Source organism: Pyrus communis, chromosome 8, assembly GCF_963583255.1.
Source record: "Pyrus communis chromosome 8, drPyrComm1.1, whole genome shotgun sequence".
NCBI lineage: Eukaryota > Viridiplantae > Streptophyta > Magnoliopsida > Rosales > Rosaceae > Pyrus > Pyrus communis.
The window spans coordinates 5,718,340-5,790,428 of record NC_084810.1 but is presented as its reverse complement, the minus strand read 5'-3'; the positions used below and the strand labels follow the sequence as shown (position 1 = coordinate 5,790,428).

The 72,089-nt window shown below is 36.9% G+C and overlaps 3 protein-coding genes and 1 pseudogene across 4 annotated transcripts; 2 read left to right on the top strand and 2 right to left on the bottom strand.

Annotated features, from left to right (window-relative positions):
* Positions 1-26,880: 26,880 nt before the first annotated feature.
* On the bottom strand, positions 26,881-30,910 carry LOC137743521 (peroxidase 47-like). The gene is made up of 4 exons (XM_068483430.1): positions 30,470-30,910; positions 29,622-29,810; positions 27,641-27,803; positions 26,881-27,385 (listed from the first exon to the last, which is right to left on the bottom strand). The coding sequence occupies exons 1-4, from the start codon at positions 30,680-30,682 to the stop codon at positions 27,003-27,005; spliced, it is 948 nt and encodes a 315-aa protein (XP_068339531.1). The 5' UTR covers positions 30,683-30,910; the 3' UTR covers positions 26,881-27,002.
* Positions 30,911-33,822: 2,912 nt separating this feature from the next.
* On the bottom strand, positions 33,823-35,113 carry LOC137742836 (probable 2' cyclic ADP-D-ribose synthase BdTIR; annotated as a pseudogene).
* A 13,135-nt stretch (positions 35,114-48,248) lies between these two features.
* On the top strand, positions 48,249-55,086 carry LOC137743287 (COP1-interacting protein 7-like). 2 transcript variants are annotated; one of them, XR_011069449.1, is made up of 10 exons: positions 48,249-48,603; positions 48,712-48,894; positions 49,204-49,316; positions 49,731-49,765; positions 49,871-49,923; positions 50,028-50,180; positions 50,499-50,767; positions 51,087-52,729; positions 53,050-54,288; positions 54,515-55,086. XR_011069449.1 is itself a non-coding variant. In XM_068483155.1 (9 exons), exons 1-9 carry the CDS (start codon positions 48,545-48,547, stop codon positions 54,046-54,048), a joined length of 3,507 nt encoding a protein of 1,168 aa, XP_068339256.1. In that variant the 5' UTR covers positions 48,249-48,544; the 3' UTR covers positions 54,049-54,505. The 2 variants fall into 2 exon arrangements, 1 of the variants encoding a protein (XP_068339256.1); XM_068483155.1 differs by lacking the exon at positions 54,515-55,086 and having other exon boundaries at positions 53,050-54,505.
* Positions 55,087-59,123: 4,037 nt separating this feature from the next.
* Positions 59,124-61,322, top strand: LOC137743533 (uncharacterized). The gene is made up of 3 exons (XM_068483447.1): positions 59,124-59,308; positions 60,458-60,663; positions 60,868-61,322. The coding sequence occupies exons 1-3, from the start codon at positions 59,219-59,221 to the stop codon at positions 61,124-61,126; spliced, it is 555 nt and encodes a 184-aa protein (XP_068339548.1). The 5' UTR covers positions 59,124-59,218; the 3' UTR covers positions 61,127-61,322.
* Positions 61,323-72,089: the final 10,767 nt, after the last annotated feature.

Genomic DNA, 72,089 nt, shown 5'->3' with positions numbered 1-72,089 from the left:
ATTTAGAATTCGGAGACATCGCATCTACAGGCTCCTTCATAATGTCACGATCTTGTTGAGCCTTTCTTTCTTCTTTCAGCTCTTCCCTTTCTTGCCAAAGTAGCTCTCTTTCTCTCTAATTAGCTTGAAATAATCTCTCAGCAACTGAAGCTTTTGCCTTATCTTTAGCCTTATCAGCCTCAAATTTAGCCATTTCCCGCACCAAAGTCAATTCGCCTTGGCGATCAAGTTCTTCCATATATCGCTTTCATGAACATGTGAGTCGTGATCTAGTATAGAGTGTAGAGGGGTGTTGTTCATGACAACTTCTGGACCAATAGACACAACTCTGAATTTAGGACAATCTTTGACAATATTCCAACATTCCTACCGGTCGAATGATTTGCTTTTGTTTTTGGCATTGTACCAAGCTTGAGCTTGAAGTGTCTACAAAATATGGGAGAAGAAAAAATTATAATCAAAGTAGCTAATGTAAATTTAGGTATAGTACAAACAAATAAATAATATATTGTTACCTGATTCGTGTAATTTTACCCATTTCAAATATTAGTACTAGCTTGTGCCAAGGCATTTCTCCAGTGAGTAAACAATTGGCTGGGTATTCTCCAACGAATTGAGAGTGATTGTTTCGTTCTTTTCCCAACAATTTTCTCAAGAAAAAAGGAATAAATATTGCTCCACATTTCTTGCAACTGCATCTCATTCCTTGTAATCGGATAATGAGTAACTTCAACCCAACTAGAACACAACGTAACATCTTCAATAAGCATCCAATTCGTACCTGCATCATTAGCCTTTTTATTTTGGAAACAAAAGTATATAGAAACTTAGAGAGAAACATTGGAATGTGGTTGAAAGTATTTGAGAAAATATGAAAGTGTGGTGTAAGGTGGAAGATAATGATAAGGAATTTATAGACAAAAAATATTAAAAAAATTATAAATTTTTTTTAATTAATTTTTAACATTTTAAAAATTTTTTGTTAACTTAATTAATTTCTACCATTAGGATTACAAAAAATTTGAAATCCAACCCTCCAGATTGTGCCATGTGGCATAACAGTAGCATATCATATTTTTTTTCTTTTTTTTAATTGTTAATGCCAAAAAACGTGGACCGTTGATCTGGAATTGGACGACTCATATTGTGCCACGTCATCTAGCTGTTAGGGGAGTTTTGAATTTTTTTTTTTTTTTTTGAAATCAAACGGTCCAGAAAAAAAAAGAGCCATTGAAATCCAACGGCCTTGAGGGGTGCACGTGGCCCCCAATAACGGTAACATATCAAACTATAAATCATGAGTCCCACCGCTTGAAATCTTGTCGATGATGTGCCCCCACGAGTGCGTGTTATGCAGGCGCCTAACCTCAGCCTTGCATCACACAACCCTCAAGCACTCGGGCATTGGACTCGTGCCCGCCCTCTCCCACAGGCTCCCTCTTAGCCCAATTTCCTAATGGGCTGGAGCTAGTTGGGGAGGCAATTGGTTTGGATTTGCTCCTCATCCACCGGGATATTCACCACGTTGGATTTGCTCTTAGGAGGGGGTAATGGACATATGGGTTTCATTGATTGTTTATTCGAAATGCTTATTGATATGTTGTAGAATAGGGGTCATGTGGGTGCTTTGTTTATTGTTGTCGAGAAAAAGGTTGTTTGGGTGCTGGTGGTCCAGGGGGTCCGGTGGGTGCTTTGTGTATTGTTGTCGGGGAAAAGGTAGTTTAGGTGCTGGTGGTCCTGGGGGTCATTTAGATAATTGTTTAACAAAAGTTCAAAATTGGGTGCTTGTGTTTGTTTATTCTAATGTTGGATAATGGAGGGTCATTTTGGTGTTTTGTTTGTTAGAGATGGGTGGGTTGTTTTCAAATTTATTCAAAATGCTTATTGATTTGTTGGATAATTAGGTCCTTTTAGGTCCTCTTGTGCTTTTGTTTGTGATGTGCTTTGTGTTTTGCTTTGTTGTTAGCTATTGAATGTTGAATTGCAATTGTTTACATTTGGGGTGGGTGTGGTCCTAAGGTTTGTTGGCTGCACTAACTAGGGTTCTTTTGGTGTTTTCCTTTGTTGGTGAAGAAGATGTAGTATTTTCTTTGTTTATTCAAAATGCTTATTGATTTGTTGGATAATGGGGTCCTTTTGGATCCTGTTGTGCTTTTGTCTGTGATGTGCTTTGTGCTTTACTTTGTTGTTAGGTGTTAAATATGTTGAATTGCAATTGTTTACATTTAGGGTGGGTGTGGTCCTAAGGTTTGTTGGTTGCACTAACTAGGGTCCTTTTTGTGCTTTTTTTTTGTTGGTGAAGATGTAGTAATTTTTTATTTAGGGCTTATGGCTTAGTGTCCTTTTGGGTTAGGGCTTAGGCCTTGGGGTCCTTTTGGGTCTTCTTGTGCTTTTCTCTGTGATGCGCTTTGTGCTTTACTTTGTTTACATTTGCGGTGGGTTGTGGTCCTAGGGTTTGTTGGCTACAATAACTAGGGTTTTTTATTTATTTATTTTTTTTGGTGAATTTCAAGTTATCCAGAACTATTTTCCATTTCTTTGCATCATGATGGGGGGAACTCGGTCATGAATACTAATATGGGGGTAAAGTTGCATATATAGATTATTGCGACAAGGACTTAATGTCACTTCATGTGATAGATGATATGGTGGAAGCTCTAGGATATAGTGAGATGTTCATGAACTATTACTACAAGATTCCCAACATGGACACTAGTAATGGTTTGAAGCCCATTCAGAGTGATGCCAACATACAGAAGATATGCAACTTTGTTCCAAAGGCTCGACTGTTAGACATGTACATCGAAGAATTGTCTGCAGAAGAAGCCCTTACCAAGGAAAAACATTTTATGGAGTCTATGGAGTGCACTGGTCCAAGCAAAGTGGTTATTGAAGAATTAAGTGATAAGGAAAGGGATGTAATGGTAATAACTTGTAAACCAAGAAAAAGAAAAGGGTTGCTAGCAATTAAAGAACCCTCAAATAATAAGGAGGTGTTTGTTGAAGAAAATGTGACTGTTATGTGCTCAGATGATGGTTTTCACCAAGAAAAAGTGGGTGGTACAAGTGTGGCTGAGGTTGAAGAAGTATAAGTTGCTCGAGAATAAGGTTTAGAAGATGTACAATTTGCTAAACAAGGTGGTCTAGAAGATGTACAAGTTCCTTAAGAAGGTGTAGAAGTTGGTGAAAAAGGTGATGGGGAAAATGGTGATACATTCTTTGATGAACCTGTTGATTTTGAAGGAGACCATGAAGAAAGTGATGAAGAAGATGCTGAAGAAGACAGTGACTTTATGGAGAGTTATTATGGGAGTGATGAAGATAACCCAAAATTTGCTAAGTATGATGGGATTCATCAAGCACATGAGGGGTAATATGAGCAAAGAACAGGAAAGCAATATGAAAGGGATAAACAAGAAGATGTTGAACAAGCTGGAGATGAGAAGGTGAACCTGGTTCATGAACCAGATTATAATTCTGATGATCTGGAAAGTGTACACTTTGAAGATGAGGAATGAGGCAAAAAAAGAAAGCATTATCCTGAGTTTAATGATAAAACGGACATGAAGAATCCACAACTTATTCTAGAGCTTATTTTCAGAGACAATGTGCAATGCAAGAGAGCTGTTATGATGTATTCGTTAGTGAATAGATATGGAGAAATTCATTTTCATAGTAATAAGAAGTTAAAGATTACTGCAAAGTGTGCAAATGACTACCCTTGGATGTGTGTTGCTAGCAAAATGCATGGATCAAATAGCATCCAAATCAAGACAGTCCTTGATCACCACAACTGTGGGAGGATTGGGCAACTAAGAACATGATTGCTTCTTTACTCACATATTTTTACTTGAATCAGATAAAGCTCAATCCATCATGGCCTGTCAATTCTTTTTTAGCCACTGTGGAATCATGGGTGTATAAAATGAAGGCTTATAAGGCATTGAATAAAGTTTTCAAGATTATTGAAGGGAAACATGCAGAATAATATACAAAATTGTGGGATTTTGCTAAAGAAGTAAGGAGGATTAACCCTGGAAGTACTGTGAAGTTGAAGTTGGATGAGGAAAGGTTTCAGAAGATACATGTTTTCTTGGGGGCATGCAAAGAAGGCTTTAAGGCAGGATGTAGACCTTTGATAGGTTTAGATGGGTGCCTTTTAAAGGTTTTACATGGAGGGCAGTTGCTATGCGATGTTGGCATTGATCCAAATGATGAGACATAGGTTGTTGCTTATGCAATGGTGGAAATGGAAAATAAAGCAGCTTAGATTTGGTTCTTACAACTATTAGCTGATGATGTGGGTATTGAAAACCAAGATGAGTGGACATTTATCAATGACAAACAAAAAGGGCTAATTTCAACATTTCAAAAGGTTCTCCCCATATGCCACCACAAATTTTGTGTGAGGCATTTGTACACAAATTATAGGAATTTGTTCAAGGGAAAAACTTTGAAGGATGCTTTATGGGCAATTGTCAAAACAACAACAATTCCACACTTCAAAAAGGCAATGGAAGAGGTTAAGAAACTAGATGAGAAAGACTACAGATAGTTAGTGAAGAAGCATGCAACTTAATGGAGCAAGTCCCACTTTGAAACTTATCCAAAGTGTGACATGTTGCTGAATAATTTATGTGAATCATTCAATGCAATCATACTAGTGCCAAGGCAAAAACCTATTATAACTATGCCGCAAATGATGATTCACACTATGTTGATAAAGAGAATTCAAATGAGGTGAGGTATAATGATGAAGCAAGTAGGAGATCTCTACCTTAAGATTAAGAAGAAGTTGGAGGAAGCCAAACTCTTAAGTGGCAGGTGCATTGCACAATGGTCAGGATGGATCAAATTTTAGGTGGATGCTAGAGGTGGGGGACAACATGTGGTGGACTTGGTTAAGAAAACATACTCTTGTAGGAAGTATGACTTGATGGGAATACCTTGCAACCATGCAATATCTGCCATCCATTTCAAGAGAGAAAAATCTGAGGATTATGTGGATGCTTTCTATTCAAAGACACGGTACTTGAAAGTTTATTCTCACTTAATAATGCCAATGAATGGTATGTCATTATGGGAGGATATTGAAAACTACCAATCTTGCCTCCATTATATACAAGGTAACCTGGAAGACCAAGGAAGAAGAGAAACAAAGAAGTTGCTGAATTGGAGAAAGATAGTGAACAAACTCCCACCAACCCACCAAATAATCCTGAAAGTCCTCCTAAGTCACTTAAGCTAGGAAGGAAAGGGCATGGTGCTTTGAAGTGTACTATATGCAAGCAAGAAGGACATAATTCAAGGACCCATCATCAACATCTTCCTCCAAAGGACACTTAGGTAACATTTTGTACTTTCTTTAAATCATTTCATCCTTTAATCCCTTAATCCTTTACTGAATGATTTTATACTTTATTATAGGCATCCACATCAGCACAAGGGAGAGCATCATCATCAGCCGAAGCTACACCTAGAAAGAGGACAAGGAAATCTAAGGTAAAAACCTAATCCTCTCCTTTGTAGTTTACAACAAGTTTAGTTTAGAACCTTGTTGTGCATTTGACCTTTTGTAATGAACATTGAAATTAGGCATCATAAAAAGGGGATGTCTAATGCATATCTTTGTAAATGTTAGATGGATTAACAATGTTATATGAATTACAGTTCATCTTTTGGTCTTTGCAAATGTTTTGTTTGAAGTGGACTTTCTATTCATCTTTTGGTTATATCATGTGTTTATGTAGGATTTGTGTTCATATCTAGCTTACATCATGTGTTGATGTGGGATCATGTGTTTATGTAGAATTTCAATTTGGTGTTTTTTTAGGTTGTATTATCTTCCAAAATTGGACCCTTTAAAAAAAATTACTTTTTTTTAAATAATTTTTTTAGCTGACGTGGACTACTTTTGGCGGGAAAAAATTATGTTGAAATTTTTTTTTTTTAAATGACGTGGAAATTAATTTTGGTGGGAAATCTTTGTGGCAGACTGCATGGAAGTTCATCTGTAGAGATGGTAGGGCCCAACTTCAGCTACGTTAGCATATAATGGAGGAATTGATAGACAATGTAATGGAGGTGGAACATTGCAACAAATTCGTACATAAGGTATAACCTTGAAACTTTTTAAAGATGAGATATGAAACTGTTAATGACCCAATAGTTGTGTAAGTCACCCTTTATTTTATTAAAGGGCGATATAATTCATTCAAAAGTCGGAAAAAAAAAAAAGGCTAGGTAGTACAAGGGGTGGCAAGTTCCTCTTCGAGAAAATCACAAATAAAAGAAGGAAGACCATCAAACTAAGTACAATTACCTCCAGTATGGAAGGCAAACCTACCAATTCTATGAGCTATAGAGTTGGCATGCCGACGAACATGGGCAGCAGAGGCCTTCAGCGGTCATATGCATAAAAAATTTTGTAACCTCAATGATTGTTCCGATGACAGACAAGTCAACAGAGAAAGAATTCAGTGCAGAGACGACCAGAAGCGAATTGCTTTCTAGAATTATGTTTTAGAAACCCCTTTCAATCGCCAGAGCCAAACCAACTCAAGCTACCAATGCTTCGATTTGCATATGGAAGAAGACATCCTGGAAAATGAACAAAGCAGCTCCAACAAAATTTGATTGGAATCCCGCAAAATAATACGCACTCGACCAAACTTTGAGGTAGAATCCCAAGCCCCATCGACATTTAATTTGAATTTGTCAGTTGGGGGCGTATTCCATTTCATAGTATTCAAATGAGTCTTTAGTAGCAGTAGGCTTCATATTCACACTCAAGAACCCTGCCACCAGTCCCACGCACACTTGATAACAAGATTAATTAGGAGAAAGATTTAAGTCTCAGCCCTAGAATTTTGCATTCCTGGCCGTCCAAATTGCCCAAATCAGCATTAGTACCCGTCAAAATCAGCTTGTTTAAAGTTCTAAACAAAGTGGTGTGCCCAATCCAATAGAGATTCATTCCATCGATGAGGCGGACGAAAGCCCAAATTCGAGGAGAGCCAAGCACATTTGGTGAAATGACAGTTTAATATCAGATGGGTGTTAGTTTCTAATTCCGTACTGCAGAGAATACATAATGGATCCACCTAAAGTAGCTGTTTATAGAGGTTGGCCCTCGTAGGAATAATGTTTGACATGATTCTCCAGACTGCCATTCTAACTTTTGGAGGGATACAAACCTTCCAAATCTCATTCTATAACCCAACAGCCATAGAGCTAGATGAGGAGGAAGAGGCAGATAAGGATTGGGGAAGAATCCACTCACAAGCAACATAGTACGCACTCGTTACAATGAATCTTCCTCTTTTGTCAAAATTCCACACTAATTTTTCAATAGCAGGGAGTATACTTAATGTAAGAGTTCAAATTAAATCTACTTCCGCATTCGAGAAGTTAGACTGGATGAGGAGGTAAGTTCCAATGACTATCTCCAGTGGTGAGATCCTTGACAGTAGAGATGGCAACATCGTCTAGCTTCGAGGTAAAGATCTGGAATGTTGATGGTAATGGTAGCCATTTGTTGCCCTAAATCTTAATGGTACTTTCGTTCCCAATCAGCCACCTCGATCCCCTTCTAATAACATCCCTCCCTGCACAGATACTCCACCATACAAATGATGCATTCAGCTTAATAATAACATCCATGAAGAAGGAGTTCGGGAAATACTTTGTTTTGAGGAGTCTCAACACGAGAGAGGAAGGCTCGTGAATGATTCTCCACCCTTACTTAGCAAGAAGACCAAGGTTGAAAGCATAAAGATTTTGAAACCCAAGACCACCCTCCGACTTAGGACGGCAAAGCTTATCCTAAGCCATCCAATGAATTTTCTTAGAACACCCCAACTCGTTCCACCAAAAAAAGGCAATCAATTGGTCAAGATAGTCACAAAAGTATTGAGGTAGGAGGTAGTAATACATTGTGTAAAGTGGGATAGCTTGGGCAACCACTTTCACAAGAAGTTCTTTTCCCGCCACTCTTAACCATTTTCCTTTCCACTTTCCACCCTTGAAGTTTTTTTTCAAGGGCGCTCTTTAATGTGATTAAAGCAAGCCCCCCAGTTTCGACCCACAAAAGTGGAAAGTCCCAAATACTTCTCATGGAGGATAAGCTAGATGACCATACAGTTTCAAATCGTGATCCTTTTTTTTTTTTTCTTTGAAAGATGACCTTCAAATAAGTTCCAAAATATAAGGCTTGTTTGGCAAAATTTGATTTGTCGTTGGTGGTGAAGATCATGAAGAGAGGGAGCGAGAGAGAGAGATGAGAGAGATGAGGGTCGACCTTTAGTGCTGATTTTTTTTGTGTTTGATGATGTGATATTTTTATTGCCCTAACATTGTTGTCCTCTTACCCATGTGTTATATGCTAATGATCTTTCTTTTTGTCGCGGGATTGTTTGATCTTTTAGTTGTCTTAGGGATTTCTTGAATAAATATGTGCGCTTATAAGTAGGTTGTCAATGAAAATAACGGTACTTTTCATCTTTGGTCCACCTCTTTTCGTCGTCAAACTCATGTACTGAGACATCTTGGTTTTTGCTTGAGTGTTACTCCTTTCACGTACCTTGGTGTCCTCATTTTTCGTGGTAGGAGAATTCTCTTTCAATATTTGGTAAATGAGGGTAAAGTTTCTCTTTCTGGTTCAAAAGGTAAACTACTTTTGACGGCTGGACGGGTTCAATCGGTACAGTTTGTTTATCAAAGCTTGTTTCTGCATAGTTTCTTAGTTTATTAATGTCTAGCTTGCCTTTTGAAGCTTCGTTCTACTTGTAAGTGAATTTTATTTGGTCTGTGAATTGAGCTTCTCATAAATTAGTAACAGTTAATTGGATTATGGTGCGGACTTAAAATTGAAGAGGATTTGGTCTTCGTCATTTAGCTACTTTGAATTTGACATCTTTACTCAGTTTTAGTTAGGATGTTGTATAATCTTCTTCTTTATGGGGTTCTTTTGCTCGCCAACGCTTTCCTCTCATGCGTTATAAAAAATAAGATGTCTATTTGTGGTCATATGTGTGGAATGTTTTGAAGGGTGCTTTACTTGTTCTAAATAACAATAGTCGTTGGATTATTGGAGTTGGAAGGTTAGTTTCTTTTTTGTTTGATAAATGGTTGGATGAGAACTAGCGGAGCCAAGTATAAGGCTCCAGCTGATTACAACATAGAGAGAGTTTTAGTTTTTAAGCTTAAAGGTATTAATTATTTGGGCTGTTTTATTATTTTTCATTGTCATAACCCACCTAACAAATAAAAGTCTAAATCTTATGATTGCTTTTAGGGAAAATAAGTGTTAATAAATGTTAAATAAACTCATCAGTTTAACCAATATTAAAATTTAATAGTAATAAATTAAAAATTCCATACCACACACGGTTCATTATTTTATTCATTTGAAAGTTTTGAGGGCCAGAAGCTTAGAAAACAGATTATAAATTTCTTGCTTCAAATTATTACTTTTAGGTTTACTATTATATAACTTTATGTAGGCAACAAAAAAAAAAAAATTAAGCATTTGATTTCGTAGTAATTATTTTAGCTTAGCTGACACAGCACGAAGCAATGAAAGGGTTACCAGTGTAATCCCTTGTAGAACAAAGTTACTAGAGTCCACCAGTTTGATAGAAATCCCAAAGTACAATTTGATTAATTGATTGAAAGGTAAAAAGATGATTACAAAGCCATGGCTTAAATAAGCCTTTTACAACCTCGTGGAAAACTCAAAAGACATAGGAAATTAAAATGAAGATAACTGACATATAATAAAGCCCTTGAAACCCCAAAAGACTCCATTTATTAGTAGATTATTGTTTTGATGACTTTCTGCAAAAGATGGCTCAAGCCACTTTTGTGGGAGAATTGTTTTAACGAATTTCTGCGAAAAATGGCTCAAGCCACTTTTATGAGAAAATAACACCTCTTTTATGATTACGTCCCTTTGTCTTCCGACGGTCCATCTCCTCCTCGATCCATTCTGCCATTTGTTCTACATCATTAGCCCACACACCGAAAAGTTCCTAGCTCCTCCATTGTGCGTGGATCAGCGAATTATTACCTCCTCTTTATCTTTGATCATTTCTCCTACAGTTCTTTCTCGGGTTTCAAATGTTATTCAAGCTCAAAGTGGATCATTACTAAGGTTCTAAAAGACAGACGAATGCCCAACCCCCACCTCTAGAAGCATTTTCGTCGGATAGTAGCGAGCTCTATAAACTTGTTCCACCAAAGACCCATTATTGGAGGAGAGCCGCCACACTTGCTTAGCAAGCAACGCCTGGTTAAAACATTCAAATTCTAAAAAACCCAATCCCCCTTCATGTTTGCTCATACATAAATTCTCCCATTTAATCCAATGCACTCCTTTCTCATTCTTGAGCATTGAATTTCTTTGCCCGCCCTTGAAATGAACTTTTCTTTCCACCAACATATTTTCTTCCCAACTCGATCTTTAATGGCCCCAAATCACTGCTTTCGTCCTTTGCCCACCTACATCGGCAATCCTAAATACTTCTCATGGCATTGAACTTATGGCATTCCCATGTAAGCAGCCACCATATTTTTTGTTTCATCATCCGTATTAGGACTCAACGCGACCCCATATTTCGAGAAATAAACTTTTTGCCCTAACACCTCCTCATAAATCCGAAGGATTTCCTTCAATGTTTCACATGAACCCCACGTGACATCCAAGAAAAGAAAATTGCCGTCTGAAAAAAAATATGATTTCTCTAACATTACTCGTGAATTAAAATCTTAAGATATGCTAGTGTATTTAAGACAACAAATTTTAGGATTGTTAGTGAAATTAAATAATAATTGTAATATTAGAGGATCAAAGAATGGGGAAGAGGATCATTTCCGGATCTACTTTATAGGGATCCCCACATCCTAGTCATTTATCGTACATCGTGCAACCAGTTTTTTTTTTCAAATACTATTTGTATGTAATTTTAAATAATAAAAAAGCAAATGATTTGTGACCGCACGATGCACGATGAATGGCTAAGATGTGAGGATTCTTAGGATCCCCACAATTTGAATCCAGATGGGATCCAAATCCTAAGAATGGTGGTTATACACAGTTGGTGGTTAAAAGTTGGCCTATGTGGAGCTTTGTGCTGCCTACCCCCTATATCTGAAGACTGCTAGTTTAAGGAATGGCGGATGAGATTAGTTCCACACTTCCCACGTACCTAGTCGCAGAGAATTGTGTTGAATGACTTTCACCTTTCGAATGAAACTTTAGCTTTATTTATTACAAAATCAACGTACCTAGTAATAAACAACTTATAAAAGGAAAAGGATTATAGCACACTAGGAGTCCAGGACAACTTCTATATTCAGGAAGCCTTGAGCGAGAGAGCACAGGTCAACAGTATCCAGAAAAAAGAAAGTCAAGCTATATGCAGGAGATCAGAGGGAGGAAAGGCAGTAGTAATCAATGGTAGTGGGTTTGGGAGTAGAAGTAATGGTGGCATTGGTAGGGCTATGGGCAGTGTGTTTGCGGCCATTTCTATTTGCATTTGCAGGAGAGATAGTGGACGTCATAAGGTTCCATGTACGCGAGCTGATTAGGAGACATAACGGTAGGCACTCTTCTTCGTCCTTCCAGTAGCCACCAGTCGGGTGATGTAACAAGCGTTGATATCCACAAGAAGAAGTGGACTTTTGGTGGACTTCAGTTACTCGTCAAATGAAGAAATAAGGGATGCCCTTTTAACTGCTCAATAATCCCCATTCTCTTCGCCATTTTTTTCAATTTATAATGGAAGAGTAAATGGCCAATGAGTTGATAACTTGATACGGATGTAACATTTTGCAATTTTTGGATTTAATTAAGGAACAATGTAGTAGTTTTGACCTATTTTGTGCTTGTACATATATGCATATGCATTTTAATTAGTTAATTTGCGCATGAGTAGTTTTCAGCGTGGGTTTAAGTCCAAGACGTCCCATGAGATTAGAACGAAACTTCCTTTGCATGGTTAGATCAGAATCCCAATCCGGTAATGTCATTTCTGGTTTGACTTGTTATTGATTATTTGGTCATTACAGCTTTCCCTTTCGGTACGTAGATAAGGAAATTGGATTACTCGCTTGTCAGTTAGCTTTGAGGGTTTGGTTACAATATTTTTATGTATTTAATATATATATAATTATTATTTTACGGTCAAATATACTTCATGTGAATATACGTTTTTTACAATCATCATTTTACCGTTGAGATAGTGATTATATTAAATAAATACAAGTATTGTAGCCAAATTCTTTAATTTTTGGATTATTCATAAGTTGTGAGTGCTTACACAATTTATAGAAAGACACTCTATAACCCAAAATTTTGAACAAGCCTAAAATAATTCAAGTGTCGTACAAAGTACAAACACTATACATGAAAACCTACCAAATCAGAAGAAAATATATTGGCAAAGTTGGAGTGTCTGGCTAATTGGGAGCAACGATGGGGATCAGGATCCTCTCTCCTGATCTAAGGATGAGGATCCTCCTGATCAAGAAGTGTGGATCATTAGATGAAAATTCAACGGTTACAAACAGGAGGTCCCTTTAAAGTTATAATAATTATAACCGTTGAATTTTCATTTAACGACCCACACTCCTTATTCAGGAGGATCCTCTAAGGATCTTTAGATCAGGAGAGGATCCTGATCCCAACGAGGGCATGTTGCTATGTGTTCACCGATCATTAGAAGCTCTACCTTTTGTCAAAAGCCCATCACAATTGTATGTAAACAAACAAATTTCAATTTTTATTGCAAAACCAAAATAAATAAAAAAACAAAACAAAAAACAAAACAAAAGAGCATTCCTGATTGATTCAGAGGTGGAGATGAGACCGTGAGGTGACAATGCAGCAGATCTGAAAATTTGAGGACTTTGTCAGAGATGCAATCTGAACGGGCCCCAAGTTAACAAGGCAGCAGATCGGAGAGGGACACACCATTGGACTCTCTCTCTTTCTCTCTCTCTCTCTCTCTCTCTCTCGGTCCATCTACCACACACCCTACCCCAACCCCCATCTCTCTCGGTCCATCTACGACACACCCTAACCCAACCCCCATCCCCAATCAACCCCTCCTCACTCTTCCCCAACTCGTCGGACCTCGGTCACCATCTCCAAGCAAACTGTAAACGTGTTCGTAATTAAGTCTCATCTCATGTAGATTACCTTTTGAGATCGATCAGGATAGTACTTTGAGTAATGAACATTCAAAACCTCTAATCTTACCCGTTATTATATAATTTAACATGTGTCTTATTGTTTCTAAATGCAAGAAAGACTAACTTTTAATTGTTCTCGTGCCCGTTCAACAACCACCAAGGCCACGTTTGGTTGACCAAAATGTGAATAGGAATTGTCTTATCCTTGAATGAAATTGATTAAATATTTCCATTCAAGTACTTATGGATCAAAATCAAATTAATATCCTTAAACTGAAAGATTAGTTCTATGATTATTTTCTTTTAATTGTACAATTTTATAGATAGCAGGATGGTTACAATATGTGAGACCTAAATCTCAGGGGCGGAAAGACTGAATTTGTTAGTTTGGCTTGGTGGCTGCAATTTGGCCAAGGCAATGGGGTTATCTCATATAATTATTGATCGGATTCGAAGGAGGTCATCTCATGTCTCCACAACTCTATTCACCTTGGCAGTTGAGGAGGCTTTCCCGACTTTTGAGATGATCTCTCATTTGGAGGAGTCCTTTCAAGTCTGTTGCTGGTCTTGATCCCAAAGACAACAATTATGGTAGCGGATATGATGGCTTCAAGTAAGAATCAGGAGATGGGTGCAAGCACTTGGGTCGTCAGATCTCCATCTTCTTTGGTACATATTCTCAACAAGGACGGTCTGTCGTGTCCTCATTCTAGTTAGTTTTCGTAGGGGTGTCTATGGGGTGATGCTTTTGCACTTAGTGTAGCGTCTTCTATCATGTATAGCACTCATGTGTATGTATATTGTTGGTTATGTAATTTGTTAGCCTTCCTATTGGCTTTCTATCATCTCATTTAAAATCCTAATTGAATATCCCTATATTTATAAACCCTTTTAAAATCATTTAAAATCTCAATTGAGCACACCTTGATGCACATTAAATTTGGACACCTAACGGTAAAATCATATAAAAAAGGGAAATTTTAGCAATGTTCCCATGAACTTAGGTCTATAATTGATTTGTCTTCTGAACATTCAATTTGGTTATGAACCCTTTAATCTTTTAAAGGTCTCAATTTGCCGCCAACCATCAAATATATTTTTCTTTTTTGTCAAATTGATAGTAATGTCATCCATTTAAGTTATGACTTGCACTGGTAGCCCATTTGACCCCAAGCACCCTTCCCTTTGATGGAAAAGTTAGATGATCTCACACTTAGGGTCAAATTAGCACAATTCAAAAAACTTGTGGGGGCTCAAAATCAAATTAAAATTCAGGCCATCATAGGCTTAGGTTTGAATTTCGAGTAAGCAATGCCTCTAGTAATTGTGTGCATCAACCGACTAAGCCGAATGATTCAGATCGTAATGGCTATTTTGGTTTAGTTTTGACCGAAGAAAAAGTCAAACGGTCCAAAACAGAACCAATCTATAATTTGGTTCGGTTAAAAATTTTAGGCAAAGTACCCGAACTAACCATTAGACATTGATTTGGTTTTGTATCATTTTTTTTTAGGAATTTTGGTTAAAATCAAATCAAACCAGAATATTGTATTGTGATTAGTTTAGTTATGATTTTGAGATTAGTTATCTAGAATAAAACTAAGTTAATTCGGACGGTGCGAAGCTCTAACCTCTTGCAAGATCTCATTCTTGTTCTTCCGTAGCCTTCTTGTGGACCTTGCTAAAGCCCTTAATATCGTTTTGGTCAGAAATACTATTAACTTTTTTTTTTTTTTTTTTTTAAACAAACAATATTATCTACATTAAGAAAGTAAGAAATGAGTTTAAGCTCACAATGGACTAAAAATACTAAGTGTACGTAGGAATTATTGTAAAACTCCAAGCAGAAGAGTTGAACCAGTTAATTTATTTAAAAGGAACCTGATTGGCAGAAAACAACTGAGCCTTTGAATTTGTAGAAAATCATTATCTGAAAGCTAGAATTACATCTCTAATGCGTTGTATCACGTACAACAAAGAAAAATTAAATTGAATCAATAGCATGTAGATCATTTTAATAAAATAATAAATTAATCATAAAAAGAATGATTAAAACATAATGCTCTCCTGATTGAAGATCAAACTCTCTTTAGCACAGCATCAAGAGCGTGCTAATAACGTGTTGTAGTCATAATTTACCGAACAACTATGGAGGCCATAGAGAGAGGGGGTGTGGCATATAAAGAAATGAGAGAGATGTGTAATTGTGAGGTGTGTGTTATTCCATCACATTGTGCCTTTATTTATAGTAGTTAGGGAAGGTAAATTTCTTACCCTAATAAGATTAAAACACTAATATGATAATATCTAACCTTAGAGAATATTCCATAATATCCCTAGATATACTAAGATTTACACAATCACATTCCTAATCTAATAGGACTGCAACACAAAATAAATTATAGAAGTGCCAATAATAGCACCCATTAGAAAACCCTTAAACATGCCATGATACACAAACATATCAGAGGGAGTTTGTGCTTGTACGTTAAACTTTACACAAACCCTCCCCCACACTCAACATGTGCATGTTTTTACTGTCTAGCTAGGATGTTTTTTCTTTTTTTCTGAACAAACGATATTATCTACACCAAGGATGGTTTGGTTTTTTTAAAATCATATCTACTTAAAAGCACTTTTAGTAATAAAAGCACATTAAAATTTTTAACAATAATGCAAGTGCTTTCTAAAAAGCAAATTTAATTTTTTTTGACCAAACATAATTAAAGAATATTTTTAGTTATTTTAAAAGAACTTCAAAACATACTCTAAATTGTTGTATAATCTTTCATCAAGCTGACTTTTTATAGATTGGAGATGGTACCTGTGGAGCCAAAAATAATCAAGAAAATTATGGAGACGACACGTGGACTTTTGGGATGAAAAGACAAAATTACCCTTGAGGCACATTGGGATTCCCACACGCATGCAATGGACAATAGCCGCTCAATCAAAGTCAAAGGTGATCAAAATGGTATTTTTTTTAAACCTTCTTATCATTCATCATCAAATCCTCACCCACAAGGTAACTCCCAATTATCCTTTTCAAATTGGGATTATTTACCAAAATTAATTGATTAATTTCCTAATTGATTGCAAGATATTATTTGACATAATATCTTACAACTAGAGTAAAAAAACAACCATAAGTGGCTAGTCCCCATTTCTCCAAATAGGGTCGGCCACACCCTTATATATAGCCCCTCATTTCTCCAAAAACCTACGTCCAATTTTCTTCTAAATTTCTCTAAACACTTCTCCCATAAATTCTAACTTTGGCATCAGAGATTCTTCGGCCAAAGCCCCCTAATTCATCATGGGCACGTGAGGCTTTTGGCCTTGATCATAGGTGTTAATTGTTGTTTTGCAGTTACATTTTCGTCCAAGAAGAAGAAGGTGGAAATTTGCATCCACAAATTGGTGCTTTCATTGAGAGTCTTGATTCACACGCTCGTAGAAGACTCTCGCATTCAAGGTTTCTAATTTTTTGTTCATTTGTAGATTTTTCGTACATTTTTATTTCTAGAATTTTTTTTATCCAAAAATTCTTTGAATAAACGTAAAAGAAAAGTACAATGACAAGAGATTCAGAAACCACGACCAATGGAACTTCCTACATTCATGGATTTGGACCACAACAATCTACAAGGCTTAACATGACAATGAGTGAAACAGCACCACCCCCACAAGTTACCACCGTAGCAGCCACCATGGTAGCCACCACCGTGGCAACCCTCCGCGTGGCCCATACCCACGGTGAAGGAGTCACCTTACAGCCGCAAGCCTAGGCCCATGCCACCTTGCAACGGCAAGCCCAGGGTCACGCCACAAGGGAACCCAGCTTGGCCCAAGTTGAGCAAGCCCATAATCAAGCAGTCACGATAGGAGTAATGGCCCAGACCTCGTAAGCCCAAAGTTATCACGAGCCCAATCCACTCTAAGGTCAAGCCCATGACCAGAAAGCCCAAGCTATGCTACTTCAAGCCTCAAGGGCCCAAGCCCAAGATAAGCCGACCTGAGCCACTACCCGACGCGAGTCTAGCCCACATCCAAGCAGAGCCCAAAGCCAACTCCCACGCATGCCGCACGTGGAGCAGCCCACTCTCATGGTGTCCCAAGCAGCTAAACCAGTTGAAGATAGGCTCAACCGTCCCGACTTCAGATTTCTGGGCCTACGATTGAACCGGGGATATTTTCACCCTGTTTCTCCGTGAATTTGACATTTCCCAACTCAAATCTCTGGCCCAGAGTCCATTACACTTCCGTTACTCAAGAAGATGCATTTCATCCACGTTTTTCCAACCCAAATGGTGAACAACACTTGTCTCGACAAGTCATAGAGTTGATGAGTGCCCTCGCACAGCAGACGACCTTAGTGAATCAGCTCATGAAGTGCACCAAGATATAACGTACCCTTGACGAAGTGTCTCGAAGTTGGACAAGGGTAGACGAAGAACCTCTCCAGTAACGTCTCAGCAAGCAGCCACTCGATCAGCCCTAAACCAAGCATTCCGGCAGTATGCACTCCCGACCAGGTCCCTGAGATAGAGTGTACTCTCATCTTAGCGCACGAATGAGCGTGCACTCTAGGTTAAGCCTATGGGTAAGCATACACTCATGATTGAGACCACACTCTGATGATCAACATGAGAAACCTTCCAGGCAAAGTGTTTATTCGCAGCTAGTCCCGCAAGGAGTATACTTCACCTTACATTAGAATAGGCAGCACGACGGACAGAGAGAAACATTCACTCAATCTGGCTCAAGTTTAACCAGCAACCTACGAGGAATTTACTTACCTGTTAGGGATATACCACACGCACCACAGCCGCAACGTAGGCGAGCTAAACATATAGAAGAGCAGCCTAAACCAGCAGGTCAAGACCGGAGGTAGCCAAGAGCTCTGCTACCCCCAACAAAGGTAAATTCAAGAAGAAGTAGAAAGGCTCCTGACTGAGTGATTACGTGACTTCTAACACAACAAGGTCACCGATGAAGCATTACGATGAGATATAACCAACATGAGTAAGTCACCTTTCATAGACGAGATTGAGCAGGTAGAGCCTCCATGCAAGTTTAGCATGCCACATTTCACATCTTCCAAAGGATATGGAAAGACATTTGAAGCACTACCGAAGCACCATGGTCCTTTACTAGAACAACAATGCTCTTATATGCAAGATATTCGCCATCATTTTGCAAGGCAATGCGCAAGATTGGTTTCACACCCTACCACCACAATCCATTCGAAGTTTTGATGATCGTTCCTTAGTTTTCACCAAAGAATACTCATCATACCGCTCAATCAAGAAAAAAGTTCGATCATTTGTTCAATGTGGAAAAGAATCCAAATGAGACGCTCTGCGACCAAGTGAAAAGGTTCAAAGTAGAGAAAGCAAAGATAGTCAGATGCGACAACTCGATAGCAAGTGCAACCTTCCAAAAAGGACTCTCAGCAGACCACCCACTGTTTGAAGAATTAATCATGAAAGAAGACCTTTACCCCCATTGTGGCAATCGAGGTCGAAGGGGACGACGAAGCTACCAAATAGCAATTACAGCAAGCGGATCAAGAATATGGTGTATAAGCTAACACGCCAACAGACGAGATGGGATGGAAACCTAAAAAGGACACCGAGCACATCATTCTTGATCCCCCAGCAGCCGGAGAAGACTACTAGAATTGGTTCACGTCTGAGCCTGGAGGAAAATGAGGAACTTATGGTTTTCCTTAAGGGAAATCGTGACGTCTTTGCGTGCTCACCTTCTGACATGCCCAACATCGACCCTAAGATAGCTTGCCACAAGCTGCATGTCGACCCCACTACCAAACCAAGGATCCAAAAAAGAAAACATTTCGCACCTGAGCGAGTAGCGATCATCTAAGTGGAAATTGACAAGCTATTGGAAACCGAATTCATAAAACAAGTAGCACACTCAACATGGTTTGCTAACATCGTGCTAGTAAAGAATAAAGGGAAGGCAAATTGAGGGTTTGCGTAGACTACACTGACCTCAACAAAGCGTGCCCAAATGATCCTTATCCACTTCCTCGAATCGATCTATTAGTATATTCGACTTTTGGGAACTAGTTACTCAGTTTCTTGGATGCATACTCCAACTACAACAAATTGCCATGTACTAGCCCAACAAGGAGAAAACTGCATTTGTGATCAAGTGAGGCACCTATTGCTACAAGGTCATGCCCTTTGGCCTCAAAAACTTGGGAGCCACTTACCAAAGATTAGTAAACATGATGTTCAAGAAGCAAATTGGATTAACCATGGAGGTCTACGTCGACGACATCATGGCAAAAGGCAAGCAGCAGTCAGATCACATATGCAACTTGGGGAAAACTTTCAACATCCTTATAAAGTATAAGATGAAGCTTAATCCCACCAAATGCACATTTGAAGTATCTTCGAGCATATTCTTAGGGTACCTAGTAACCCAACGAGGAATCGAAGCATATCCCAAGCAAATCTGAGTGATCCTAGAGATGAAATCTCCAACTACCTTGAAGGAGATCCAAAGCTTGATTGGACGAGCAACCACCCTCAACCACTTTCTTTAGCGGTCCACCGATCGATGCAAGCCCTTTTTCAAGGCCATCAAAAAGGCACAACGAGACAAATAGGATGATGAGTGTGAAAAAGCCTTCCAAGACTTGAAGAAATATCTTACATCACCTCATTTACTATCCAAGCTAGAAACAGTGAAAGATTTATACATTTACTTGGCAGTCTTGAAGGTAGCAGTGAGCTCTGCTTTTATACGAGAAGAGTTGGGGGCCCAACTATCAGTATTCTACACTTCTAAAGCTCTTCTCGATGTGGAAACTAGATATCCAAAGATTGAGAAATTAATTTTGCCACTAGTTGTTGTGGCTCAGAAGCTCAGACTATACTTTCAAGCTCATATAGTCATTGTCATGACCCAATATCCTCTACAATCAATCCTACATAGTCTAGACGCTTCTCAACGAGTGATGAAATGGACGTTGGAACTTGGCCAATATGGTTTAGTTTTCCGACCCGTACGAAGAAAAATGCCCAAGCCTTGGTGGACTTCATAATAGAATTTGCGCCTAGCCTAGGCAACGCAACAAAGCGGCCCAATGACACCCTGGAAGCAGCCAAGCACGCCTTAGCCATGTATGCTCCACCTGATGGAGACTTCTAGCACTTGCATGTTCATAGCGCATCTAACTACAAAGGCTCAAGAGAATGCGTGGTCCTTGTCACCCTAAACGATTCAATGCTTGAGTAGGTGATCACTCCAAGCTTCAAAGCATCCAACAACGAAGCGGAGTACAAGGCCCTACTAGCAAGCCTCTTAATGGCAAAAGACTTGGCGATGAAAAAGCTCTCAATTCATTCTAATTCCCAGCTAATCACCAACCAGACTACTAGGGAGTACGCGGCAAAACACCCAATGATGGTGCAATACCTAGAGAATTTACGAAAACAACTTTAGACATTTCATACTTACACCCTCACTCAAGTTCTGCGGGCAGACAATGCCCACGCGGATGTGCTAGCCGGCCTAGGCTCCGCCATCAACCACCAACTCAAGCGTTATATACCGGTGGAATATCTAGACAAGCCAAGCATAGAGGCGGAGCTAATAACCGAGGTGTCATAGGTTAGTACAACTCTGAACTGGCAAGATTCCATTATAGACTACCTGGTTAATGGCACACTCCCCACAGAAAGATTAGAGTCTAGAAAGCTCCAAATAAAGGCGGCACGTTAATACATGTGAAACGGCATTCTCGTCCGAAGACCCTACACTGGACCACATCTCCATTGCCTAGCACCTCCTAACAATATAAAGGTTCTAAGCTTAATCCACGAAGGCGTTTGTGGAAATCACTTCGGATGTTAATCTTTAGCACAAAAGGCTATTAACTCGGGCTACTATTGGCTTGCCATGCATTAAGGTGCTAAGGAATTAGTACAAAAGTGCGACCGCTGCCAACGTTACAAGCCGATACCAGCACTGCCTGCTAGCAAACTACCCTCATAATCAAGTCAATGACTGTTCATGCAGTGGGCAATCGACTTGGTATGACCAATGTCGCCAGCTACTAAGGGCAGAGGCATAACGATCGTGGCAACTGATTAATTCACCAAATAGGTAGAAGTAAAGCCTATGACGACCATGACTCAGACGAACATAGAGCACTTCATATGGAGTAACATCATTTGCCAATTTGGTATCCCTCAATCCATCATCACAGACAACGGCTTGTAATTCGTAGGCAAAGATTTGGCGAAATTCTTCCAAAACTATGGCATCAAGCAGCATATGTCCACACCAAGGTATGCTCAAGGCAATAGGTAGGCCGAAGCATCCAACAAGATGATTTTCAACTGCTCAAGAAATCCCTTTCAAACAAGAAAGGAAAATGGCCAGACGAACTCCCCGGATGTTTATGGGCATATCGCACAACCAAGCGATGAGTAACCGGTAATCATTCTTCCCAATGTCATCGTGACAAGTATCAGCACTATACTACTGATCATCAAGCCGAATAGTAAAGAGATGGCCACAAGCTAAGATCTGCGAAGTATCAGCACTTGATTACATGTTTACAACAACTAATCACGCCAAAACTTCAAAAGAAGACTGCGCCCTTCTTAGGGACTCATCGTATGAATTATGCCCCTCGAAGGACCAACCATGTTCTCCAGCGTGAGAGGGTAAACCAATTCCCCGACACCTACATGGGCTGTTCTCCAAGGTGGAAGGATAAACTTTACACTCCGAATATCCAGACGTGGATGAGCCAGGTTGCCCTGGTATAACAAGGTGCACAATGGCTTACACCGAGATTCCTAGAAATAGCCATAATGGTATTTTTCAAGGCTTAGCTAACTGAAGGATTTTGGGTTTCTTGGCCTAATCAGTAGGGCACCAAGACCTAGAAACGGATGAGGCACATTACGTAGTACGCCTTATGGACGATTGCCCTGAAGATTGCTTACGGCTTACCCTTTAAGCAGTAAGCCGCGTTAAACTTATACAACTACACGTTTCTATGAAAGGTTAAACAAGTTAGCGCTCATATATGAAGTTTCATCCATTGCCGATATGCTATGCAATCGATAAGCTTCATTTCTGCTAAAATACGAAACGATATACACCAATTCCTAATGTGTTGTGATACTTACTACGCAACCCACTGAATTGGTTACACATAGTTTGTTGTGATGCAGGCCACACAGCTCAAAGGATTGAAGAAAGCCAAAGTTAACAGCCAAGTGGTCATGCGGACTTGTTTGCTTCTGTAAGTAAGACATTTGGTTGCCAACCCTATGGCTAACAACTTTTCCAAAGTTCTACACTAACACCTACGGCCGCATAGGTTACGCGGGCCTGTCTGTTAATACAAAAGTAGCACGTCTGCTGCTGGTCTAAAAAGTCTAAGGTAAGGCGAGAACAAAAGAAATGAAGATGAAGAAAAATGAAGGTAGCAAGTTTATTAAATTTTCTAGCAAAATTGATAAACAACTAGCAAAGGTCGAATGAGTTCAAGCAAAGAAAAAAGCAACAAGGGAAACAAAGAAAATCCTAAAGACTACCTAGAAGACTGCTCTTCAGCAACTTAGACCACCTATAACTACTCAGTCACCACACCTTAAGCAATCGTGACACTATCAGCAGCTGCACTATCCGGCGATTCACCCTCGGCTGCTCTAATCTGGGCACCAGCTTCTCCAACTACTTCACTAATGGAAGCCTCGAAAGTAAAGGCAAGCAAGTCTTCCAGAGAAATTGAAGGTCTCGAAGTCTTTACCAGCAAATTCAAAGTCAAACGGCCTACCAAAGAGATGGTCTACATCACCCAACTTTAGAAATCGGCTTGAATCTGAGTAAGCAAAACCTCGAACCCAGCCTTTTCACCCTTTGACTACTCATTCTCCTTGAGCAACCCAACATGGACACGCTACAACTCCTCCACTTCCTTCTTCAGACTTTCGTTGATCTTCAATGCACCTTGAAGTTCCAACACTTTGGGTTCGAGCCTATCAACGACCTTCTTGAAATGGATCACTTTATTATAAGTAGAAATCAACTTTTCATCCTTTACGTAAGCTGTGGAGTGAAGCCCAGAGATTGCACACTCAAGGTCTTGAATATGAGGAATGTAACATCCGATCTCCCTATCTGCACTTTCATACTTAATTTGGATCGCGTCAAGCCTAGTCTTCAAATCCACGATCTATTGGAAAGCGGTCTTAAGCTGCAGAAAAGTGGGGGCAGAGATATTAGACCCCTTCAAAACACCAAGCTTAGATTCCAACATCGTGATCTTTTCGGCCAATGAATAGGCTTCGACTGCTATAGTATTTGCCATCCCCTTGGCAGCCTTGGTATTCACTTGGTCAAGGATTATCGACTCAGCTGCCAGGATCACCTTTTTCTACATCATAGCAAGCAAAGCAGTCCTTCTATACTTGGTGGTATGCTTCGCAAAGGAAGTTGGCAGACAACCCCTTTAATGCCATCAACAAACTTGGCACATTCATTCATGTCTTTAAGCAGACTTGGTTTCAAAAGCGCGTAAATCTCAACAACTTCCCAGAAACAGGCTTAGTGGATTTCTCACAACTGCCCACGCGAGCAGCCTCATTCTTCTCAACAGGCGAATCAATCTCAGCAGTAAAAGAAGTGTGTTTTGGCAACACTTTAGCAACAGAGTCCACCTTATCGCTCTTCATAATAGCAAGTCTCTTCAAGGGTGAACCAGACTTAATCCTTGATGGATATTTCGGCACAAACTTTGGCACTAGGGGCACAACTAAGCTTCTACACTGAACAATCCTATCAGCAATCAAACTAACCACATTTGGAATGGCAGGCGTCACGGGCACGGATCTAGCAGCATCATCTTTCTCACCTTTGGAAGAAGTCAAGTCAATCCCAAGCCTGGGGGCAGCCGGCGAGCCCTCGCGAGCAGGGTAAAAAGTCTTTGGCTTTTTCTCAGCCAACATCTCTTGAGCAGGCGGGGAAGATCTCTTTTCCTACCTTCATTTGCAGCAGGCTCCACAATGGTTATTAGACAAGCTAGTGTCTTCGCCTTGATCCGTTTTATCTCATCTCTTGAGGGCAGCCCACCTTTGTCCCGACAAAGAGGACTAAGCAGCGAACGCCACTCATGGTACTCAGAAGGGATACCTAATGCAACATGCACCTTCTTCATATCTAGGGAAGTCTTAGGAGTCAAGCTGAATTCTGAATCTACAAGAGCAGAGGAAGACAATTAGTAAAGCAACTTAGCAAAAGTATAAAGCAGCAGAGTGACTAAGCAGTCTACTTACCGAAATTGAAAGCTATCGGAACATGCAGCTTAGGAAAAGAATGGACTCTTATTCTCAACTTAACTCCAAAGTTTCCTTGGCCTAGTCATGATCTCCCTTGCTCGAGTGGTCAAAGAGTTTATGGCGAGAGCGCAACTGCCCAAATCCCTCAATGTGGTCTATGTCAAAGAAGTACCAAAACTCATTGACAGATAAATCCAACTCAAAGAATTGGCTTTAGATTGAGGAACCTCATCATCACACGACCAGCATTAGGAGAACATGGAGCGGGGGCACACTTCATAGAGCAAAGCACCTCTTAGAAGAAACGCAACATGGGATAAGTAAATCCCAACACGAAGTAATAAGGGAGGAACTTGATGGCTCTTCGAGCCCCGCTGCATGGTTTACAGCTGCTACTTTCCTTGATGCGCTTTACACATACACCCCTGATGGAATGACATGCCTATATACTTCAAGGAAATCTCTAAACAACTCGTCGGAGCTAATTTTAAAGTGAGCAGCATTGAAATATCCCCTGCCTTGGCGATACAACGACAGTACACCATCGTCCCCCTTATGGCTTAAAGAAGACATGCTCGAAGAAATTCTACTAAGGTGCAAAGAAAATTGATTAGACGGCTGCACAAAAAAAATATGCACTAGGGCCTTACAGCGCAAAGATTAAGTCATGTCCAAGACCGCAAGAACCCAGTAGCAATGCCAGGCCCCTACGGCTTGGTCCATCCTACTCAGACCAAAAGGCACCGCGGCCCAAGACAGCAAAGAAAAGGGCAAGCGCCCCACGCCTCCCATGGTCTCACATGTAGACGGGCCAAGCACAAGGGGCCCAAATGTGTCTCTCTCTTCCTCTTATATCAGTACGGGCTCGAGCCCAGCGTTCAAAAAAAAAAAAAAAAATTGAGGTATGCACCTCCTCGGCCCAACCACCACGCCGGCACGGGCCCAAGCCTAGCAACCCATTCCAAACAGAGGGGGAACTGATGCCCCCACACCTCCCTTACTCTCTCCTTTCCCATACAGGCCCAAGCCTAGTGGCCCAGACCACAGCGCCTGTCAACTCAGTCCAAGCCAAGCCGCACTTATCCCAACTAGCCATCGCCGCGCAAAGCAACTCTATGGCAGTAACCATGTTGTGGCATCCCAGCCAATTTTTCACATTTCTCGACCCTCGTCGAGCCAAATTTCAAGCCCCGAGGCTCCCAAAAATTACGAAGACAAGGAAAAAATAATTTTTTCTTACCTTGGCACGGCATGAAGATGAAGAAAGCAACGAAAGATAGTCCTTTACATGAGCAAGTGTAAAAGATTGCTAGGGGAGGGGGAAAATATCCTCTAGCTTTCTCTCTCTTGTAGGGTAAAATAAATTGCTCTCTAAAGTTGATTTAATAATCTACTTAAGGTAGACTTAAATAGACTTTAGAAGTAATTTATTTCCCTTTCCTAGAAGGATCTACTTTCCAATTAAAGAAGGAATCTACATTGAAATAGGAAACAATCCTCTGTTTCCTAAAACAATAAGATCTCCACACCTGCTACCCTTTCCTGGGAGCAGCCCAACAGGTGTAAGGGCATTTGTGGAGCAAAAAAATAATCAAGAAAATTATAGAGGCGGCACGTGGACTTTTGGGGTAAAAAGGTAAAATTACCCTTGAGGTACATTGGGATTCCCATGCGCATGCAACGGACAATAATGGCTCAATCAAGGTCAAAGGTGATCAAACTGGTATTCTTCTAAACTCTCTCATCATTCCTCATCAAATCTTCACCCACAAGGTAACTCCCAATTATCCTTTTCAAATTGGGATTAATTACCAAAATTAATTGATTAATTTCCTAATTGATTGCAAGATATTATTTGACATAATATCTTGCAATTAGAGTAAAAAAAAACCACCATAAATGATCCTTCCCCATTTCTCCAAATAGGTCCGGCCATACCCTTATATATAGCCCCTCATTTCTTGAAAAACCTAAGTCCAATTCTCTTCTAAATTTCTCTAAATTTCTCTAAACACTTCTCCCACAAATTCTAACTTTGGCATCGGAGATTCTTCGGCCAAAACCCTCCCCCATTCATTGTGGGCGCGTGAGGCTTTAGGCCTTGATCATAGGTGTTAATTGTTTTGCAGGTGCATTTTCGTCCAAGAAGAAGAATGCGGAAATTTGCGCCCACGGTACCAATTATATTGACACATTTTAAGACGGTCACCAAGAGATTAATTGTTGACATCTGGTCTTGTGTCGCTAATTATGTGATGACTGCGTTTTGTAGTTAGTATTTTGGGCTTCAGTCTGCTTTACGCGAAAACCTAAGTACAAATACTACAAAGAAACAGTACAAGTAACAAGCTTAAAGGACAACAGATTATATATGTAACTTATCTATTAAACAATGACAGATATTGTTTACCCATCAATAATTCACAATGAAGAAGAGATGAACGCTCAACTCTCTCCATAAAAAACTACTATTCTTCCTTAGTTCATTTTGCGGCAATTTGTTCTTATTTCTCCTTTGGAACCTTCCTTGACATCAAGGGTGCTCATTTTCACCATTGCCTGTTGAAAATCTAAGAAGAACATGGCTTGGTTGAAGGCATAACCATTTACAATGTTTCTAGTTTTTGCACTGGCAAATAGGGTTTGATCAGAAGTCAGGACTCCAGCCTTCCTTTGCAGTCCGTTGAAGTAGACATTATCAAAATTGTTTCTCGTTGCATCGAAGGGTTGCTCGGCATTATCGCCTGCGCTACATGTTTTGGTCAGTTGCTTTGCAAAACCTGAATCTAAATCTGGATCCACAGTATCACTCAATCGGTTTTTGAATGACGAGCACCTGGCTACACCTAGTGTGTGTGCACCTACAAAGTACCAAAAATATCAACGTAAGTATACAAGCATTAAACTTAAGTGTTCTCTAAAATGACAATCTGACCATCAATTTGAACTATTAATTGGGTAGAAATTGAAGGACACTATTGGTGAAGTAACATTTTAACTAATCCAAAAAAGAAAAAGAAAGCGCACCAATTGACAATTTAACAATTTAACAATATAAAATATCAAGAAAATAACACCGAAACTTGTAGATTGTAAATTGGATCATATATGTGTACCAGATAAAGCAACCATTTCTTGAGCAGTAAATCCATGTTGCCCAAACATTGTAATGAGCTCAGAGGCATTCAAAGTGGGCGGAGGCAGATTCCTTGTGTCTTCTATTTTAGACCTTCTTCCATCCTTTCTTCCTTTGGGTATGTCATAAACCGGGCCCCCAGCCTGTTGTTAGTGAAGTCCCATTAAAAACAAAACTTAAATTTAATCATTTTTTGAAAATATTAGGATTTTTATCACAAATGGTGTTTTATGTATTGTAAATACATTTTGGTCTTGTATGTTTTGAATCAATCAATCAATTGTGGCCTTTTAGGGTTCTTTTCACAAATGGTCTTTGTGTGTTTGAAAACGTGGATGATGATATTGATTGATTCAAACATAAAAGACCAAAATTATGTATTTGCAACACATAAAGACCATTTGTAATAACAATCTAAAATAATAATAACTAGCATTTGCCTACACATTTTGTGTGTATGAACACATTTTTTTAGAAAATGAGGAGAGAGGGAGAGAGAAAGAGAGAACATGGGACTGGAAGGTTTTTGTTTTGTTTTTTTTAAATTTTAAATATTAGAGATATTTTAACATCACATATAGGTGAGGTTTCAACAAAAAATAGTAAAATTTGGACCTGTGAAATTACATTATTGTCCATCATTTTTTTTGTGTGATAGAAGACTAAGTTGTCTTTTCACCCTCTTTTGGTTGACAAAGAGGATTTTATTAACTAATAGAGATAATAATAATAATAATAATAAATTGAGGAATATGCATGAATAACATAGCGCAATTGATGAATGAGAGGTGACTTTCTTCTATACACTTAATATATATATATAGTGGGATAGAATCAAGGGACAAATAATTTTACAAATACTTTTATACTCCTTGGTAGTCTTTAGATCTATTTGAATCCAATGGTCCTAAATAAAACTAATATGACTCATCTAAACTACTAAATGATGTGGAGTTGATGACATGGAAATAAAAAGGTTTCAATCAATTAAAAAAATTTAAGAAAAAATTATTAGGTTATGGAAACTTAACCACTTCGGAGCCTCCATCTTCATCTAACTCCCTATGCCATTGTTAATTAAGATGACAAGAACTCAATCATGCATGGATATATCAATCTCGCTCCATACAACCTAACTGACTTTTTCACTTTCCTCTTCCTATTCTCTCCCCTCTTTCGAATCCTACATTATCAATACTATGTTTTCATGGGTTGTCTGTAAATGATGGGAAGGTATAAAAAGTGGGCTGAATAAGATAGATTTAGAACTCTCGCCCTGTTAAATTTTTTTCTTTTTCTTTTTCTGTTTGGTTCAATCACTGAAGATCCCCTGGTTTCTTAGCCCAGAATTTGAGTCTGGATATAGCCTGGGAAACAAAATTGAATCTTCCTGGAAAGGGATGAGGTTTTAACCCTAAAACTGATTTACATCAAATTTCTTAAGTTGTCCTTGATTGACAAGAAAGCTTTTAGTGGCTGGTTATTCAATAATATAAACAAAAGAACTAATCAGACTCAGCAACAATTTTTATTTGATGCACAACACAATGGCATGAAGGAAGATGGTGTTTGCCAAGGAAGATGAATGGTTTAGGTGCAACGGGACTTTTTTCAAAACATTTTAAATTTGTAGTAGAGGTTTATGTTAATTTATTCCAAGCCATCGCCACATCACCTACTAAATTAATGACAATAATCTTAACTTTTAATTATGACCATTAGATTAAAAAAGATCCAAGGGCTAATAAGGAGTGTAAAGATATTTGTAAAAATATTTGTCTCTTGATCTATCCCATATAATATATATATATATATATATATATATATATATATATATATATATATATATATATATATATATTAGTCTTTGGACTGAATAAATTAGAAAAAAAAAATCAAGAGATTACAACAAAAGTCTGGAGAAGGAGAAAATAGGTGTGCAAATCATTTCTCCTGCTTACCCCAAAAACTGCATATGTAGAAGCCATTGCAACTATGTCGGCGCAAGAGACCACGCCAGGGCATTTTTTTTCAAGTTCCGCTTTTGCAGCATCTATAACTTCATAGCCACGCAAGCTCAAATTTGCTGGAGAGTCCTTCTCTGCTGTGTTATCTTTTGTTGAATCCAGGAGAATTGACGCATCACATCCCTAATTATCCAATAGTTACAAAACCAAAATTCTAATATTAATTAATAACGAATATATGTAGTGCTCGAATCCCTAACAAAGTTTCTTTAACGTGAATACTTGACCATACACAAGGAAAAAAAAAATATTTTTCTATTTAGGTGGGTGTGTAACGTGTGATGATATGCTGATTGAAAAGTGCATGATATGTGAACAACAAGGGAACGAGTGAAGATGTAACACACAGCACTTCTTACAAACAACAAAAAAGAAAAGGTCAGGGTTTTGTATAATCATTTCGTTTCTAATTTCATATGCATTTCATCTTGTCTACTTCTTTCATATATTTTCAAGTACAAAAAGCTACGTAAAAACTACAAACTAAAGCCGAAATCATCGTAAACAGCTTTAAGATACCAAATGGAAGGACATATTTGAAAATATCTTTGGTACGTAATAGCAACTGAAAACACAAACACGAAAGCATTGTGAATATGTATGTATGCATTATTTTATACCATGCAGACATATTTGCATAGTGATCTCGCCACACCAAGCCTATCGTTGTGCCTACCTCTAATTAAAAAACTTTCCTAAAAAAATTTTAATAATGAGAAAGGAGGTATTGCTGTTGTGTTTACAGAGAGAGAGAGAGAGAGAGAGAGAGAGAGAGAGAGCACCTCTATGAAGCAGTCATGGAAGTGCATTCTGATTAGACCTGCAGCTAAGGTTGGATCAGCTTGCAAGGCCCTGGTGACTGTATTTCTCACAATAAGTTCAGCCATCGGGCAGCTCATAATGTAATAGCCCATACCCAAACCCTTTGCTCGAAATACGAAGCCACTCATCATTTGCAATAGTAGAAACACTACAAACAGCTTAGCAATAACCATCTTGGATAAATCTAAAGGGAAGATCTTGAATTCAAATAGTGGTGAGAGGAAATAACTAACAAGGTATATAATAGAAGGCTCAAGAAAGGAGGAGTAATTGTTAGAATGAAGAGTGAAGGCAATGTGGATTTATATAGGTGCAATTTAATGCTTCAACAAAACTTGCCGCCCCAAACTAAACGGAAAAAAACAAAAAGTTGAAGAGACTGTGCTTTATGATCAATATTAGTTAAATTACTCTTCTAATTCATAAGGAGGGGATCTGAAGTTGGGAATAAAAAAAAATATACACTACTCTGATCAATTGATCTAATTCATAATTGCAAAGTTACCACCCCAATCTTAGAGGAAAAAGACAAGTAGAAGACGACAGTGTTTTATGATCAATTTTAAACTACTCTTTTAATTTATAAGTGGATCCAAAGTTGGGTGTAAAAGAAGAGACACACTGCTCTGATCAATTGGTCTAATTTGCCTCTGCAAAGTAGAGTCCTCAATTTTTGAAGAAAAAAAGATAAGTTGAAGATGACAATGGTTTATGATCAATTATGCACCTAATCAATCTAATGGTCAAATCCAATACAAGAATTTTAATATAATTAATGCATGCTAATTGCAAATAGTTCGACTCGTAAATAATGCACCATGGGGCACTAAACCAATTTTATAGCCAAATCATGCATGCAAGTAGTTGCCACACTGAAATCGAAAGACGACAAAGATCACACAACAAATTGAAATGCGGTTAATTAATAATCATATCTAAAAACATATGAGGTTAATTCTAAGAGTTGTTTTTTGAAATTTTCATGGATATAATGGATTAGTATAACTATGGGGTGGGCATGGAAGTCAAATGTCAAAACGAAAGTGCGGAGGTGAAGTGTATGCACTATATATATATATATATGTAGGCCACGACCAGAAAACATCATGTACAGGCATGTATATATGTAGATCAGCTGGCTTCCATTGCAAAAGGAGCCTACCTACTCTCAGGGTCCATGTCTTTTTGTGAGAAGTGGGGGAAAGACTTATTTGGCCGAAGAAGATATCAATTTACGCGTGCAGATCAGCAGGTTAACATCAGTGTCATAACATGTTCAATTCATTTGGTTGTGGTACCATATTCTACACATGTGTGGAGATGGGGATTTGCTTTTACTTCAAGGAAGTGATATGTGTTAAAAACTTGATTATTGGGGACTTTTATATCATATATACTACTCATCTCTATTCATGAGATATAGAGAGAGATACAAAGGTTAAACTACAAAGTCAACAAACATATTTTTAATTAATTGCATGCTAATTGCCATCTTCAAACTTGCAAAATTAGTTGTAAACCCCCTATAGAAATAACCTTAGCCACTCTCCAAACCATGGACAACTAATAAAAGTCTTGGACATTTTTTAGCTCTCAAAAGTATAATTTTTAAAGGATTAGTAATAGACTAATTTTTCCGTTCCATGGAGGGCTAAATCTTTGCCCGTCTATATTTTTATTACTTTATAGTATGCTCAAGTGGAAAAGGATCCTCGCCGGATATTTTTCTTGGGGATCCCGTGATCGTGGCCGTTCATCATACATCATGCGGTCAGTTTTCGTTAGATACCATTTATATTTAATTTTAAATTTTAAATTTCAAATGATTTCTGACTGCACGATGTACGATGAACGGTCACGATCATGGGACCGGATCCTTTTCCTGCTCAAGTACCTCTTGACCATGTCATCAAAACCTAAGTATGGGGGCGGGCACATTTTACCCCTTTAGGGGCTAACTTGAGCCCCTAAAATAAGCCCGTTTGCAAACTGCTCTTTGGTTAATTGGAGATTGTTTTGTTCAAGTTTGGAGCTAATTTTGGCCAAATGCACTTGATTAGAGATGCCATTAGCAACTATGCCTTCCGGTTCGTATTCAATCTTTACAAGTAGAAAACTGATTTTCCAAGAAACTAGGTTGCCTACGACAAGCGTTAAGTATGGACATGTAGGCTTTCTGTCAGTAATAGATATAGCTTAGTCATCGTCAGTTATACTCTTCCAATGTTAAGTGAACATTAATCTCTTTCTGGGAGCAAAGTGCCAGTGACTCCTAGTATGAATTACAACGATCGATCATATATGATCTTCAGTTCATGCATGCATCAATTGATTTACTACAATTCAAACATAGTTAATATGTGTTCAAGTAAGCAATAAATAAGTTCCAAAAATTCGCCGATATACCTCCTTACTATTGGTTGGAACCTGATAGGTAATCACTTAGCTTGTGATTTTGTATAATAGGTGTATCAGCCCATTTGCAGCAAACATCCATGTCTCGATCAACAAACATCCATGTCTCGATCAACAAACCTAATAATACATATATACATTCTTTGAAAATGAAAAATCATTTTGTCTTGATTAGGAAATTAACTTAATTCTTTAACACGCAAGTAGGTCTTTCATCTCAAATTTCTTTTTGACATAGTTTTGTAGTCACTCTCTTCATCCAAATCATTGTATGTAACAACCATATCATTCACATACACAATTTAGACGTAATTTTACCATGCTTATGCTTAAAAATAAAAAAATAAAAAAATACATGGTCTGAGTCACTTTGTTGGTACATAAACACAATAACTTCTTTTTGTTTTTTGAACGCAACGAAAGTTTCATTGATAATAAAGGAACAGATAACAAATCAAGAAGGCAACACACTGCCACCATCAGTACATTCCGAATGAAGAGAAGACGAAATGAAATCAGGAGGCTCCTCAAACCATGAACAAGAGGCAGTATCCGTATTGAGAGCACATGAATGGTATTAATCTTGGCATCTGGTGTGAATACTCTCCTAACATCTAGTTAACTTCATAGGTTTGGTCTACCCCTTTTGCTACCTGCCTTGAACATAGCTGTATAAATTCATCAACGTCCGACTGTACTCTTCTTAATTACCATTATGTATAATTAATTACTACAATATACGCACCGATCAATGAGTCAAACTGATGAACAAATATTCAGAAATTCATGAACAAAGGTTGAATTGTGTGCATTAACTCTTATTGAACAGTTTGTAATGCAGACAACTACAAAGAATATCGTAAAGTACAATTCCATGTCAACTAACAGGCACGTAGCTTCAACTATGGTGTCTGTTACAAAGAAAAAAGAATTAAACAATTTGGAAATAGTAATTAAAATCGTTGTATACAAAATTTACTTTATTGCAGTATGAATTAACTAAAGTAATCAAGGATCATCAGTTCATGTTATGATGATAACTTCATTATTTAGCGTGAGTCGTAATTATAAACGAATGGAGTTTTTAGACGCTGCATAGAATGCCTTTAGTTCTCAGTCTCCCTCAGGCTGTTGATTACAACATCTGCAGCAGTTGTTACAACATCTGCCATGTTCCTATATAACCCAAAAGAAACCGCAAGGAAATTCAGTAAGAAAATCAAAAGGGAGTAATTGTTGAAGCATTTGCAGATGTACTTTTTCGTTATACTACGTTGGCTACATAATATTTTTTGAAAACTCAAGAAAGTAGTTTCACTTTTTTATTTTCAATTTTTGGTTAAAAATGAAAACTGAAAGTAGTTATTCCAAGCGCGTTTTTAGTTTTCAGTTAAAAAAAACAAGTGAGAATAAAAACTGAAAACGAAGTGGTTATCAAACAGCCTCTTCAATGTTAGAAAAATGAAAACTAAAAAGTGAAAACAACTTTCTTGAGTTCTCATATTTGGCTTTCAATTCTCAATTTTCATTTTTTTTTAAATGAAAATAGTTACCAAACTAGTTTTCAATTAAATAAAAAATAAAAAAAAATAAAAAACCTTGAAAACTAAAAACGAAATAGTTATCGAACAGCAAATAGTATGTATTGGTAGTCTATATAAACCTAAAGGGAAAAAATGAATATGGATTCATCGATCTTACCCTTTTGAGGAGTTGTATGTCAACCCTACGGTATTCCTAGCCTCTTGAAGAGCCAACCTAAAACTTTGTAGCTTCTCCGGCGGACATTGCCCGTTGTCCACGATACGAAGCTGAGAGGGCTTGATGTCACAGAATATAGGAATGACCTTCTTATTGGACTCCATGATTAGGGCCAGTTCATGAAGGCAAAAATACGAGTCACAATAGCGAGGCGAAAACACAGCAACACCAACCTTGCAGCCCCTTATTGCACTGTCAATTTTATCAAATAGTTTATCTCCAGGCCTCATGGTCCTATTATCTAAGAAAGGGCGCAAGTTGAGTCGAGAAAGGTGGTCGTAAAGCAAAGAGACGATTGTTCTCTTTGTGTCGATTCCTCTATGGTTAAGAAACACATCGCAAGATTTCGTGGCGCGTTCGGCCAATTGGGTTTGCTTTTGGAAGCTGAATAGATTGTGCTTCAAGCTAATGGCTGATGAACGATGCATGGTTTTTTGTATGGAACCCTAGTTTTTCTTTTTCTGCCTTGTTCTTTAACTCTGTTGAATAATGAGAATTGTGCTTATCAGATGTGCTTTGAATACGAACGGCTTTAAATAGAGCCTCCGAAGCCTCTATTTTTCAAGTTCTTTAGAATGGAATGTGTTACTGTTCAAATTGATTTTGACAAAACTGATAAGTGTGAAAAAAACTAAAGATTTGACCAGCATTAAGCAAATAGATTCTGGAAATAAATGGGAACCCTTCAAACACGTTGAAGGTCCCTCTATATAGCATGCATTGGGGCATTTTCTTGACGAATTTAAAATTAATGTTCTATTTTTTCCACCAACTGTCGAGGACCAAATATATATAAAATGCACGTGAAACTTATTCAGCGAATTTCATTGTCAGTTCTTTCTCCTTTGAATTCTACACAAATTCAAAGTAACTTCTTGTCCGTATACTTCAATTAATATTATTTTTACCACAAAAGGAACACACTGATATGTACACATATGCTGATCAAATTTACTTTTATTGAACGTTTTACAAACCATCAAAAGGGTTTCTTTGACTGTTTGAACGATATACAAGTCGCGAATTAAAAGAAGGTCTCCTCCTTGCATACACACACATACAATAAGCTCTAACAAGTTAGTAACTTATTATGAAAATAGTAACTTGTTGGAGCCACTTCATAAAACATCTTATAATCTGAACGCTTCACTTTTTATATTATACGGAAATATTAATCCTAGAAAAATTCATTAAAATCAGAAGTCATTTAGTTATCTAATCGTTATTTAATAAGTGGACAAACACATTGTTATGAAATATGCAAAATAATAACCAAAGCACCAAATCATTTGTAATTTGACTGATTTTTTGGAAAAATATTCTATGAGGACCTAAATAATGAAAGGATCGGTTCATGTGATTACATTGTGGAGTGAGCCTAGATGAATTATTAGTAGTTAGTATTTGTATTCAACTGCTAATTGGTTAACGCATGAGCACTCATGTGTGTATAGTTCAATATGTGTAGCACCCCCTTCTTAGGAGGTACCTCTTTTGAAGAATAGTTGAAATGGATTCATTGGTCAAGGCACTCCGTGTTGGATTTCAATAATCCAAACTGTCTAGATTTTAGATCCTTGTCTAATTATCATCCTTACAACAACAAAAGAAACCGTTGATATCCAATCTTTGAATGAGGCCTCTTAATTGAATGGTTAGGATCATTGGATTGCATTGATGTTGGGCCCCCATGCAATGGCAAAGTTACAATTTTATAACAATAGAGTCAAATTAAATATGCTTACAAAATTGATCATTCTTTCATTTATATATACATGATGTCTTCTCGTGTATTAGAAACCTTGTATTACACCAAGGGAAAGGCGAGAAAAACTACTAATACTGTTTGAAGTTTTGAACCATAAAATGACCAAGTTTGGGATAAAACCCTTTACTTTCGGAGCCCATCGTTCTAAGTTGGTTTTGATCAATATTTGGGTGATAGTCTTATGGCTTAAGGATGACTATGGGGCAAATTTGTCTTGGAATGGTGAAAAAGCATGTGGTTGTAAGGCATTTTTTATTGTAGACCACAAATGAAGATATTTTGAAGATGAGTGAAGGCTAGGGTTTGCTAGAGCACTTCATATAGAAGAGCACAAGGAGAAAGAGAAAGGGACATTCAACCAAACAAACAAACAAATTTCTCAAAAACCAACGGAGTAAACCTCTTCATTCAAAGCTTTATTCAATCAAGCAAGCTCTCTCATCTCTTTCAGAGTCAAAGCTTTATAATTGTACAAGCATTCTCTTTATGAATCACTCTTGTAATAGCTTTGTTATATTAGTGTGAATCTCTCTTTGAATCACTATTGTCATTTCAATACAAGCATTTAAGCAAATTTTCTCTCTTTTAGTGTCAAGGCTTCAACTACAAGTGTCATGTTAACTCACCATTGACATATCCTTAGCATTTAAGGCAGAAAAAGAATTAAGTTGAGCTCTCCCTCTCAATGACGCAATCGTTTGGTTGAAATAAGAGTAATTTTTCTCACACACATGCACACCCTTTATTAGCTGCAACTTGTAGTGGTACGCTCGTAATCTCTAAATTTCATGTTCATGTAAGTTCCTAACAAACACACAGGACCATGAAGAATTTAGGGGGTGAACAAATACACACACACACACAGAGAAGAAGAAGGATGAGCTTGGGGTGGGGTAGACTGGACTATAAATGCTAAAACTCATCTGCTCATCTACAAAACATTGCTTCATGGACTGGTTATAGTACAAGTCAACTAATAAACTAATAATGTAGCAATCTTCAGCTTCTCATTAAATGTCCTTCATTGAGTTGGGAGTCTCTTGGGTTTCCATTGTAGATGCAAATTTTGGATAGCTGATTTGATGAGGGTGTCTGCCAAAGGGTCTTCAATGCCAAAATTAGAAAAGTAGTAGAGAGAAAAAGAGAACTTGAGAGATTTTTGAGTAGTAAGTGGTGATTATCGTTTCCTCTGTTTGACTTAGCTATTTATAGGGGGGGGGAAAAACCCTAACAGGCAACTGGAGGAAAACTGCAGAGAATACTAGATAGTCTTTCCAGTTAGTAGTCCTGAAAGTTCATGTTGGTAAGAGCGCATGATGCGCCAGTTAAAACCGACGTGAGCCTAACAGACTTGACTGTGATTGCAAGTGGCGTCGAAGTAAGTAAAGGTTGCGTCAAAATAAGAGGTTGCGTCTGTTAAAACCGACGCCACTTCAGACACTTACAGAAAATCCTCTTCCCAATCCATTTCGTGTGTAAAACAAGCGGAAAAATTCCCACCCAAAATATTTCAATTTAACCGACATAGATGACAAATGTCATCAACTAAAAGCTACAGGAAACAAGCTTAAAAAAATTTATAAAAAAAAAAAAAAAAAAGTTTAACCCAAAGTTAAAAAAATAAGCAGCTACTTTTTTTTTATGTTATCTCATATAATATTTTAATAAATAAAATTTAACTTATATATAATACATAATTAAAAAAATAATAATATAATTTAATGATAAAATATCATCACACACGAATTGAAACTTGAATTATGGAAGAATTCCATCGTTGATCAATTCTTTATGTACTCAACCAGCTCAAATAAATTCCCTACAAAAATAAATTGTAGATAAAAATTAAACATAAGAGGAGAAAATAAAAATGTTAGAAGCAAGAAAAACTTACTGTGGTGAAGAAGGAATTAATGAAGTTGGAAGAACAAATAAGAAAGATGTGAGAGAGGAAGAAGAAAACATGGGGGAGGGTTTATAAATTGGAAGAACAAATAAGAAAGATGCAAGAGAGGAAGAAGAAAACACGAGGGAGAGTATATAAAGGCCATCAATCTGTCGTTGACAACCGACACCGGGTTTCAAAATATTTTAAAAAAAAATTAAAATTTATGTCAGTCAGAACCGACGCAGGCTTTAAAATATTTAAAAAAATCATTAGTGTCGGCTAGAAGCGACACCTATTCCGACACCAACTTTATGTCACTTAAAAGCGACACGGTTTTTATTTAATGCGACACCAGTATTTAAAAATTATTAAAATCTATGTCGGTTAAAAGCGACATTAACTTTTACGTCGGTTAAAAGCGACATAGATTGTTTATGACGCTTAAAACCGACAGTAAATCCGATATCATATTTAGTAGGTGTTGCAAATGTCTTGTCCACCACTATATTATATAAAACCGAGATCACCCACTGACACAATAAGATCGTTTTGTAGTAGTACCCAAAAAAAATTATGGAGAGCCGGTGTCGTGCCACCATTGGGCCGGATATGGCCCCGTGGAAAGACCTATTATGGGCGGCCACGAAAAAGGCTCGTGTAACATCTCCCTACTCTTTTATAAGGTGTCTAATAATATTCCTCTGATGTTCCTTCAGGAGAACTTTTGCATTACGCCTCTGAACGACCCATTTGTAGTAATACAAGTTGTGTTCTACATGGCTTCTGTCAAAATATACAAATGAATATTTTTAGTAATACAAGTTGTGTTCTATATGGTTTCTGTCAGGAAGATAAAAATAAATAAAAAATAAAAAAAAACCTCTATGTATGAAATGTTGAAAACTATGAAACTTCATCGTAGTAAATTGAAATTAACTCTTTATATTAATACAAGTTGTAATTATCAAGTAATAGCAGAATGAGGAGGAATCTTGAGCATGTGGCTGAAGTCGTGATGTTGGCATCAAAATATGTACCCTTTTCTACTTCGGATTTAGGGTTTACTCGGTCTTATCGATTACAAAATACCAGGGCTTTGTTTTGGACTTCACGATACGTTCTTGGCCTGCAAGGTTTCACCATCATGACAAGATTATTAACATATGTTGAAAACATTTTAACATGAAATTGACTTGTTTGCTCAAAAAGGAAATGACTATTGTGGCCATGATGAGCATCAACATTCGATATCAAACAACTGAAAATTGTGTTATAGTTTAATGGAGAAATTAAAATCCAGTCCCTAGTTAATACTATTCTATGATTAAAATATTGTTGAATTTTAGTTTATGGTCAAGGTCCCTAAACTTTGTACACATCAACATTTTTACATATTTTCATGTCAGCTTTTTATTTTATTTATTAAAAATTTTAATTTATAAATACCCTCATATCATTCATTATCACTATCAAAATAATTAGAGCATTGTAACTGAAACTCTCAAATTTCAGTTGCGCAATTCAAGCTATTCCCTTTTTTGTTTTTAGTTTGCATTCAAATTCATCAATTCAAATTTTATCAAAATTTGAGCCGTACTCATATGTTCTCCGCTAGCTTTCAAACAAACATATATTTTTTCAGAAGATTTGAATTGCATCCCTTTTTTTTTTTGTTACATCGGACATACTTTGTTAAAATTTTAAATGGGTAATCTTTGCACCATAGTTCTACCCAGTCGGAGGCATTTCAAGCGGGGAAGAACTGCATTGCATTTGCAGAGGAACTTGGAGATCCTACGACCAGTTTGAGGGTTTTTTTTTTTTTACTTTCTTTTTTTACAAGGTGTTTTTGTTTATTCTTACCGACTTGTATTTGAATATGCAAGCATTTCGTTTTAGCTTGTATTTTTGTTTATGCAAATTTCTGGTATTCACAACAAGTGTTTGTAAAAATGTTCGAATGAGTTTTTTTTTTTTTTTTTTTTTTTCCCTTGACAGGGCTTAAAAGGCCAGACGTGGGGTACAATCTCATTGCATTGGTGTAAACATGTAAATTTCGTCGCATACAAATGACGCATCACAAAGCTCCACGTGGCATATGACTCATCACAAATGGACAAGTCATCAATGACACAGCACAAATCAAGCAAAGGAAGAATAAAACTTCCCAAAATTCGGCACAAGGGAGAAAGTATCCCTTAAAATCGGCAAACATGCCCAAATTGCTCCCAAAACCGGAAAGAAAGATAAAGCATCTACATAAAACAAGCAAGTATTGAAGATTTCTAACAAAATAGGCAACAAGGCATATAAATTTCAGCCAAGATAAGGGAAAGTGGCTGAAATTAAGACACAAAGCATGCCTAAATTCTCCCATAAATGAATCAAGACACAAATCAAGGCCAAATCCATCCAAGGGCATGGCTTTGGAAGTCTATAAATACAAGGACCCAAGACACACAGAAGGGTCGAAAATTCTACATGGAGAAGAACCTCTGCACAAATCTTTGAAGACTAATACGCTGCCAAATCTCTTTTCGAATAACACACAACCAAAACCGAAGCTTTCTTTCGACCAAAGCCGAAGCACTCCCTTGAAGAATCAACAAGCACTTGTTGCAAGCTCAAAACTTGTAACGACATTCATTTCAAGATCAAGTCGCCAAGACCCTTGAATTAACAAAATCTTGCATCAACATCATCTTTGCCGCACCTTGAGATAAAGACCATCCACGCATTGTTTCAAGCTCAAAACTTAGAGCAATCGTTCAACCGTTCGTCTGAGATCAAGTCATCGCAACCCTTGGATCAACAACCTACGCATCTACATCAATTTTGAAGACTGAATAAGAGGAAAATTGTAAACAAAGATTGTAACCTACAAATTCAAATCAAGACAAATCTACTTTGTTCACATGTTCTCATTTCATTCGATACAGAATTTTCATGTTTACAATTGGGTACATTTTTTTTAGCATATATGGTGACTGCAAAATCAGTTTTTAATCATGGGTACAAACTAGCTAATCAAGTAAACAAAAATACCAGAAGATTTTTGCAGTCAATGAGACTAAAAAGGCCATATGCGGGTGTTTGGGGGTGGGGTGGGGGTGTTTTTGGGAGGGGGGGTACAATCTTATTGCATGGGGTATATTTTTCTGTTAGCGTGTATGGCGACTTCACATCAGCTTTTCCATAATAGACTCTGATAAAGTGAGTTTGTGTTTGTAATGAAGATACGAGACTTGTTCAATGCCATACTTTGAAGTTCTTTTTATTCAGACTTTGTGGCTCATAAAGTCTGTCTTGGGTACAAACTATAAACGGAAGAATAGCTTGAATTGGGGGATTGAAATTTGGGATTTCAGTTACAATGGTCTCCAATAATTTTGCTGTGATAATAAGTGATATGAAGTATAATTTATAAATTAAAATTTTCAATCAAAGAATTATACCAACTAAGGACAGGATACAAAGTGTCCCTAGTTTAATAGCCACCAATTGAAAATCATCAAAATATTTTGTTGCCTTCCGCCGAATATTGAAACTGCATCATGAGTTTCAGTATTAGGTACAAACTGAAAATTGTGCAAATGTTCAATAGCAACCAATCGAAATCCTAAAAAATATTCGATTTTCTCCGTCAACTCCTTACATTTCATCATCATTCCCACTATTCGCTAAAATCAACCAGAAATTGAGTGTAAGTTTAGTAGCTAACAACATAAAATCCTTAAAATATTCATGAGTCAGTAGATAGAATCACCGGTAATTGGACTGAGCATACCTGAGAACTCTGTCATTTTTATTTCCCCAAAAGAGTCATGCATGGAAATTTTGAAAAGTCTGGTTATACAGTTTTGAATTAATAGGCTAACTACATTTTACAACATTTAAATTTGTGGTGGTTTCAAAACAATGACGTTTTAATTTTTCATGTTGACACATTACAATTCTAAGGTTTTGAAATTAATTATATCAACGTCTAATCATCCACTAAATTGATTACTTTTTTGTTGTTATGCAAATATCGCTTACGCATTAGCACATATAAGGGTCTCAAGCTCACCATGTCACCAATTTAAAGATTATCATACAATCAATCATATCAAAGGAACAATTGATACAATTTTAAAATCTTAAAATGTAATAGAGAAAATTGAAACTTTATGGCCTGTTTTAAAAATCACTACAAATCTAAAGAATGTAAAATGTAATTAACCCTTAATTAATCATTCTTCGCTCTCAAGTCATATCCATTTAACTCTTGTCATGATACCAAATATCTCAGACAAGCTCAAATTAATGATTATTTGTTAGGTAGTCAACATCGAATTTGGTTCAATTTTAATAAGGAAGATTTACACATAGTAATACATGCCACAAATCAATTTTTACACAAGTGAGTACTATGAATTATTTAGATCAGTCATGGTCATGCTCACATATATACACAGTTAGGTCAACCTTCACAAAAATATAGCTCCACTTTTACATTATTTGGGATGATTTTGCTCCTAGTTTTAATCACAAATTCAAGGCACATGGAGCACAAGGAATCCAAAGTTGTGTGACACTCAGAAGAAACATAGGATAAGAAGGCAGTAGGAAATGAAAGTTTTGTGGTGGTGGTGGTTAAGATTTCCTATCAATGCTTAATCATGAAATCCAAAATAAAGATATATAGCCAATGGACCCAGAATGTTAGTCTTTTCAAATGAGTGTTTGCTGTTTGGTCATCACTATCATAGATAAAATGTCATAATGTCTCCAGCTAATGTAAGGTAGATCGTTGTTTCACAATAAGACCTTATGTCTAAAAATTTGTATTACCTTATTTCCTAACTCTTTATAAACCAGTGCTCGCAATAGAAATGGTTTTTAGCTGAGGACTACTTTTGCTTACTTTCCACGGTTACCAGTTCCACAAAATCATTTACAAACAAGCTTTCAGGTGATCTTAATTGAATTATTTTTTTTATGATTACAAACGATATATTTGTCACCAAAGCAGTGTCCATGTTTTACTCATAAATTACTTAAAATGGAGTATTTCCAAACAGTTACTACTCTATTTATACTTAGGAGAAGAAAAAAAAAAAAAAAAGAGGGTTCAAATCGTCACGCAGCGAGTGAAAGGAAAAGTCATTGCACCAGAAAAATCCAGCACCTTCCCAAACAATATTTCTACAACGAATTTTTTAATGTAGTGTGGGGCAATATAAATGCACAAAGAAACAAACAAATTAAAAATAAAATAAACTCCGGAATTCGAAATTCAATTTCTTTACATCCATCTAGCCTTGGGATGCCATATAGAAGTTGGAGGGTACTCAATTATTTTTTGAAATCATCAAATTTGGCTTAAGTTATGGAGCAAGCTAAAGAAAATAATTTAAAAATGCATAAGAGAAAGGTGAGTGGTGATCGTTGTGACTAATAAATTGTTGGATGTTCTTGTTAGCATATAAAACCATAAACAGCTGTTGGAATCGACCCACGATGATTGAAATCCCATTATTCCATCATCTTTTATTAAACTAAAATTTACATTTGATTTATGAAAATAAAGTAGTATACCTTGAAATTCCTCTATGCCAAGTACAGCTCTATGCAATATAAAATGTCGAATGAAAGAAGGTTTATGGCTTATTAGGCAATAGCATTAAAGGTGAATAATTGGAATGGCACTTGGCAAAGCCAATTATTTCAGTCTCTCATTGGTGTTGCAAGGTCCACACCATAAGAAGAAAACAAATATACCTTGAAAACTTTCATGCATAGACGAGATTCAAATAAATATGTTTGTTGAGCCAATAATGTCTTATTTTATTTTTAAAAAAAATGATAATGAATTAGGCAAGTCGAGTTACACATAAAGTTTGGTCCATCAATCTACCATAATAATCTTACTCTCTAAACCTATGCACACAAAACAATCAAAAAGAACCAAAACCCCAAAATTTAGTCACATCCGCAATTTTATAAGCCAATGTGTAGCTTCCAATCTTTCCCGTCTGACTTTAGAGCATGGTTACAATGAAAATGAAATGAATGAGAGTCATTCTCGCTTCAATTTTTTATTTCCTACTCATTCTTTTTCTTCTTTTCCATGTGGAGACTAGGCCTAGTAAATGGGTCATGTTTGTCGTATTCGTGTTGTTTTAGTGTAACACATGTTATTTTAACAGATCATGTCATGTCACACTCATTATCTTAACGGGTTCTTACAGATAAAATAACCCAACCCGTTATGACCCGTTAAGATTTTTTTTTTTTTTTTTTTTAATAAATTTGCACTTATCACGTTGTCACATAAATATTATTTCAAAAACTAATTCAAAGTGAAAACCCCCAATTTTCACAAACCTTATAAATGAAAAACCCCATTGAAGAAACGAAACCAATCTAAATTCGAAAACTAATTCGAAGTAAAACCTTATATGGTGAAAGTAATTCAAAAGAATCAACAATTACCTCCATTAGGGCTCAAGATTTGCTCAATCTAGAGAGAGAGAAACGGAGACCAAAGTAGCAGATCGACTGGTGGTGGGTTACTAGGTTGTATGTGGTGACAGTGGTGTGGTGGAGGGTGATTAGAGATGATGGTGGTAGACTCAGGGTTGGCCAGAGTTAAGGTTCAAGATTGAGATTCGAAGTTCAGTTCAAGGGAGAGAGAGAGCGACTGCTTCGATTTGAGCCTTCGAAAATGAGAGAGAGTCTGATTTAGGGCTAAGAAAAGCATTGGACGACTGATATTAAATCTCAACCGATCCAATGGTCATCAATTTTCTAATTTAATTTAAATATATATATATATATATATATATTAACTTTCAGTTCAATTCAGAATTAAATCATATTGTTGTTAATTATAGTATTTCTTTTTAGTGGTATAAAATTATTAAATTAATATTTTATTACCATGTAACAGGTTACCCACGTGTATACCTAGACCGACCCAATATCTTAACAGATGCTTATCAAGTTACCCGATAACGATTATCTTAATTTTGTATCGTGACGTCTTGGATAAACGGGTCATGTCAGAACTTGTCAAGCATAGTGGAGACCTAGCAATTTATTTCCATTTTCTTTCTTTCTCATTCTTACATCATATTTTTAATTAGTAGTCATGATGAATGGATAAGACCAGAAGATTAGGTAACATTATCCACCAATCACCATCCCAAATCATTTTAAGGAAAGAAAAGGAGAAATGGAAAAATAGAACTAGGATATATGGGAGGAGGATGAGAGCGTATGGTAAGACATTCAATGTATGGGAGGTAGCTTTTTGCGGTTGGTGCTTGACAGTGTTATGATTCCTTGCCCACTCCCTCCCTCTATTTCGCTTCAAGTCTTCAACAGTATCAGTAAAGCAAAATCAACTATAGCTTTTTCCTCACGCCTTTCTCACACATATTATCACGTATCCAACATGAGAGAGAGACTAAGAGTGAGAGGACCACCTCTTTCTCTTTGTTTTCTATATTTACTGCTCTCTTCGTAAACAAGCTTGCAGAAGAGAGAAATCAAGCTGTGGACTTCTCAACTACTAGCTCATAATCATAATGGTCTATCATAGGGATGTTCTTATATAGAAGTGCTGCATGTTAAATTATGTTATCGAGGTTAGCTCAATCAAGTGGTCCAATATTCTAATAGATATGATGTTAGGTTTCCACCCATGAGCCCCGGTTTGAAACTCTCAGCAGTTTTGAGCTCTCCATCTCCCTTTAATAATAATAAATAAATAAATAAATATGATGTAGATCAACTGGCCATTTGAATTGAAGATCAAGTTAAAAGGCGTAAATCGAACCAAATGAACAAATCAGTGCAGATTTTTTTATTCAACGGAAATACAAATAAATTAGACTAACCGACAAAAGAATATTACTTATCTATAAATGAAATCTAATTTCTTATGGTTTCACTTCATGCTACGTAGCATTAGATGTTACGAGCATTAGATTATTTGAATTCACATACCACAATAAAAGCAATAGCTAAAATATTAAGAGTATAAATGTTAAGCTTTCCTAAACACAAACAAAGATTCCTGATAAAGGAAGTATTAGTTCTCCCTTTCTCATGTGCAGCTTCAATTTTTACTGATACGTGTTGCCATTCAACAACCAACTCTGGAAGCATGTGTTTGGGTTAATATTTGAATATTGGGCTTAACTGAAGGAAGGTCCAAAGGCACCAAAACGAGATGATCTTGCCCGAAGCCCAGCTACCAAGCCTGAAGCAAATTGAAGCCTACTCAGCCAAGGCATAGGCTATGTGCCTATGATTGAAGTGACAAGTGACAGAAACCAACTCACTACCAACCAAAAAGCACTTTTTAATGGCATAAAGGTGTAAATACAAGATGACTCACTACCCCTGAAAGCCCTCGGCCAAGAGTGAAGCTAAAGCAGTCGGGCCAAGTTGCCTATAAAAGTCAAGAGAGACAACAGAAATAAGGACACTCAACCAATCAAACAAACAACATATAAACTCTGCTCTCAAGCCAGATTTGCATCCAGAAAGCTGAAATCAACCTATATTCAATCATTTTAGCAATAGTTCCCTTAGAAAATCTATCTTTTGTCTAGTGTAAAAGCTCTACGACCTTCCTTAGTGTTGTAGTATCGATTCCCTCATGTAAAACCTATTTACCATCCATCATTTTTTAGCTTACAACCTCTGTAAACACAAAGAAAAGTGACTGCAAGAAGTTCAACCTTGCCTGACAAGGTGAAATCTTGCCCGTATCTCTTTGTTTGTACTTTAGCTTAATAGATCTATCATCTAAATGTACTTTTCAACATGTATTCAAGTTATTCCCAACTGTTTTCTACTTAATAGCCTCATTGGCATTCAAATCTGGTTAACTTAATACACCTGTTTTCATTAAGAACAAACTGAAATTGAGGAAATGGTTTGAAGGGCTCTAAACTCCCTCTTTTTGGACATATAAGATTATGAACTAAAAGTCCTTGTTTGCAAGGCAAGAAAAAGAACTTAGTGTAGACTTAACCCATCTGTGACAATCCATTGATAACAAGAAGTTTAAGTAACTTTGGGCGTAAGTAATCGGCTTAAAACACATTTGTTCTACATCTATTATATTGAGATAGTAGTGGCACGCCTAGCATTTTGTTAGTTTTGATTGAAAGCCTCAAGACCTACACCTAAGGCCCCACAAAGGCACCTTTCAAACTAACTTCAAACTCATCTTGCAGCACATCAAGCAGCAAGAACCCAACTAACATTACACCAAGTGGCAACCACCCCTAGGGAGCTGTGCGAGGGGCCATCCACCTTTGCCTCATGTACATCATCGAGAAACATCAGGATTTTAAATGTAAATAGTAGTAGCCATACCTGAAAAACTAAGCGCGACTTCTCCTTCACCTATTCTCATTCAAGCACATCTGTAGCCTATTTTTCAATAAAATGTTTAGATTCACACTTCAACTTCGTTCACTTTGAGCCTCAAGCCTCTCAAAGTCTGTCAAACTCCAATCTCCCTCAAATCCTACGTCACCCCCAACTTGTAGATGTTTTGGCTTCAGCAATCAATCTTTCTTGAAAAGATAATTTTAACTTCACTTGTGCTTTTATTTTAATGTAAGATTAAGGAAAGTTTTCTGTTTGGATCACAATGATCACATTGAAAGTGTATTATCATCAAAAGAAACCATAAAAAAATTTAGGCCAAATAATAATGTAGAAAATGATTGTCCATAAATATAATATCCCAATTCTTACAATCCAACATTACCATGATGTAGATTGTCGGGGAGTGGAGTGCGTCCAAGAAAGATCGAACACCTTAGATTCATCTCTCTTGTGAAAACAATGTGTGTGTGTGCGTGTGTGTGTGTGAGAGAGTGAGAGAGAGCGAGAGAGAGAGACTTGAGAGAGATACGCTTCCGCCGACCGTCGGCATAGTCACGTGGGATCCACTTCCACAAACAGTCTAATAGTGTAATAGTGGTTCTTTCTCCTCTCCAACCCTTTGAAGAAATTCTCGCCACATGTGCTCAGCTTCATCGCCTTCTGCTGGCACTCTCTCTCTCTCTCTCTCTCTAAGCTTCATATGTACACCCCCATTCAAACAAAACATCTCCATTTCCATGTCCACCAAGCTCACATTTTGATTCCCTAACTCTCTCTCTCTCTCTCTCTCTCGCTCTCTCTAACACAATGGACTCCAGAACTCGCCTTGACCATGTTCTCTTTCAACTCACTCCAACCAGAACAAGGTACATAAAAAGACACAATCTTTCGTGTAGTTTGATGTTGGTTTATGCAATTAAACACAAAACATTATCTGGGTTTCTGCTAAAGTTTAATTTTTTCTGGTTTAAAAGATGTGAACTGGTGATATTTGCTGCTGGTGGAGGTGCAAACGAGAAATTGGCTTCAGGGCTTCTAGAACCATTTCTTGGTCACTTGAAATGCGCCAAAGATCAGATCTCGAAAGGAGGGTACTCCATCATTCTTCGTCCTTCGGCCTCCGGTGCCTCCTGGTTCACCAAAGCCACTTTGCAGAGGTAATTCTGTGCAAATGTATGTCTTTTTTTTAAATTGTCTAGCATAATTGAGTGATAATTTCTAAATTTGATGGCCATGTTTGGATCTGGGTTCGGGCTAAATTCAGATGAAGAATTGGTTTAGTTATAGAAAGAAACACTAATATTTGCAATTGAGATGAACAAAGTGGAGTTGGAGAGGTCAGAGTACATGAGATTTGATGTAAAGTTCTGGTCTTTAGCTTGTATGTGTTGCGGGTTTTGTCGTGTGTGAAGTGCGAAATAGTTCTTCATTGTTGACAGATTGAGTAATTGGTGTGAATGCTACAGGTTTGTGCGATTTGTTAGCACACCAGAAGTTCTTGAGAGATTTGTGACCATTGAGAGGGAGATATTGCAAATTGAGAATTCGATTCAATCGAGTGAACTGACTGAATCAGAAGGTGCAATTCTGAGATCCTTCATTATATTTACTCTGTTATTGTCTATTCTTCAATTCATTACCTGCTGACTGCATTTACTGAATCTACGCCATTCTCAATTTGTCGAATTATTCTAGCATCAAAATCAATTATTAAATCCTGTTTTCTATTTTGGGTAAGATATCAACAGTTATTAATCGTTATCGTATTAACAAGTAATATGATGCTTTAATCTCTGCGGTAATGATGCTTCACTATGACATAGAGGTCGTGAGTAAAACTAGGACAGATTCTCTCACAGGACAGGAGTAAGGGCGTGGACGTCCGATCCAACCCAGACCATGCAATGCATGGGCCACCCTCTGTCCTTATCACTTTAACTGCTACAGTTAAGAAAAATTGTATTCTAACTTTTGGTTTGTCAAATGTCTACAGTGGATGGGAATCAAAATAAGTCAACTGCAATCAAGGTATGTATCATTAGGCAATTATATGTGAAAAAGTACTGATTTGTTTCCTTTTGAAGCTCTTGCAATTATAATGAACCCGGTTGTTGTGTTGTGATGGTGTTTTAGTTAAACAGTGAATCCTATGGAACCATTAATGCTGTGCCAGAAGAGAACTCCAAGTAAGTAATCTGGATTTTCAAAAGTTCATATGCGATTATATAACTACTTGGTTCCAACATATTGCATTTTATGCATTAATTGTTCAGCTTTTGGTATTGAACAGGATTCGTCTTCAACGTGTTTTGGAAACCCGGAAGGTAGTACTATGCAAAGAGCAAGCGATGGCTTATGCTCGTGCACTCGTTGCTGGATTTGAACTGGACTATATAGATGATCTTTTATCTTTTGCTGATACTTTTGGAGCTTCACGTTTAAGGTATGAAAAGTTGACTTCACTTGCACCTGTTGATGTATTCCATTAGTTTTTCGAACATGGACCTTTGTTAGTTAAAGAAAACAAGTTAGGGACTTAGGACACTGAATTTTGAAAACATATGTAGATCTCTCCGTCCACGGCACCCCTTTAGTGGGGATAATTGATTTTAAATGCTTTTATCCTCTTTCCAAAATTAATGTGATAAATTTTTAATTTTTTTGTTTCGAAACTGTCTTTCTTCTTTTTTTCTCGTTTAGAGGTTCTGCGGGTGTTATCTTTATTAAAGATGAAAATTTGTGTTTGATTTTTTCTTTTCAGGGAAGCATGCATTAATTTCATAAATTTATACAAGCAAAAGAACGAAGATAGGCTTTGGATGGAAGAAATAGCAGCAATGCAGGCATGCGCTCAGCCACAACTGCCGTACTTGAGAACATCAGGAATAATTCTTGCTGGAGAAGATAATGACCCCAATCAGAATCTCATGATAAATGTTAACCAAAGTATTCTCTCTGTTGGGAAGAATGGCTCACTCGACACATCAGTGTCGGAGTCAACAAGTCATGGAAGTCTGGACGCAAACCAAGGTATGGTTGAACATCCATGAGTCTTTCCAGTTTCTACTTATAATTTGGCTGTGATCTACTTTACCCAAAAACTTCTTTTGCAACTTTATATTAGATAACTCAACCGTGACGGGCTTTAAAATCACAATTGATGGATGTTCCGATGTCTTTTTCATTTCACATCTGTACAATCTAATGTGCGAAGTCGGTTCATTTTTTGTCTAAATAAATGCTACTGTATAACCCATTGTTAAGCTACTGTATTATGAGATAAATTGTTCAGTAAAATGAGAAAAACTGAGCTTCAGTCTCCAACAACGACTTCTCTTGTCTTGTGCAGATAATAACTTGCCAGCATTGGATAAGACATCATCAACAGATGGGAAAGCTCAAGTACCAAACCCATGGCCAAACCATCCTCAGTACATGCACAATTTTCAAGGTCCTATATATCCACAAATGCACCCCTATCAAGGTTACCTTTTTCCCGGTATGCAGGTTCCGCCATATTATCCTGGGAATATGAAATGGCCTCCAAATGGGGAGGAATCTGGTCCTATTTTTTATCAGGAATCTGATGGTCGGAGGAATCGTAAATCTTATAGGAATAAAAAGAAACATTCTCATGAAAAAGTAATGGAAAATTCAGAAGAAGATGGATCCGGTGACAACACTGGCTCTAGTTACGAGAGTGAACCTGATGATCAGATGCATAAGCAAAGACACGGGAGAAAGTCCTCGAGAAAGGTTGTTATCCGAAATATCAATTACATAACCTCTAAGAGGGATGGAGAAACAGGAAGTGCGTCTGAGGGAAATTCATCCGACGAGGATGGATTTGTTGATGGGAAATCCATTAAACAGCAGGTAGAGGAAGCTGTTGGGTCATTTGAGAAGAGACATAAATCAACCTCACACCGTCACAAGAAACAAGGTGGGGGCAAGTTCCGTGGCACTGTGGATGATTCAAATGGTGGTGTTGTAAATACTTACAAGGGGGAAAAACAAAATGACAACTGGAATGCTTTCCAAGACCTTCTCATGAGGGACAAGGATGAAAGTTCGTTTGGTACAGAACCACATAACGTACAGCTTGAGGAGGAGTATTTTTCAAGTAGGAACTCTGGTGAAGGAAAAGTGACTAAGCAACGGGCAGATTCAAGTGAATTTTTTGTGGTGACAGAGAGGGGTTCAAGTAATGAGAGTAAAACACACGTTCAATACTTCGAAGGTGACAAGAATGTTGGCCGGATTTCCATGAAAGGAGATAGCACATTTGAGGATGTATTATTTTCACGGAGAACTGAAGAATCTGGGAACAAACATGATACTTTAACTGATTGTGTCAATGAATTATACATCACCAAATGTCCTAAAGAAGGGGATTGGTTCATGAACAACCAAACAGATATATCTGTCAACAATGATCTGAAATTGTTTGATGGTGTTGACGCAATTCATGCTGAGAGAAATAAGAGAGATGTTCTAGGGGATGACTCTTTCATGGTTCGAGACCGATCAGTAGTTGATCAATCTGATTCTCAGTTCAGGACAGATATAAGCTTCGTCCCAGAGATCAATGGAGCTACTCAAGATGAATATGGCATGCAAGAAACTTCAAATGATAAACCTGAAGCGTATGGTGTCCATGAACCGGATGACCTTTACATGATGCTTGACCGTGGTTCATCTGTGGAGCATGCTGTGGCACCATGGACTCCCGAAATGGATTATGAAACTATTGCTTCATCATTTGAAGCCAATAAAAAGAATCCCAACACTGAAGCGAGTGATTCTGTTGAAGTTAAGCAGCCTTCTGATAGTAAGGGCAGGAATGATAAAATTAGTGGAATTCCTGGACAAAAAGCCAGGTCTAAAGTTGTAAATGGATCTATGGCGAAAAGCAAGTCCGATATCATGTCAAGAAGCAAGAAACCTGCTTCTGTAAGCAAAAGCACAGTCCACAAGAGCAAATCTGAAATGGTATGCACTGAAAGAAACTCCCTTGTAAGGTTTTCTAAGCTATTTTTAAAGATTTTATAGTCATTTCACTGACTGTATTTGATTTTTATTAATTTCTTTAAAGATTTTTTACCCCTTTTCCCCTCAATTTGTGAGAGATTTATTATTTGGTGGCCTCATTATGCAGTTGAACTTTTTGTTTTGTGTTACCCAAACCAAATGGATTTTTTTTTTCTTAGATGTCTTGAGACTTCATTTTTGTCCATTGCTATTAGCACTCTCCCTCTCCCTTCCGTTTCCTTTTTGCTGGTTTATTGACCATCTTTTCCAATATATATCAGGAAGAAGAGCGGAAAAAGAGAATGGAGGAGTTACTGATTCAACGCCAGAAGAGAATTGCTGAAAGGAGTGGTTCTAATACAGCAACGTCTAAGAAGGCCCCAGTGGAAAATAAAGCTGCCAAAATTTCCATGACTAACACGAAGAATGAGACTAAGAAATCAGATAAGCCTGTCATCCGGAGTTCCACCATCGAACGCCTTGCAACTGCGCGAGTAGCTGAAAAGTTAACAACTTCGCCAAGTTCTGGTCAACCCAAAAAACAGAGCATCAAGGCAAATGGCATGATTGCAACTGCATCATCGCAGAAGGCAGCTGCTGCAGTGAATAAGAAACCCAGTCCAAACAAAGCCAAACCTTCGGATGCAAAAGATGACCTGAAGAATTCAAATCAAATAATTTCATCTAACTCTGATATCCAGGAAAAGGTTTGCGTGGAATCCACAGAAGCACTGCCGGTTAAGTCAGAAGCTGGACTTGTAACTCAACCCACTACTGCCATCAATCATTTGGAAGAGACTAAGGAACTCCACGGCACATCTTCTGTTGAAAAGAATGAGGGAAATTTGATGGTACAAAGAGAGGCATTGGAGAACGGAAGCTGCAACGGGTATTCTCCCAATTTGGTTTCATCGGTACCTTATGAAGAGAAGGCTCAACAACTGAATCAGTTTACAGGTGATGTTGAAGAGTTGTCTAAAGAATCTCCAGTTCTAAGTGAAGACAAAAGAAATTATATCCCGGAAATGAGTGTATCTCCTCCTATTCTGGGATCACCTAAGAAAGCTTCGATTGTTTCAGCTGTGAACATTGAAGAAAATGGTGCAAGAACTAAGAATTTACCAGTTTCTGAGATTTCTGACGTAGCAATCTCTACTCCACCAAGTGATGAAACACTCGCGGAACAACTCCACTCCAGGAAGAAGTGGAACAGCGGCGAGAACTCTTCTAAAGCTGCAAAAGGGTTTAAGAAGCTTCTATTGTTTGGCCGCAAGAGCTGAAATACTCCTGTCAATTGGTACTGTGGAGTTTAGATAATTCATTGCTAGTAGCTTTTGAGTGCAGCATGTAGTAATACTTTTGCATTGGTTTCTGGGTTGTTTGTGTCCGAGGCATGGACCGACCAATTCAATTGCTTGATAATGCAGCTGATGCATTCCTTATGGCTGTCAAGTGGAATAGCCTCCTGCTCTCATATACAATAAGGCCTACAAGTGTTGCTGCCACACAAGGAGAACACTGTAAGTTATGTATTTTTTTTTTTTTGCATATCCAAGGAAGATAGAAAGATAGCCATTTGTTTATCCGATATAGCTTGTGAATTTGAATTGATAGACAATACGAGTTATATTCTGCATCTCCTGTAATATTATTTCATGTCATCTGTTTGTTTGTGTAAGAACAGACATCTTTGCTCCTTTGTTAATCAGCAAGTATATAATGTTTGTATGTCACTGATCCACACAGGCTCAACTTGCCGATCTACTAGTTCAAAATGGCCCGTCAATTGGTCTTGGAATAAGAATTCGTAAGATGTATCTGCAGTGACATGATTCAACATCGTAGATATGGTCGGATTTCTCTTCTTTTTTGGTTCGAACTGTTTTTGGTTAGATTTGTCATGGAGGCCTTGACAGTTCTGACCCATTTGTTGAAACTAAACCAATTAGAATTCTCCTGTCTGTATAAGTAAAATGTGCATAGAAGATTGAGTAGTTGGAATCCTAAGAGTTTAAGCAAGAATCATTCCCCTTAAACAAATCATAAACCCCATTGCTGCATCCTCCTCAAATCGTCGGAAAACTGAAAAGTTATTACGATGCCTATACTCTGCCGTGAGCCAGGAGACGTTCCCTGCGGCATTTTATGTCCATCAACCGAACCAGCGAAAGAATGGCAACTCTTCACCATCATCTTGGAGCGATCTTTGTTCACAGCATCCCCGTTTGTACATTTTCTAGGTAAAGTAGTCATGGCAGGTGTCCTAGGGTTTGTATTTCTATCCTATGAGTCAATATCTTGAACTGCATGTATCTTGGTTTTTGGTTGAGCCAACCGAACCAGCAGTGCTATTTGAGCCATTTTGAGAATGCGTTGGCGTGGCCAGTGACAGCTTACCGTTCGACAGCAAACAACGTATCCCAGGACTCTTCTTCTCTGTCTCCGAATTTCTGAATTTGTTATTGAATCCCATCAGCTTTCTGCTCATACTTGATATCTTTGTCTGCAAAGCTATCATTCTGTGCCATGCATCAGGAAAAGCACTTTTAGGAAGTTGATCAAATTTACATTACATTAGGTTCAAACCACAAGTAGGGCTCAATTTTATTGTGCAAGGTTTAAACTTCTGATGTGAGGTTCTGTTAACAATGTCGTCAATAATGTGATCAGTAAATGTAAATGTGAGACAAATAGCATCAGCGTGCACTTGGCGTGTTGTGCCTTGGCTATCCTGAAGCGCCAGCTGAACATTAGTGATCTTCATTATATCACCTATTAAATCTTGTTTCACATTAGTGTGCCATGGCTACCCTGATGCATAGTTTCTCCATCAACTGAAAATTCACACGATTCCCAGGACGTAATTTGACGCTGATAATGTCGAGTTCCCGTCCGCATTGCTCTTTGAACAGGCCACCCAGCAGAATTAGCTCTGGCAGTTCATCATATCTTGAGGCAGCAAATATCAAACTTGCAACTGCTTCTCCAACAGCAGTAGGCAAGTCCTGCAGAATTTAACGGTTTGTTAAATTTTTATAATTGTATAAGCGATACGGGGAGCGAGGAATTGAATTCGGAACTTTTTAAGTACTGAATGTTTTAACCAACTTAACTACAAAGCCCTCCTACTTACCTATTACGTAATGTAGTTGCAGAAATGATTAATTTGATCATATGCAGCTAATAGGCATTGGTCCTTGTGGAGTTTCTCAAAGCAAGAGTTTTCATTTCGAGACTTCAAATCAAATTTAAAAGTTTTTTTTTTTTTTTTTTTATTTCTACAGTGTAACCAGGAATATATCGCTTTGTATTTAGATTTATCGATGGAAATACCAAATGATATATCCCAGTTTGTACACAAGGATTCTCCTATTCTGATGATCAAAAACCAAGTGGCCAAAATTGGTTTAGTACATGGGTAGATGGGAATTTCGAGGGTTTCTCGTTGCTCATTTCGTAATTCAGTTGTTGAATCTATTTCTTACATTTTTTTTTTAGGACTATTCTTGGATTGTGGGTCTTTGACTCTTTGATCTTGGTTGTTGGAGTTTTTTCGTACAATTTTTTTTTTTTTTTGAAACTTTTCTTACAACTTTATATGGTTCTACTCGAAAACTTTGAATTATAGTTGCTTGTACTTTTATATTGGGCTTTCGCAATCAAATTTGGTTTGAGGGCAATTTTGGTTTCCTAGATTATGTGAAGTGCTGACTAGCAGCTCGGTTTTGTGACTCGACTCTAGAGTGTTTTTCGAGTGGTAGCTCCTCTTCAATATTGCCTATTTTCTCAATCTTGGGAATCTCGTCGCTTTCTATTGTGGCTCCATCTTTTATTCCATTCATATAAAGGTTGTCAATGGCCAAGTGGCTCAAGGTTAACATTGATAGGTCTTGTGCCAATGAACGTGCTAGATTTGCCGGGATTTTTTGCTCATCGGAGGGTGGGCCACTTGGTGCTTATGCATCAAACACAAAATTTGTAAGTTCAGTTGCTGCAGAAATTCTTGCTTTCATTGAGGTCGTGCTAATAGCTTGGGTTGGGTATTGAAAATATTTATGGACTGAAACAGGCTCCATGTTGGTTATTCACTATCTTTTTAATTAAGGCTCCTAATGAGGTCCTGTGGTTCTGATGGTGGAATGGAAGAATTGTCTTTGATGACTTAGTTAAATGCAATTTATGTGTACACATATCTATAGAAGGAAACCAGGTTGCTGATGTTTTAGCTTCATTTGGGACATATAGTTATGTTTATTATTGATGGTCTACAATTCCAGATTTTGTAGCATCTGCTCATGCTTGTGACATTTCGTTGTCTTTACTATCATTTTCGTTGATAGATTTGTCTTTGTGGATCTTGGCATAGTCCCTCCGCATGTATCTTTTTCGTTTACTTTCATTTATTATCAATAAATTTGGTGGAGAAGGGATCGGCAAGGGTTTCTAGGTGTAATGGTCTCGACTCTTTCGGGGAAGGGTAGGTGCCTCGCAAACGATCATTGCCAAAAAACTAATCTCGCCTAATCTTTCTCCATTTGAGATTAAAAGAAGATGGTTTGTAAAGCTTCATTATTCTCTACAAACTATGATTCCTTTCTACTGCATCCTACCACTTGTGTTAAGGTTTGCAAATTTTTTGTTAGTTCTCTCTCTAATGGGTTTAATAATTCTTCTTATAGTATAGATGATACCATGTAACAGTTACAAAATATAAAAACTCGTTGAGGATAATTATGGTTATTATGAATAGATCATATTATCGAAGCATATGTTAATCTTAACTTTTGATTACTTTGGAATTTGGATATATGTTATGATGTTTTGAGTTGGTAATTTTATAAATAGTTCTGCATTGATAAGAGGCCTCTCTTCACACGAACTCTTGACTCCGCCGTTGTCGATTATTTAACGCCCAATCTCACCATGTTCGTGTTTCTTGTTAACGACCAAATCTATCGAACCGGATAAGGTGAGGACACAGTGAATAAAGCACAGGTTGTAGAGTAGGATGTAAGTCCAGAAAGGAGACGGTGAAAGACGAGCAAACACTGAAAGCGAGGTTCTAATCTTCTTTCTTTCGTGCACTTCACGCGTCCCAAAAATACCGCAACATCAGCCGTTGGATCTGATCTATCTTGCAGATGAAAAAGCCTGCTGGCCTTTATACGCTTAAGAAGCATCCATTGATTCTCTTTCTCTCTCTCCTCCTCTCTTTTTATATATTTTTCAATATGATCGGTATACTGAATGGTATATTACATGTTACTATAAAAATAGTAAGATATATGTGCTAAAACGTTAATAACTTAAAAAATAAAAATTTTCACTTTTATTAAAACATATAATGTATCACTTATATTCCTATCACAATTAAAATTTTCTCGTCTCTCCCTGTCAACAACTACTACACAAAGAACCCCTCACCGACAATATTGATTACATCATTATTCATATGAAACGCTTTCTGGTGTGGATCCTTTAAATCCATCGTATGCCAAATTTACCCCTCCACCAATAAAAGGCCAAGCTTTTCTTGGCTTCTTTGAGACATAATTAAGAAAAATATGTTAAATATAAAAAGTGAATATTTGGGACGTCCAACTGTGACATGAAAGTCTTGCTGCATGTGCACATTGTGTTTATATATCATTTTCCAGCATTAATTGATGATGGAGCCTTTTTCATTGAAAACTTGTAAGTAGCGTGAGGAATTCGAATTAACATACTGTCATTGAGATTCAAATGACAACCATCGTTTTAATTTATTCATTTAAAAAAAAATCAATTATCCAAAATTACTGGCATTCTAGCTTTTCACTTTACATGTGAAAAAAACTCTACAAAATTTATAGAGTGAGAAAATGGATGGCAGAATTTCAAATTAAAACCAATAGCTAATTGATTATATAAATTAAACCTCGAAGTCGTTTTTTGTTAGACAACACTAATATGCTATTCAGTATGAGCTCAAACAACATGTTTTCATTTTGTTTGTATCCTCCACTACTTTCATCGAACACACATAACTTTATTAGTTTTTTTAACACAATATCAATAAGAAGTATGCAGCTTAAGTGATAAATTTGAAGTCCTGAATCTGATTCTGTCTTTCACCGTTATTCCTGATATTCCTGATATAAAATAGAATACATAAGAGAAATTTAACTCCCAATATTCCCTTGACCAACAATGGCTATTTTGGTAATTTAACCAGGTGATAAACCCATTTTCAAGTCACTCAACTGGTGGCATATAGCTTTCTGATGGTAATAAATCTATTCGCTATTTTATTATTTCCTCTTTTTTTTTCTAAATATTTCTTCACTTATTCAATACATTTCAGAGTTGGATTTTGTATTTAGAGGAAGAAACAGATAGACAAAGGGTACAAAGTGTGGACTAGAGAGAGAGAGAGAGATCTGGGAAGTAAGTGAGTGAGTTCTTGAAGCCATGGCATCCAAGCTGTTACTGATTACCGTCTTCATCCTCAATGTCATTGCTTTTGGGCTTGCTGTTGCAGCTGAGCAGAGAAGAAGCTCTGTAAGTTCTCTCTTTCCCTTTTTTCTTAAGCTATGAAAATTGTCTTTTAATGGATATGTTTGTAGACAATTGAATTTTGATTCTGGGTTTGTGCAATATCCGTCCTTTTGCTGATATATTTTGATTGGTTGCTGAGAAAATGCAAGAAAATGCAGGAAACTCGATGCATTCTGTTTTAATTCTTGGGGATTAAAGAAAATAAAAGCAACCCATTTGGTATTTGATTGGCCTAATACTTTTAGATTTTAATTTTGATATTCTGATCACATCGGGCCCCAAAAATATGGGTTCAATCAGAAATGCGATTGGCAATAAAATTGTGTTCTTGCTGATACAAATAATTTGACTCCATGGCCAGATCTACTGATATTGATTGTTTTCTTGTAGTGTTGTTCTTCTGTTCATGTATATGATTTTCTTGGAGAATTTGTTGGAGCAAATTGTAATGATTGCTGAAACATATTCAGGCAAATGTAATTGAATAAATTGGTGTTCTTGAATGAAAAAACTTGTTTTGGGAGATTTTCGAGCCAAATAAGAGAGTTTATTTACAAAGAACTTCAAAAGTCGCCCTCTTTCGTTCAGAATTGTTGGTTGAGCATGAGAGTTGTGATTAATTGCAATGGGGTTTGTAGCTCGGTTGGTTAAGAGCATGCACCCTAGCAACCGAGGTTCTTAGTTCAATTCCCCGTCCCCCCAGTATCGCTTGTATCACACACAAAAAATAAAAGAGTTGTGATTAATTTTGTATCCGAAAACTTCCTTCTTATAATTTGTTGTTGATTTAGCCCCGTACCTCAGTCAGCATAGGAAGTAAGATTCCACAGAGCTTTCCCTTCCCCACCATAAATTGAATAACTGAAATCTTGACATGAGCCAAATAATACAGTACGTAATACATATTTACTTCTCTCAAAAGTTAATGTTTGTTTGCTATTGTCATAGCTTCGCACTACGCAATTATATATTTTACTCAACCCCTTGAGTAAGTGAACCGAGACCTTAAAGTAAACCGGTTTTACATTCATCATATTCACATCTAAACTGGTTTATTCATCCTCAACATAATAGCATAAAAGAAGTGCATTCGTATCTGATGTACGAGGTAGTCCTTGCTAACTAACAGTCAATCTGTGTTGTTAATGTCAGGCAAAGGTCGTTCAGGATACTGAGGTGAATTACAACTACTGTGTCTATGAGTCAGACATAGCAACTGGCTACGGGGTTGGTGCATTTTTGTTCTTCTTGGTAGGTCAGGTCATTATAATGGTGGCAAGCCGATGCTTCTGTTGCGGGAAGCCATTGAGGCCTGGAGGGTCAAGAGCCTGGGCAGTTATCCTTTTCATAATCTGCTGGTAAGATTTATAACATACTGAAAAAACTGTTGCCAAAAGGATTGAGTATAATTTGTCGATTTAATTAGATCAACACATTTGTTTCTTATAAATGCATACTAAGTTTAGATTTTAAGTTCGACACCAAAATTTAAGGTTCACATCTTGCAATGGATTGTCATATAGATATGATGTACTTACACTTCTTGATGTTACTCTTACCAGGGTATTTTTCGTAATCGCTGAGGTGTGCTTGTTGGCGGGTTCGGTGAGGAATGCATACCACACCAAGTACAGGACCATTTTCAGCGAAAGCCCTCCGGATTGCCAGCAACTAAGAAGGGGAGTTTTCGGTGCAGGGGCAGCCTTCATTTTCCTCACCACAATTGTTTCTGAGTTCTACTATGTTTGCTATTCCAGAGCCAGGGAAAGCTTCCAGCCATACGGGGGAGAGGCTGCTGTTGGTCTCGGAACCTTCAAATGATTTCATCGTCATCAGAATCAACGCAATAGATGGACATAATCGTCATTATATTGTATTAGATCATTTGACCATGTCTGGACTCCCACATTTCATGTTTTTAGTTTCAAAATGATGTATTGAAGGGTTTGGTTCAGTTGAGTTTGTATTTAGTGTGTATTAGTACTTCATATTTTTCACACTACCGTTGAATTTTTTTCTCTGGTTGTCAAATATGGTATTAATAATAGAAAAATCATTGCTTGTAATCTGATGAGAGTGTGAATCGGGGAATTAAGGGACGTTGAGTGTGCTTATAAGACGTTGACTACTTCTTATTTTGCCAATTGAATTTATGATAAAACTTAAAAGGACTTTCTTTCAAGAAAGTTCATGTTTTGTCCATATGGCATCCTGGTGTGTCAGAAACAAAAGTGAACTTAAACTCTATTGAACTTAAAGATTGGTGCAATGTAATTAACCCGTACATATATATTTCTTAACTATTACACGGTAATCTTTGCCTACAAATAGCAAAATCTCACTTTTGAGCAAAACTACTAACAGTTTGTACCACGAGGGTTTTAATCTTAATTCTTTTGTTACAAGACTATCTTCCGTTTACTCTATCACTGCATGGACCATTTGTGGAATATGATATTTGATTCATGTAATTTTATTGTGATTTTTTTCCAAAATTATTTACTCGCGTCCGTCGTAAAATTGAAATCCGTCAGGAGTGTTGATTCCAGTGGGGTTCAAATGGACTCAAGAGTCAGGGCTAAGGAAAAGCCCTACTCCCTACAGGCCTGTACACAGGCTCACAGCTAACACCCCTAATGCATATGATGAGATTAACGGATCTTTGATCCATAAAAGATTAATTGGTCTAGGAATATTAAGTGTCATTGCCTTGATAAATTGACACGAATGGAACATAAAGATATGATTCATAGATCTCTATTCAATCTCCTCAAGGGTTGTTACAAGTCTCAACGATAAAGTTTTGTATGTGTCCGTGACACCACACTTGATGTTACTAATTCACATGTTATAATATAAGCAGACAACAAATTATATTATAAAGTACAGTATATTAGTTATTTTATCTCACCGATATATATTTTTAATTTAACAATCACGAAAGGAATGTAGATGAAACATATCATAATGTGCCAAGGGATGAAATTTCTGTTGGCTCATATAGAAGACGGCTTGATTTAAAACTTTTAAACTTCTTGAAAGGGTCGACAACTTGTAGCTTAACTGGTTAAAAATATTCATTCTAACACCCGAAATTCTGGTTGCCAATTCAACAAGAAGAATCTAGTCGAAATAGAACTAGACAACACCATAAAATAAGCCAAACAAGCCCTCATGCTGTCTTGTTCCTGGTTGGTTCCTAGCCACTGGTGGATCCATATAGGGACCCGGGACCCTTCGGAAGTCCGAAGAAACACTTTTGATCGACCTTCGGGACCCTCCAATAATTTGGGTGCAGTGGAGAGGCTAGTTGCCTCTATGGATGTGTAGGCAGCAGTGCTTATAACAAAGAAGAAGAAGAAGAGGTTTTTAATTTTTGTTTTAAAAGACCTAACCAAAACAACAATGTTTTTTAGCCAGGTCATTATAAAAAATTTAAAAACTAAAATATCTCTGTTTTCTCTACAGAGCCTAAGAACTCCGGTATTTTCCAGTATCCCTAAATTATATTTAAGAACTTCTAGCCCCAATCGTCCCAACCCTCCAACTTTAAACCCAAGTTACCCTATTCTCCACCACCATTTTCCGTTCCACCGCCTTTAGCTGCCTAATTTTATTTCTTCCAAATTTATGTAAGTTTTTTAATCCTAGACTCTATAGTCCCAATTCCCAATTAATAAGATATATGTTACATTAACAACTTTTATCTTTGTAGAGTCACTAGTTGCGTTATGTTGGTGAGGAGAATTTGTTGGTTTTATTACCTTTGAGATTAATATTGATTTATTCAATGAACCAAATTCTGTAAAAAATAATGATATGGAACCAAATTAGTCTAATATATATATATATATATATATATATATATATATATATATATATATATATATATATATATTAAGCTTTTATGTTAGGACCCCTCGATCTTGAAATCCTGGATCTGCCATTGTTTCTAGCCAATAGAATCGATCACTATCATCTCACACATACACATTGATACCTCTGAAACCTCATCTGACCTAACTACAGCAACTAATATTTAAGCCTTCGTGTGGCCTATATATCCAAAGTGTCAGTGCCAACTGATGCCCGCACGCAGCTTTGGGAAGTGTACTATTAGGCCATCGTGCTGCTCCATATCTTAACCCAAATGGTGCAATGATATGCGAAACTTGTACTTGCAATTTAGCCTGCTTGGCTCTATTTTGTGAAAGCTTTTCTGGCACCACGCCCAGATCTGAGAATCCGCCATATCTATCCCTCAAGGCCTCAAGTGATCACTAACCACGCATAAATCAGCAGAGATTGGAGGTCACTGTTGAGTCACCAAAATTTGATTCACTCTGCGCTGCACGAATATCGTCTGAGCTTGAAGAAATATTATGCACCAAAATCGAGTTTGAGCCCAATGATGACATGATCGACAATGATAGCTTCTTCCAAAACCAGCATAGATTGTGGGTTAGGTTTAATCCGTGAGGATGTTATGTTAAGAAGGAACAGAAACATGACATATGAAAGAGAAATGCTTAATTAGGGCAATGGCGTAAAAGACAAAAGCCCTGAAAAGAAATATGCTTAATTAGAATCACATGCGTGTGAACGATTGTCAATTATTGATGTATGCCTAAATTACTGTAAAAATATAAAAATGCATCTAAAATTATCGTGAATTCTAGTGTACATAAAAAAATAAAAATAAAACCAATTAGAAAAACAAAGTACGAAATGATTGATAATTTGATTCATGTCAAAACAGGAGGCATGTTCATCATTTTGTTAAGCAGAAAATTTTGTGATGCTCGCTCTCCTATATAAATTGTCAAAATGCCAACCTCCAAATCATGTTTCCCCTCTTCTGTTTCTTCGTTTCAATCTTTTAATTTAATGGGTATTAGTACACACTGCACATGCAAAGCTTTTAACATGCTAGAATATGTTACATTGTCATGTCCCCCTTACATAGCATGATTGTAGCTGCCACATGCTCTCAGTTTCTTTTTTTCTCTGCAGTAGCGGCCCTTTTCTTTATTCGTGATAGTACATGCATGCATGTATGCACGATGCATTCAGTCTACAATCAAGATTTAGTTTTAGTGGCGTCATCATTCAATTAATAGATGTTTTCTATTTGGTTAAAATGTAAATTAATTGTCCAATAAACACTTATCGCATGATAAAATGGTGATCAAAGAGTATCTCTCCAAGTTAGGGCATATACATATATGAGGGTATTTTGATATTTTTCATGGCTACTGTGATGCAACATTGTAGTGGCCCGGGGGCTTCGATACGAACATGTCAAATCGAAACTTTTAGTCTATGAAAAGTGTGTTTGACGTATTTGATGAAATGAAGCAATGTGAAGATTTCTGCTTTCTTCAAAATGCAGCCAAAACAGACATGAAGAAAAACGTTTTCTTAGGTTGATGTATCTGCACCTTTCGCAGGAGTGATGATATGTTTTGCCATCTTCACCATCTAATAATTCACATGCATATGACTCACCAAGACATTGATCTATGGTATTATTTGTTGTTATGGTCCTGCAGGCTTGCCAGTGCCTCTCCAATCCATGTAGTCATTTGAAGTATTACAATTGGCTCCATGCAACCCAATAAGCCAATTTGTATTCCACTTAGTACCATATATACTACAACCATTGTATCCATAGACTATAATCCTCTAAAAATCAGGTTAGTCTACGGTATATATTCTTAAGAAAGAAAATGGTATTGGTCCTCTTTGGTCGGACAATGTTTTTGTAACTTATTACAGTAATAATAATGTCCTCATGTGGTGTGGTCGCGCTTCGGCGATAATAATATTTTTGTAAAGTCAGGTTGGAATAATGTAGTTTTGTTATCTCGCCTAGTGAGTGTTGTGGTCGTGCTTCGGCAATGGCTAGATGTGGTTTTTGCCTATGAGCATCGAGATTTGTGGTCTCGTCTTCCAACGATGACTTTATGTAGCCTCGTTATTCAACGATGATTGGTGTGGTCGCCGATGCGGATTTGTTGCGTATCGATTTTTGTGACAATTTTGTATTAGGTGACATTTGTAGTTTCATGCATGTAGTAGCCATATGGGGTCTTACTGTAGTTGTTCATTTGTGCAAATTCACTCCAAATCAATTTCTTAGATACTGTATCCAATGAACTCAATTATCACCTTTGTATTGGTTTGTGTTGATCAATAAAATACTAGCCCCACGATCCGCTGTCTTGTCAGCAAATAGTATAGGATCTTCTTTGTGCTCATTCTGAAGCAGTTAATTAACTTTGTAGTTTAGTTATGATTTCTGTCTTTCATCACATGAATAGATGATTGCTAAATAATTAAATTAATTAATGGCTGGCTAGTTGATCATATAAAATTAGTGTGTGTGTATATATATATATATATCTCCCGTATTATCTCCCGCATTATCATTACTGGGTGAAAACCATGACAACCTGATGAAATATAAATAAATTTAAAATTTAAAGCATATTGTACAAGACTATTTTGGTTATGGATGATTTGTCTAAAAAAAATTTGGGGCGGCAGCTTGTGGTGGCATTTTTAGGATCGTCGTGGTCGATTTCTTACTAGTTTTTGATAGGGTATTGACTATTCTAATTTTTTTTCTTTGCAGAACTTTCTGTAATTATTATTGGTGTTCAATTTGCTTATTATAGGATTTGACATTATCTTAGGTTAGAATGTGATTATTCTAGTGTTATTTTCATTCTTCATTCGAATAATTTTGATCTTTCATGGGTTCTTCGCTCACAATGGTTTACTTGTTTGGCCCGCATTTACGAGATGACTTTTTTATTCTTTCACATCTTTCGAGAGGGGAATGTCATTGTGTATAGCCTTGCTAATAGGCATGTCTTCTCCTAATTTGGTTTGGCTTGATTCTCCTCCGTTGATATATCAGGGTACTTTGTTTTCAGATTTTGCTGACTTGCCTAACTTCCACTTCACAAATTACTGCATATCCTAGAATGATGTATTATTTTTTCTTTGCAGGTTTTGATTTCGTCCCCCACTTGTATATTTAATTTTTCTCTCTTTTTGTATTTAAAATTATGGAATAGGGGACATAGGTGTCGTTCTATTTGGAAGTTAGCCATTTCTAATTAATCTAAGTTGAAAAAAAGTAGCTTACTTTGTAGTTTTTTTTTTTTTTTTTGGTCGAAATTTTGAATATTATTAAGGACGAATCGAAAGGTTTACATCAAACGCTAGAGTATTAAACAACCAATCTAGTTCAAAATCACCCCATGAATGAACACCCCCTACATGCGTGACATAAGATACCATAATATGAGCAGCCTCATTACAGCCACGAGGAGCATAAAGAAACTCAACAGCACATAATTGTTGTTTAAGCAGAACAATATCCCATAAAATGTCATCCAAAACTGCCTCTGGCCGCAAACTCCCACGAATCATGTCAACAAGAACTTGAGAATCAATTTCCAGCTACACCGACTCAAAGCCACCTTCCACACATCACAGCAAAGCCACCTTCCACACACCACAGCAAAGCCAACCTCACTGCTTCCGCTTCCGCCATAACACTCGAAACACACATGATATTGCCCACACCTCCAGCCCCTTTAAAAATGCCTGCAAAATCCCTTGCAACCCATCCAAAACCACCCCTACCAGTACGGCTACACCATCCTCCATCACAATTAACTTTTATTGTTCCAAAAGGTGGCTTTAACCACCCTTGCAAACCCATCCGTCTCCCTTGGTGCCCACGGGATGATTGTTGCACCGGTTCCCCATCACACATCACCATATCTGCCCAATGTTGCTGTAATAATTGCAGAGCAACAAGAGGCTCTACCCCAGTCTTATCAAACACCAAACTATTGTGACACTTCTACAGCCTCCACAAACCACAGACTACCCATCGCATGAGGTCATTAAAGTTGATGGTTAAATCTCGGAGTCTTGGACGGTTTAAGAAAGTAAGGACCAATAACCATGCGGTCCATGCCTAATTTGTACGAGACTACAAGTTATGTATAATTAACTAATATTTTGGGACGAAATAATACTTGTTTTATTATAAAATTAAAAATTAGAGTGAACTATCAATTTAGTCCTTAAATTATTATCTAAGTGAAAATTAGGTCCCTAAATTATTTTTTCAGAAAAATCCATTCTTCAATTATAAAAATTTGCCAATACATCTCTAATATTGTATTCAAAGCTACTATATTCAATTTTTCCATCACTTTAAATCACGTTACTTATATACATTAGAGGGTAGATTGGTAATTTTTCATATAGAAATAGTGTATTAAGTTAACTTTAAAGAGTAAATTAAACGTTAGATTCGCAACCTATATGAAATGTTAAGGGCTTATAGGTGAAAAAATGACGGTACACTTCAAGTAATTTAAGTTAACGAAAAATTGGATAAAATAGCTTTGAATATGATAGTAGGGATGAAAATAGCAATTTTTAATGAATTTAGGGACTTATTTTACTGAAAAAATAATTCAGTGACCTAATTTTCTCTGAGGTAATAATTTATGCACCAAATCGGCACTTCACCCTAAAAAGTAATGTAAATATACAAGAGAACATTCGAGATTACATTCAACTGTTCATTAATCCAAAAAAAACTTTAACATAAAATAATAGATCAACTTGGCTAAACTAATTGTCACCCTACTGTTGTATAGTTAACTAATTAATTTAACTAATGGCATTTCAATTTCACTTAATCAAGAACGTGTTTCACACATATACAGGCTGTTTAGAATCAAGCCACGTGGTGTCTTTGATTATATAATAGATGATAAATATGTCTCTAATACGTGGCTTAGTCTTTTAATAAGTATCATAATTAATCAATCTTAATTATGATTGTGGAAACCCTATAAAGCTAATAAAATTTTGCTTAAGGCTTGTTTGGTATTGCTGTGCTTTGAAAAAAAAAATTGTTTCTGCTGTACTGTGAGAATAAGCTCATTTTTACTATTTCATATTTTCAGCTTTTTTTTCATCTAAAACTGTGAAAATAAGCCATTTTTAAGTGTTTACCAAACACATTTTTCAGCTCAACTTTTTTTTATACAAACTTTTTATAAAATCAGCTCAGTACCATATACCAGTATTTAAACTATTGAGAAGGAGGGTTTCCTTTCGTGGTCATGATTGTATTGTAATGACAATGTGGTCGCCGCTGATCTAATTATAATTTGAATTAAAGGTAGTGGGGGCATTGTGCCGTTGGTAGACCCGCCTTGTTTGGTTTGCAAACTCTTCTAGGTCATAAGCAAACTAAAAACAAAAAATTAATTACAAATTAATATAAATCAAATCAACAAACTCATGCAATATTTTTCACGAAATTATATATAAATAAATACAGCACAACGCAATTTTGATATTAAATTTGATAAAATCTTAGATAGTGTTATTCAGACATACATTTTTATACTTCTTCTACACTTTTGTTAATTTTTTGTCACTGATCTTTTTGAATTCATTCGATCTGATCAATGGCGGAGCTAGAAATTTTTCACCGGATGAGTTAACTTAAAAATTTAAATCTTTATAAACAAATAAACTTAATACTGTATTTTTCACAATATCAGCAAGCTTAAAAAAAGCCAAGTATTTTCGTTATTAAACAAATACATGTTAAAATTCAAACAAATCCAAACTTATACAAATACGAGAAGCGATGAGAAAATGGATATAAAAAAAAATGGTTTGTAAACTGCATTATATAATTTTATATAATTAAAATTAAAGAATTTGGATCAATGACTAAATATATGATGGATTACATTAAAAAATCAATAAAAATTATATGTAAAATTTTATTTTCCACTGAAAGCTACCTGGGCTATAGCCCAGGGTAGCCCTTAACGTGGCTCCACCAGTAGATCCGAGGGTTAAAAATTTTAAAAATATATATGTAAAAAATAAAAATAGATATATAAATAACACTATCTAATATTGACAATCTATGGGCGCAACGAATGCGATTGTGAGGCTCAGAGGCCTACTTTTAACATTGGACCTGGTTTCTGTGCCCTCTCAGTTTCCATACACTCTTATTCCCTTTTATTTGTACGATTACGGTTAAGCCACGTTAATATTTTATATCACTATTGTTTTTTGTCTTATTATCTCTATAAAAAAATTAATATAAAATGTTGATATGCCTTAACCGTGACCGTACAAAATAGAAGGGAATGGAAGTGTATGGAAACTGAAATGATAAAGAAGCCGGGTCCTTTAACAAGCATAATGATTATGTTTTCTAACATTATGTGTCTCAGTTCACCAACTAACGACCAGGAAGGATGTAAATACAATTCAAGGGGTGGCTGATTGGACGGCATCGATATGACAGTAAGCCACTTGTCTTGAATATATATGTTCTTTTCTTGATTAGATGCATCCTTGTTTTGAATCTAGCTGACAACCTGTTCAAGACACACTTAATTGTTATGGACAAACGAAAAGGAAACCTCTTATCAAACAGTATATGATTTCAGATTTTTCATTTGCAATCGTGGGATCATGTGGAATGATTTGCACTAAAGGAGTTCATCTTGACTTTGACGTCGTACCTTAATAATATAATATTATAAATAAGTTTTTCTTATTTTTACATATTGCACTATTAGAACGTTATTCGATAATAAACATATTTCATGTAAGTTGTTCTTTACAATATAACATGTCAAACATATATTAAAGAAAAAGTTCTTGTTAAAGAGTCTAAGCATATCAAATTTATAAACATAAAGACGTAATTTGGTATCTAGGATTAAGTTGGAATACATTTGCTAGAATGAATGATTTCTTTTATTTAGAAGGGATCATAACATAAGAAGATTAAACATGAAAAAAAACTTATTTCTTGTAAAACTACTTTTTATAAAATAAAATAAATAAGGTAAAATAAATAAGTTTTATCAACGAGTAATACACATATTCTCTTCTACCCTCAAGTTAAATTTATTTTTATTTTTCAAAATCTTATAAACTAAACGTAACCAAATTGTGCGAGATACATGTCTCCCGGGAATCATAGTTTTGTTCAAAAATTTTAATCAAAGAAAAGAAGAGTGGATCGAGAACTAGGTTGGTGAGGATCTCTCGTCTTTTGCTTTTGCTTGGCCCTGCATGACAAAACACCAAGATCCTTTTTAGCCAATCTTTTTGACAAGCACCAAATACCAAACCCCACTTTTAGCTTTACGTGCAAGTCTTGTCCAACTGTCCGGGGGTCCGTTATATTACATAAACATTATAATATAATAGTTTACATGTTCACCATGCAGCGTCAATCATATCATCGCCTCACTTGACTTGATGCTATGCTTTTTCTACTTTTCTTCAGCAAACCCAACCAAGATAACTAGCTCAAGTTGTATAGTTTTCCGATTCGTATAAGGAACTCTGGTTTAATCAAACTCTCGTTGTAACTTAATTCTGCTCATTTTCTTTAATTTCTCTCACCGTTTAATGTTAATTCTAGTTGTATCGAACTCTTAACTTAATCTAATTCTAATTATTTTTATAATTTCTCTCACCATTTGATGCTAACTCTAATTTTATCGAATTGATTGTCTTATCAAAGTTCTATGCAATAACTATAAGTCTATAAATCCAACACAATGTCAAACACAAATTTTTCGATGACTTTAGCATCACATTGATATGTCACATGATGTTACTGTTACGTACAATAACTTTTCTTTTCTATATTTCCTTATAGAAGTTATTGCCTCTTTGTGGCTATATGTTCCATGAACATCAACAAAGTTTTGTTAGAGATCCGAGTGCATAATAAAATCACCAGTTATAACCATATTAAACTCATCTAAATGTTTTAGTAGTACAATTAAAGTCTTTGTCTCATACATTCCGTAAGCACATTTGATCTGGTCTAGCTTATATTCTGAGGCAGTCTGGGCTAGCCGTCGACCCAACCCTTTTTCTTGAATGAAGATCCTCTTCAGATTCTCTTTTGTGAGGATCTTAGGGATCAATTCATCTCAGTCGTTTATCATATATCGTGCGGTCAGTTTTCGTTAGGTACTGTTTGTCTTCAATTTTAAATAAAAAATTCAAAATGATTTATGACCGTAAGATAACTGATGAATGGATAACATGAATTGATCCCTAGAATCCTCACAAAGAGGATCCAAATAGAATCATGTTCCCTTTTTCTTGGTGTCTTCATCCTTTTTTAATTTAAGCGTAATAAACTATTCACACGAGCTCCCCAAAGCTTGATATGCAAGAATGAGTTGTAATGCATTTTTGGAACCAGGTCAGGTCAATGCCATATTTAGCTGGAAGATAATTTGGTCAAGTTACTTTACCATATTTTAATCTTAATAAACCATTTAGATACATGGCTTAACAAGGAAACCATCGGCATGTTTGGATGAAATGCACGGCTGTCAAGGTCCCTACTCCCTAGTTCTTAATTAGGTATTTGCCTTGCTAACCAAGTTGGAGTAAAGAAATCATATAAAGCTGCACTGCACTAGTTCTTATATCATGAAGGAATAATCCAAAGTGTCCAACACCTTGAAGGGATGGGATTTGGTTTACCATGAATTGTTGGATTCTAAATTTGCAAAAATGAACTCTTTGATTGTCTTGGTATTTTCATTTCTTTTTTTTTTAACAAGCTGCAGTTACATCAATGATCATATTCATTTTAGCTATGTCGTTGATATCTAATTTTTGTTAGTTTATCTATTGAGATTTATTTTTAGTCATTTAGCTAATTTTCTAA

Bases quoted from the DNA above. Each gene is read 5' to 3' on its own strand.
- LOC137743521 (XM_068483430.1), bottom strand. From the start codon at position 30,682: ATGGTTATTGCTAAGCTGTTTGTAGTGTTTCTACTATTGCAAATGATG. The intron at 27,804-29,621 runs GTAAGCAGGAGA...CACTAACAACAG, and splicing joins CTACATATGCAGTTTTTGGG to GCTGGGGGCCCGGTTTATGA. The intron at 27,386-27,640 runs GTACACATATAT...GGTACTTTGTAG, and splicing joins AGAAATGGTTGCTTTATCTG to GTGCACACACACTAGGTGTA.
- LOC137743287 (XM_068483155.1), top strand. From the start codon at position 48,545: ATGGACTCCAGAACTCGCCTTGACCATGTTCTCTTTCAACTCACTCCA. The intron at 48,895-49,203 runs GTAATTCTGTGC...TGAATGCTACAG, and splicing joins ACCAAAGCCACTTTGCAGAG to GTTTGTGCGATTTGTTAGCA. The intron at 50,181-50,498 runs GTATGAAAAGTT...TTTTCTTTTCAG, and splicing joins TTTGGAGCTTCACGTTTAAG to GGAAGCATGCATTAATTTCA.
- LOC137743533 (XM_068483447.1), top strand. From the start codon at position 59,219: ATGGCATCCAAGCTGTTACTGATTACCGTCTTCATCCTCAATGTCATT. The intron at 59,309-60,457 runs GTAAGTTCTCTC...TGTTAATGTCAG, and splicing joins CTGAGCAGAGAAGAAGCTCT to GCAAAGGTCGTTCAGGATAC. The intron at 60,664-60,867 runs GTAAGATTTATA...TACTCTTACCAG, and splicing joins ATCCTTTTCATAATCTGCTG to GGTATTTTTCGTAATCGCTG.